This window comes from Nycticebus coucang, chromosome 12, assembly GCF_027406575.1.
Source record: "Nycticebus coucang isolate mNycCou1 chromosome 12, mNycCou1.pri, whole genome shotgun sequence".
NCBI lineage: Eukaryota > Metazoa > Chordata > Mammalia > Primates > Lorisidae > Nycticebus > Nycticebus coucang.
Genome location: NC_069791.1, coordinates 34392964 through 34465052, shown reverse-complemented (window position 1 = coordinate 34465052; position 72089 = coordinate 34392964). Strand labels below are relative to the sequence as shown.

Below are 72089 nucleotides of genomic sequence, written 5' to 3'. Positions count from 1 at the left end.
GACCAGGTGTGGACCAAGGCAGGGGCGCTCACAGGCTGGGAGGTGTGGGCCTGGGTAGGGCGCACTCACAGGCCCGGAGGTGTGGGCCAGGGCAGGGCGCCCTCACAGACCAGGTGTGGGCCAGGGCAGGGCGCGTTCACAGGCCGGGAGGTGGGCCAGGACCAGGCGCTGCTCGCTAGGCCGGGAGGTGTAGGCTAGGGCAGGGTGCGCTCACAGGCCGGGAGGTGTGGCCCAGGACAGGGCGTGCTCACAGGCCGGGAGGTGTGGGCCAGGGCAGGGCGCGCTCACAGACCAGGTGTGGGCCAGGGCAGGGGCGCTCACAGGCTGGGAGGTGTGGGTCAGGGCAGGGCGCACTCACAGACCAGGTGTGGACCAGGGCAGGGGCGCTCACAGGCTGGGAGGTGTGGGCCAGGGTAGGGCGCACTCACAGGCCGGGAGGTGTGGGCCAGGGCAGGGCGTGCTCACAGGCCGGGAGGTGTGGGCCAGGGCAGGGCGCGCTCACAGACCAGGTGTGGGCCAGGGCAGGGCGCTCACAGGCTGGGAGGTGTGGGCCAGGGCAGGGCGCGCTCACAGGCCAGGAGGTGGGCCAGGACCAGGCGCTGCTCCCTAGGCCGGGAGGTGCAGGCTAGGGCAGGGTGCGCTCACAGGCCGAGAGGTGTGGCCCAGGACAGGGCGTGCTCACAGGCCGGGAGGTGTGGGCCAGGGCAGGGCGCGCTCACAGACCAGGTGTGGGCCAGGGCAGGGGCGCTCACAGGCTGGGAGGTGTGGGTCAGGGCAGGGCGCGCTCACAGGCCGGGAGGTGGGCCAGGACCAGGCACTGCTCCCTAGGCCGGGAGGTGCAGGCTAGGGCAGGGTGCGCTCACAGGCCGAGAGGTGTGGCCCAGGACAGGGCGTGCTCACAGGCCGGGAGGTGTGGGCCAGGGCAGGGGCGCTCACAGACCAGGTGTGGGCCAGGGCAGGGGCGCTCACAGGCTGGGAGGTGTGGGCCAGGGCAGGGCGCGCTCACAGGCCGGGAGGTGTGGGTCAGGGCAGGGCGCGCTCACAGGCCGGGAGGTGGGCCAGGACCAGGCGCTGCTCCCTAGGCCGGGAGGTGCAGGCTAGGGCAGGGTGTGCTCACAGGCCCGGCAACCGCCTTGGGCTTCCTTCACCCCACTCACCAACTTCCCACTGCCCACCAGCTTGGAATGGAGAGAATAGTTGTGACAACAGCATGGAAAGCAGAAAAGCTTTTCAAGTGGCTGCCGCTTCAAAACTTCTCCAGAGATAGTTACTCAAAAGGCCCAAGTGAGGCTTATCACCTGTGGCTCAAGCTGCTAAGGCGCCAGCCACATACACCTGAGCTGGCGGGTTCGAATTCAGCCCGGTCCACCAAACAACAATGAAGGCTGCAACCAAAAAATAGCCGGGTGTTGTGGGTGGCCCCTGTAGTCCCAGCTACTTGGGAGGTAGAGGCAGGAGAATTGCTTGAGCCCAGGAGTTGGAGGTTGCTGTGAGCTGTGATGCCAAGGCACTCTACCCAGGGCGACAGGTTGAGGCTCTGTGTCAAAAAAAAAAAAAAAAAAAAAATGGCCCAAGTGAGAAGACCATGCTCGCCTATAGAACAGAGCCCTGCCCACCACTATGACTCTGGGTCTCTAAAATAAAATGCCCCACAAGACATCTTTTGCTAAAACCCCAGAACCTTGTCTTCTCAGCAAAGCAGAAAGGCACTAGAAGGGAGAGTATAATTGCCTTAAAATAAGAGATTATATTTACTTTCTGGAACTGGTGGTCCCCTAAATCAACATGAGAATGGCTTTCAACTGACATGTCTGACTTGAAAATGGGCTCAACTTTGTCACACCAGGGTGGCTTCAGTAATTTACTCTTTAACACAAATAAATTAATTTTAACAAATACCTAAGCCACATCCTCTAGTCTTCCTAATTTTAAAGACCTCCATTTTTCTTTCCTATCTCCATCATTAAAATAAAAAGTACAAAATAAAATAAGGTAAAATAAAAAATACAGCCCCACTTTATATATTTTAGTTTGTCAGTTCTAAGATAAAATTCCCTTGCTCATCCTTTTATTATGTTCCATTTGCCTCCGCTCCAACCATTTTATAAGTTTAGATCTAATTGTGGCAGCAGGAAGGGGGCCTTTGAACTCTCTTCCAGGAGGCACGTTGTTTCTACACCACGTCTGGTCTGGTCTGAGAGAGCATCACCCAGCCCTGGGAACCAGCGGCTCATCTCTGCTCTCAGAATGAGAGATCCTGGTTCCACAGCTTGTGGGGAGGCTGGATCTCATCCCTCTTGGGCCTCTTCCCTGTGAGCTTCCTGTTATTATCCATGGCCCCTATGTCGTCCAATTCCTGTCCTCATTTATTGAAGACAGGGTAAAAAGGTGTCAGCTGCAATTGGAACCTAATTCCTCCTACTCCCCCAACCCTCTCCCAATGTACCCCAAACCCACATACCTACCAACACCCAACTCATTCTACTGAGGACTACAACCCTATCCATTCAGAAGGAAATTCAGAAGACAGACCATCGTCCCCATACTCCTTTTAACAGGAGTTGGGACTGTTGAGGGCATAATGCAGCCACACATGAACCCTTCCTCCTTTCCTCCTAAGACAAAGACACAAAGGATCTGACTATCCCCACCCAGCTGAGTTTATGCCTAAAGACCCTAACTTTCCAGGCAAGCTGAGGCATTTGCCCACCCCCTGGGGGCCGATGCCATCTTTGCACTGCCCTGGTGGGTCACCCTCCCCTTTCAATAAACCCAGCTTGAACATCTCCTCTGCGGCCTTGTCTCTGGCCACCATCATTTACACCTTTCAATTTCAATATATTTAGAGGGTAAAAGCATAGTTTTGCTACATTGATACATTGTATAGTGGTATAGCCAGGACTTTTAGTGTACCCATAACCCAGATAGTATACATTATATCCAATATATATGTTTTTATCCCTTGACTCTCCTCCTACCCTCACACCTTTGGAATTGCCTTCCACTCTATATACACACCCATAGGTTAGTTCCCATCTATATGTGAAAACATGTGGTATTTGGTTCTTGGTTCCTGGCTTACTTCTTTTAGAATAATGACCTCTAGATCCATTCCAGTTGCTGCAAAAGACACTATTTCATTCTTTTTATGGCTCAGTAGTATCCCACATACTTTACCATAATAGACGACTCTATACATAGAGAAAATAGAAAATTATATGGCTCAGTACGTATCCCACAGCATGTATACATAAGACCGTATACATAGAGAAAATAGAAAACTATAGCTAAATATACCTTTCTTTACAAAAGTTCATTACAAAAGTTTACAAAGAGGTGGCCAACACATAGAGAATATTTTGTAATATTTTGTAATGAACCTTTTATAAGTAAAGGTACGTTTAGCTACAATTTTCCATTTTCCCTGTGTATAGGAACTTTAGGGGTGACTTTTGGGGCACCTTGACTAGTAGTTTGTTTACTCTTCTCCCATCAGAAGAAGGACATTGCTCATCTTGTTTATCTCTTTACCTTTTGTATCTAGAACAGGGATATTCATAAAATACTCAATAAATGTTTGCTGAATGAAATTATTCTTTCCTTTCTTCTTAGGCTTCTCATAACCTCCACCCCTCTTCAATGGAAGTGTTATAAAAATGAACACGAATTTAACACAACGATCACAAGCCTTCTCTATTTCTAGAACTTTGAGAGTTGCTCCTGGAGAACCACAAAGGTCCATGGTGGAAGAGCACAGAAGAGAAATGGGACGGAAAGATTCTCAGTTTACAGAGAGGCTCTTGGTTCTGTTGAAGGCAAATGGAAAGAGGGGATGGTAACAAAAGAGAATGGTGGGCATCTGTTTCAGCATCACTCAACATTTTATTTAAATTTAACTGTATCCATTCTTTTTCATTCAAAATTTCTTATTGATCACCTGTTATGTGCCAGAAAAGGAATATTCCACCGTTTCTCCGGAAAGGAATATCATTAAACCTCTTTTCTATGCACTTGTGCTAGGCATGGAAGAATACTGTTTGGATTTCATATTTTAAAGAAAGAAGAGACTAAAGGTTGTCTCAATGGCAGAATATATTTAAAGATACATAGATAATGGTACAGATATTGAAAGACATATTGAATGAGTGGACCCAATATTTTAAAAAGTTATTTTTGTATTATTCCCTAACTTACAGGGTACTTAATTTATATTTGTCAAATGAATAAATATTCAAGGAGAAGAAACAAAGACTTGATGGCTCAAAGACTCACGGAAGTAAATTTCTTTCGTTTATTACTAGGATTAAGGTTGTAAAGAACATGATGGTTCCATTTTAAATAGCAAAAGAGCTGATGATTTGAAAAATTATAGAACTTATTTAGGGCTCCCAACACATTAACAGTTGATCTTAGAATAATATAAATGATAAAAATCACAGGGTCTTCTGTATAAAGAAGTACAAATTCCTGAGGTTGGGAGAAGAGGATGTTATTGTTGTTGTTGACATGTTTAATTTTGTTTTCCTTCACAACTGGCTACATAACAGATGTCCAGAAAAATGATATATGGAAAAGGAGAATGGAACAATAGTTACACAGTACACAGTGATATAAAGGGGCAGAAAGGGGACGCCCCAGATTATAAATACAGCCAGCCCAGATGAATGGATTTCCTCCCTGGGACTTGCTCTAATCAAAATGCATAGATCTGCTGCTAATAGGGCCCCGTGGATGCCAGGGCAGGACTCTGATGTATGAGCTGGTGCATATTTGCATATTAAATATATAAATAACCAGCAGGGCAGGGAAGAGCTAGGAAAATAGGAACATGACATTGAAAGGGCATATTCGTCTGGTTAAAAATTAGTTGAAACACAGCAGACTCTAATGCATCCAAAGAAACATCTTGTTGTAGCAGAGCCCAATTCCAGAACAAGATCAGTACGCAGCCCTCCCCTGACCAATCCAGGACACATTGGGGAAGACAGCGTTCATCTAGCTCAGCTGTGTAACTCTCGCCTTCACTCTCCGAGAAGTAACCAGGCAGGTCAGACTGCCTCAGTGAACACTTATCAAGAATATGCTACAAACCGTGCTCGGGGGTGTAAGTGATAAAAGAGACATGCATTGTTACAGGGCTTTCCCACTTAGAGTGGAAAGGAGACTGACAACTAAAATCTATGTAATGTGATAAGTGAAGTGATACAGGTTTGTACAGAAGTCTGTGGGAGCCCAGAGAAGGGGTAGCAGAGATGCAGGCTATGGGGGAAAGAGGGTGCCTGGTACCCAGCTGTAAATAGTAGAAATAGAATCCAAGACAGCTTAATTTTCTGGTGGGGGAAGGTAAGAGGGAATTTTTAGTTTACTCTCTGTTTTCTTTTCCCTTTTGAGTTGGCAATCCGGTGCTGAATTATCTGTTGTATGATTAATGCAGAAACCCCCCATAGGAAGCTGACCCAAGAAATTCTCCACGACTCCATGCAATACCTGTTGTGGGGCAACAAGGCATTTTTTGCCCCTTTAGATTTCAAGGACGGCCCAGGCTGAATCTCTAGCCTCTGGTTAATCTTGTAACAAGAGACTGGACTCTGTCATTTCTATGAAATGGATAAGTGTTTTATTTTAAAGAAAATAAAACAGGGTGTGTTGTTATATAACACCCTTTATTCATTCAAAGTTTAACAAATATTAATTGAGCCAAGTCCTGCATGAGATTCTGGGGACAGACACAGCAGCACCCAGGACAGGTGAGTTCTCTCTTGTGGGAAGGACCGTGATGGAAAGTGGCTTTGCATGGGTAGAGGTTGATGCTGAAGCCAGATTGCCTGGGCTGGAGCCTTGGTACCCTCTCTCTATCCAGAGGCAAGTTAGTTCATCTCCCTAAATTTGGGTCCTTTATCTATTATGTGAGAATAATAATGGTACCTATAAGATGATTGTAAAGATTCAACAAATTAATCTATGGGGGACATTTAGAAGCGTGTTGGGATCATAGTCAGTCTAGTAACTATCATTATGGCATTTGAAAAAAAGTCTGCAACTAATTCAGTAAGATAATTTTAAAGAATGATGAGTACCGTGAAGAAATAAAAACAGGATTATGAAAGACAGAGTGCTTTAGGTTGCTTTAGGTCGGGGCTTCAGGGAAGGCCTCCCACAGAGGTAACTTTTAAGCTACTGAATCAAGCAGATGGAGGAACAGCATTCCTGGCAGAAGGAACCACAAAGGCAAGACCTAAGGCAGGATCGTGATGGGGTATTCTAGAAAGAGAAGAGAGGCACTGGGGCAGGACGAGGCAATGGCTGAAAGGTAGTGAAGTTGAAGAGGCGGGCAGAGGCCAGATCAGAAAAGTTTCATAAAGAAATAGGTTCTTGTTTCAGTGAGTGGACCTTACAAAGAGAGCAAAACCTCCTCTGTCATGGGGAGGTACTCCAAAAGCTGGATTAAATACCCTATTTTCCTCATCCTCAGTGGAGGATCAGCCAAAAAGGGGGGATTAAAGGGTAAAACTTCTCACCACTCCTGATTGGATACAAACAGAGGAAAGAGAATGGCCAGGACCACAGAGGTTCTCGGGAACACAGGATCGTTCCCTGTATGATAGCAGGAATAGGAGTCTGTTTAACAGTGGCAGGGTGGCCTGGAGACTAGGCTGTGTTGGAGAGATGTGTTCCAGAAGAAGGCAAAACTCGGGGCCAGGGCTGCCCAGATAAAAGGAACTCACCGATTATTTTTAAATACAGCTTGACTAGCTAATAAAAATAAACCTAAACTTCTGTGTTATAAGGGACTTGCTTCACGCTTTGTACTTAGAGCTTAAACACTTTAATTTAGGAGGTGCCCCCCCTTCCTATAAACATTTTTAAAAGTTTAATTGCAAATAGTGTTTATAGTATTTATTTAGGGTGGGGATGCTCCAAGTCACTTAAGTAGGGCAATCATATAATTTATCATGTCAGGACACTTGTGAGTATGCCATTAACGATGATCTTAGAATAGCAGTGTAAGCGAAGATTGTCTGCCACAAACCAGGACCTATTAAAGGGATTATCAACTCCTTATTATGAAAAGGACTTAAGATTGTATTTAACTGAGGTTGGAAGTCATTGGCAGGTTTAATCAGGAGAGTTGAATGATCTGATTTACATTTTTGAAAGAATGGAAATTGGTACAACAGTATGGAGTTTCCACGAAAAAATTGAACACAGAACTACCGTACAATACAGCACTTCCTCTTCTGGGTATATATACAAAGGACATGAAGTCAGTGTCTCAGAGAGTGGTGTGTGCTCTCATGTCCCTTAGGGTATAATTCACAGTGGCCTAGGTATGGAAACAACCTGTACGTCCTGTGATAAACAAATGGAGAAAGAAAATATGGGGCATATAACGTGGGGTATTATTCAGCCATTTGAGAGGGAAATCCCGCCTTTTGCCACCAGACAGGTGAACAGGGAGGACATTATGTTCATTGAAATAAGGCAAACAAAGAAAGATGAATACATATGATCTCAGCTGTATGTAAATCTAGAAACAGTGGAACTTACAGAAGTAGAGAGTAGAACAGTGGTTGCCAGAAGCTGAGGGATGAAGGAAACAGGGAAATAGTCAAAGGTTACCAACTTCGAGTCAGGAGTAACTTCTGAGGTTGTAACACAGTGACTATAGTTAGACATACCGTGTTGTTTACTTGAAAAAGACTAGATCTTAAGCATCCTTAACGCATAAACACACAAGAGCGTGCGGGCCCCCAATCGTATGTGAGCTGCTGAAAGTGCTGAGTTAATCTGATGTGGTAATCATTTCCCAATGTGTACCTACAGTAAATCATCCCATTGTAAGCCTCGAGTGTACATGTATGGCAAATCATCCATTGCATTGAAAGCCTTGAATATAGGCAATTTTTTGTCAGTTACACTTCAATAAAGATGGAGAAAGAAAAGATCCCGCCTGCAAAGATCAGCTTGTAGGGGACACAAGGAGAAGCAAGGAAAGTTTTAAAAGGTTTTTGCTGTTATCGAAGCAAGAGACAAAAAGGCTTGAACTGGAGAGGTACAGGGAAGATGGCAGGGAATAAATATCACAAATACATTGGAGTCAGGACTTAGTGACGGATTGCAGTCAGGGAGTGAGGGAGGCTAGAGTCAATAGCCTGAGCTATTGAGCAAATGAAGTTGCTGTTTACTGAGATGACAGTTTCCTTTATGTGTCAGCAAAAATGTGTGCGGTGCCTTTGGCTTGCTTAGGTGCAAGTAAATAATAGTAACAACAACAGTAAAAATGACCCACTTTTGATTGCTTGTGATATATCAGATACTATTCTAAGTACCTTCTATGGATTCATTCAACCCTCATAACAGCACTGGGAGGTAGGTCATATTATTGTTATCAACATTTTACACATAAGTGAGCTACAGTGCAAGGAGATGAAGCAGCCTCAGCCACAAGATTCCAGAGTCGTTTTCTTAACCCAGGCTCGTGGAACCAGGACAGAGGGTGGGTTGGTACCCACCCCTCAAAGGTGTTCAGCCCAAAGGTGTTCAGGAAGAAAGCCACTGAAATCAAAGCATCATACGTTCATCCTACGTGGGGTTGCAATTCCAAGGAGTAAGTGGATATTAATCCCGTGTCTATTGCATTTTGTGAACAAAGAAGAGGAATCTTCCTCTGCCTCTTTCCACTCATTTGAACTAATGGGGGAAGTACCATGAATTATTTATGTAGTAAGAAACCTTGTGCTTCAGTTAAAAAATGCCATTCTAGAGTCAGATTCTTAGGTTCAGATTCTACCTTAACACCTGTTGGTTGGGTGGCTTAAAATTTTACTTCTTTATGCCTCAGTTTCTCTATCAGTGATGTAGGAATAATGGCACTATGCCATAGATGGGCTAGTTTTTCATCAAACCCAATCCCCTTTCCTTCTGCCCACAAAGATAGACTGAATTCCTCAGCTTGTCTTGCAGTTTCATGCAGCTGATGGCTCTGGCTATTAGATGAAGGCAGAAGTGATGGATGCTGCCTTCAGATCTGGCCCATACAAATCTTCCGAGTGACACTCCACACTCTCTCTTCTCTGCTGGATGAATACTAAGGACCTAGCAAAGGACTTTAAGGCCCCCGCAGAAAGAAAATCCACAAACTAGAGGGAATCTGAATCTCTGAATAACTACGTAGAAGGCCTCCTTCTAAGTAGGATCTTCCACTTTGCACTGGGTAAATCAGAAGTAAATGTTCATTGTGTTAAATCTTTAAGAGTTGGGGTTTATTAGAGCAGCTCGAATTACTTATTCCAACTAGTATAAAATCCACCTCATAGTGACACATGGCATTAAAGTATCTATGAAATAACTGTGTAAAGGGCGGCGCCTGTGGCTCAAAGGGGTGGGGCACTGGCCCCATAAGCCAGAGGTGACAGGTTCAAACCCAGCCCTGGCCAAAAAAAAAAAAAACTGCAAAAAAAAAAGTAAAATATCTGTGTAAAGATGCTCTGGGAACATAACACAGAAAGTATCACTTTTCCAAATTCTTTGTTACAACCAGAAAATAAGGTAGACCTCCTCTGAAATCATGGCTGTCCATGTAAGAAGGCATCTTACTGTGATTGATAACACAGCCTACTGGTATACAAAAATGGGTGTAACTAGACAATATAAAATCAGCAGGACAACAAGGTGGTGAACAAATATGGTGTAGGAGAGTTCAAAAGGCTGTTTTCTTGGTCCATTTGTGCTGTTATAACAAAATAATTGGGTGATTTATTTTTCACAGTTCTGGAGGCTGGTAAGTCTAAGATGAAGGTTCAGTGTCTGGTGAGAGCCTGGTCTCTGTTTCTAAGATGGCACCTTGGACTTTGCCTCCTCAAGAAGAGAGGAATGCTATGTCCTCACTGGTAGGAGGAACAGTAAAGCAAAAGGGCCTAGCACCTTCCTCCCCAGCCTTTTTCTGAGGTTGCCAATCCCTTTCATGAGCAATCCAGCCCCATGACTTAATCTTCTCCTAAAAGCCCCATATCTTAGTGTTATCACATTGGCCACTAAGTTTCAACATAACAATCTGGGGAGCCACATTCAGCTGTGCATCAAAGGTTCTCTTACTGCAGAGTCTCCAAGACTTTAATCTGCCATCAATCCGGTCTATAAGATTTGAGTAGCTGGGTCTTCCCAATATGACTGTACAGCCTCATGGAAAATTCAAATCAATAGGTTTATTACAACCTATTGTCTTCCTTTTGCATCTATTCAGGCTCATTAATAGTGCTCCATACATCCCACAGCAAATAGGCAGGAGAGGAGACTTTAAAAGTTGGAAAATTGGTTATATTATATAAATCAGTGATGCATGTTTAGAAATAGAAGTCGTTCTTGAGAGAGGCTTAGATTTCCCTTTGAAAATCTCTGAATATTGCTGTAAAATGTGAGTCCCAGAGAAACTTCAGAAATTCAAGAGAACATTCAGCAAATGACAAAAGTTCTACCCAATAGAAATATTTTGAACAAAAAGAAATTAGAGCCACTTGGTAGCTTGCTTGTCTGTTTCTACGTACACTGCCAACTTTTCTCTAGACTTTACTTTGCCAAATAAATCTCTTGAAACTTGATTTCAATTTTTTTCCAGTTCACCTTCAGGCTTTTAAGATGCTGTTATCTGTCATCATCACTCACTAGCTTGCTTCTCTAACTATATCACAAATCTTATTTTACGATATAGCATGGTCAGCACACATACTGCTTAGGTGACACAGAGAAGAATACTTCGTGAGTATGGAAAATGGCCTTGCAGATAAATAAGTCTATCAGTTCAAAGGTATTCACGTACTCACAGAACCCTCTCATTACTGGAAATTTTCCGATGTATCAAAATGTGTCTGAGCAGTAAGTACTAGCAGAAAATGCCTATTATAAAAGCTTATTACTGTCACGCACATGCAATCACAAGGAAGCCCTGGCCACGTGGCTCAGTCCCGGAGAGCTGTTAACATTCAGAGACATACAATCCAGGCAGGAAGTCAAACATTTATGTGCATATTTCAACATCCTTAAAAAGGATGCAAGTGTTGGCGATACCTTTAGCTCAGTGGGTAGGGCACTGGCCACATACACCCAGGCTGGCAGGTTCGAACCTGGCCCTGGCCAGCTAAAACAACAATGACAACTGCAACAAGAAAATAGCCGGGCATTGTGGCAGGTGTCTGTAGACCCAGCTACTTGGGAGGCTGAGGCAAGAGAATGGCTTGAGCCCAAGAGTTAGAGGTTGCTGTGAGCTATGATGCCACAGGGGGACAGCTTGGAACTCTATCTCAAAAAAAAAAAAAAAAATAGGATGCAAGTATGTAGACGATCACATGTTAAAATCCTTTCTCCTTCCCTATTTATAGGGCCCCAAGTCCTTGGAAGCCTCTCACTTCCCTACCCTAGAAGAATTGCTCATGCTTTAATAACATTCATCACCCACATTTCTCCATGTAAAGTTCATTGCTTCTTCCCAGAGCCTTCCCGCAAAGGCTCTGCCTCATCTACAGATCTCTAGACACCATAGTGCTCTCTCTTCTGTGCTCTCTGCTTTTCTGTCAAAATCCCATCTGCTTTGCTTTCTTGTCCTCATCTACCAACTTTGCATCATAAAAGTCCAAAGAATTGCCTGGAAATGGTGGAGGCTTCCTCTGTGTGCAGAGAAGAAACAGTCAGGTCTGAGCTGGCCAAGCCAGAACCGTCCCGTATGTTAATTACTTTTGTCCCATCACACCTATTAAATACAATGCTAGTCAAACAATGCCCTAAAATGTATACATGATACCTATACAGGCTGATTTCCAAAAAGCATTCCAATTCAAAAGCAATGCTTTCTAGAGAATGGAGACAGCCATTTGCCTGTGGTAAATGATTCAAGGAAGTTCAACGTGATAGCAGGATCTCTCAAAGGCTCCACACAGCTGAGCTTTAGGTAACATAAAAAGTCCCCTTCTGTCGCCTAGAAGAATAGCTTGTTCTCCTACTGGGACTAAATTAAAAGATGCGACTGATCTGTCATGCAGCAGCACTCTCATAGTGCACCAAAGCTTCTGTGGCACTGATTAAACGCAGAAAATATCATCTGGCTGGTAGAAAAGATCTGTAACTAAAACAAAAGTATTCTCACCCTTGACTAAACATTGGCTGTCAACAATCTGTCTTCTGTATGCGCCTGGAAAACAACACTTCCAAACACAAACACACACACACACAAATGTTCTATTCACAATAAATCTGCTCTACGGAACAATTACTCAGGCATAATTTTTCTTTACCCTTTAAGCTAAATGCTTTACAAATGTACACCAGGATTAAACATGCCCCCTCCTGCAGAGGAGGTCCACAGGCCACTTGTGCCAATTTTCAAAAGACAAAAAAGGAAGGATTACTTTCTTAGCCCTTCCTATGATCATTATACCGCACAGTATAATGATCTGCAAATAGGTTTCATTAAACCAAAATTAACTGGCTAGCACCTGGACCCTAGGCTTCAGTTTAGTGAAGGGCTCACTCCTGCCTTGCCTTGCGCATGTGTGATATCACACTGTGGACAAAGAGCCTCTTGGAATCTTGATCTTCAAAACCTAGAATGAACCATTCCAATAAAGTCATCACTTACAACAACACAGCTTCTCATTCTTGGACTTTTAGTCTCATTTAAGTGAGATCTTTTTTTTTTTTTTCTTTTTTTTGTAGAGACAGAGTCTCACTTTCTGGCCCTTGGTAGAGTGCCATGGCCTCACACAGCTCACAGCAACCTCCAAATCCTGGGCTTAAGCGATACTCTTGCCTCAGCCTCCCGAGTAGCTGGGACTACAGGCACCTGCCACAATGCCCGGCTATTTTTTGGTTGCAGTTTGGTCAGGGCCGGGTTTGAACCCCACCCTCGGTATATGGGGCCAGCGCCTTACCGACTGAGCCACAGGCACTGCCCTTAAGTGAGATCTTAATATTGAGTTAGATTTCCTTCTCCTTTGTGATAATATAATATAACATTTCTTTGAACACTAGAGTAAAAGATTTTTTATTACTTCCTGTTAATACCACCAAAAGAAAGAAATTCCTATCTAAAATATGTTCCTGTTTTGGAAATTGTCATTATAACTTGTAACTATTTCAGTTTGAACCTTTCTTATATGTCAGTGAAAAGTTTTCCTTATGAAATAAATTAGGAAAGGAAGAGAAGACTATTATAAACCAATTTTATGAATATTGCCCTAATTTTCTTACTTTTTAATGACTTAAGATAGCATTCCAAACTTCATTTCTTCCTATTAATATAAACCGCCTGCGTATAAAGTGGGAAAGTTACTTGTTATAGGTAAAAGAGAAACATCATTACATTTTATACCTAATATCAATAATTTCTTTCTTTCTTTTTGAGACAGAGTCTCACTTTATTGTCCTGGGTAGAGTGCCGTAGTGTCATAGATCACAGCAACCTCAAGCTCCTGGGCTCAAGTGATCCTCTTGCCTCAGCTTCCCAAGTAGCTGGGACCCCAGACGCCCACCACAAGGCCAGCTATTTTTTAGAGATGGGGTCTTGCTCTTGCTCAGGCTGGTCCTGAACTCCTGAGCTCAAGCAATCCACTCTCTTTGGCCCTCTAGAGTGCTAGGATTACAGGCATAAGCCACTGCTCTGGGCTATCAATAAATTTTTGATTTGGAGGTTTGCTACTCTACTATCTTTTATTTCATATAACATTTATGATTTCTCCCATCCAAGTACTAACCAGGCCCGACCCTGTTTAGCTTCCAAAATCAGACAAGAGCAGGCGCGTTCAGGGTGGTATGACCATAGACTTAAAAAAAAAAAATTAGCACACTGTACCCCATAAGTGCATTAATGTACATAGTTATGATTTAATAAAAAATTAAAAAAAAATTTATGATTTCTCAATTTTTTTATAGATCTCTCAAATGGTACCATCTTATTTCTTTTGCTTCTTAGAAAGGAGGGCGTTTGTCCATTTAATTTGTTATATTTTGCCCCCGCATAATAAAATTATACTCACAGATGCTTAATAAAGTTATCTGAAGGTAAATCATAAACTCTCTCTATATTTTTCATATATATATATACATATTTATATATAGCTCATATTGTAATGAGATATATACAGGAATAAAATTGAAATATCCCTCCAAGCTCTATATTTGGAATTGAGGGTCTTGTTAGAATAATGGAGACAGTCTGAAGCCCAGCATTCAAAGAAGAGGGAGGTTTGGAAGCAATCCCAAAGAAAATGATAAACACGCCCCATGATTGAGAAATAGATCAGACGGGGAAATCAACTGTTCTTGTTTAGCTTAGAAAAGAAAGGATTTGTTCACACATGGTGCCCAAGAGTATGATGTGTAGATATAAAAAGGAAGATAATTAACAATTCTCTCTCTCTCCCCCACTCTGTATTGAGAAGGAAATAGTCATAGAAAACTCATTGTATATAAATTGTTTGAAAATGTTTCGACCAGAGGCTGAAACCAGTTAGATGTAGCATGAAGAAAGGTAGGAAGAAAACTGGCCCTATAGAAATTTGTCAATTAAAAGGTTTGTTTCTATTCTTTGGCTTTTTGTGCTTCTTTATCAAATAGGTAACCATTATTTTTTTATTCTCGTGAAGCACCAAAGATACTTGTTACTTTCTTCCCCTCCCCTAGCAAATGCATCTCATTAATAGATCTGATAAAGCCATCTGCATTATGGTATGCACCGTAGATTAACATTTTAAACAAAATAAATATTCGACCTAATTCGACATAATAAATATTTTAGGAGCTCCCACCAAATAATAGGTTTGGTTTTTTACCACTCTCAGGAATCATAAGGGATAAAAGAGCACAGTTTTTAGAAGGAAACATAATTAAATTTGAAAAAGAGGAAAACAACTCTGAATCAAAGCATTGCTTGATTATATGTTGACATACATATATATACACACACACACACACATATATATATAAAGGTCATAAAACTACTGAATATCGCTCATTTGCTTTCCCATGTCAAAAGGAGTATTCTTCACCTTACAGACGAAATGATAAAATGAAATGATCCATGCTACATGTTGATTTTGTTAGTGTTAGCATTATTTCTAACTTTATACCATCTTCTATATTCAAAAACATTTAGAAAGTATCTATAACTCTTCTCTGCCTAGAAAGTCAGAATTGGGGAAGGAAAAGGAAGCAATGCAAGCAGAGGTGACAATTCTTAACAGAAACAGTGGGAATACAAAAATAAATAAAATGATAACATTAATTGTAAATAGGAGCTGGGCACGGTGGCTTGCACCTGTAACCCTGGCACTCTGGGAGGCCAATGGGGAGAATCACTTGAGATCAAGAGTTTGAAACCAGCCTGAGCAAGACCAAGACTCAGTCTCTACAAAAAAATAGAAAAATTAGCCAGGTGTTGTGGTGGGTACCTGTGGTCCCAGCTACTTAGGAGGCGGAGGCAGGAGGATCACTTGAGCCCAGGTGTTGGAGGTTGCAGTGAGCCATGATGCTACTACTACATTCTATCTGGGGTGACAAAGCAAGACCAGGTGTCCTAAAACAAAAACAAGAACAAAAAAACCTGTAAGTATCATTTTTAGGCACTTGCAATAACTACCCTGTTTCCCTGAAAATAAGACAGTGTCTTATTCTAAGGTGTGCTCCCAAAGATGCGCTAGGTCTTATTTTCAGGGGACGCCTTATCTTTCCTGTAAGTAGGTCTTATTTTCGGAGGATGTCTTATTTTCGGGGAAACAGGGTAGATGTTTTGCTCATTGCTTAACACTATTATCTTTAATCTTCACAAAACTTTAGGAAAGGAACATTATCATCACTCCCTTTTTACAAATGAGTCAACTAAAGTTCAGAAAAACTAATTTATTCCCCAGGGTTACTTAGCTAGTCACTGAAGGGGGAGCTGAGACTGAACCCAAACCTTCTGCCTGACTAGTCTATACTTCAGCATCGTTTCCTTTTCCTGGTTCTATTGCTCAGTGAGCACATATCACTCTCTGATCTCTCTGTTCCTGCTGGTCTCTGATGTGATTTAATTCATTGGGTTAAAATGCATGTACTTTGTGAGCACTGGGCTTTGACTACCATGAAGAAATTTAATTAAAATAATTTATCTTGATTTTATTCACGTTGCCTCTTTGGGTATACATCCTTTTTTATTAATTACTTTCAAAACCATCTGAAACTTAGAGGAAAATTACAAAACCAATTCAAAAACTTTTCCTGAACCAGTTTGAGAATTCATTGCCAACATGATGTCTGATCACCCCCCAAATATTGTATATTTCCTTAAGTAAGGATATTCTCCTATATAAACCATCAAGATCAGTAAATTCACATTTAAACATTACTAACCAACTAAAACTCCTAAAACACCATTGGAATTTTGAAGATTATCCCAATAAGGTCTTTTGTAAAAGGATTCAGTCCACAAGTACGTGTTGAATTTAGTTGTTATGTCATCTAGAACCTTTCTCAGTCTTTTCTGGACTTTCATAATTTTGACACTTTTGAAGATCATAAGTGGTAAGGTATTTTATAGAATGCCCCTCAGTGTGGTTTTCTTTACTCTTTCCTCATGATTAGATTGAGGTTCTGTGGTGGGAACACCATAGACAGTCTTCTCATTTGTCCTAATACTGGTGGTATTGAATCACTTGATGAAGGTGTCGGCCAAGCTTCACCACTGTGAAGTAACTCTTTCCCCTTTGAAATTAATAAGTATCTTGTGACAAGATTATTTGACACTATGCATTAAATAAATATCCCATTCTTCATCAAACTATCAACTTAATGTATTTACTTATATCAGTATAGACTCATGGATCCGTATTTGATTCATCAATTTAATTGATTCACCAATTTAATCCATTACTCTAATTATTTATTTTGATGCTCAAATTGTCACAGATTTGGTCCATGGGAGCTCCTTCAATCTGGTCTCTAAGTCTTTTTGACACTCTTATCATTCTTTCAATACATCCTCATTTCTAGCACAAAAATGCGTTCCAGAATCATATTATACTTTTCCTACTTTAAACCAAGGATTGGGTATTTTTCCAAGGAGCCCTGATTTCTGCTCCCTCCCCTCTCCCCACTGGAGAAAATCAAAACAGAGATCTTTGTGCTAGATATGCTCCCTATAAATACATACATACATCTTTATTTCTGTATCTATCTGTATTAAAAACGATGAGTCCAAACAGACAATTTAATTTCTAATCCAAAACCATAAATTGCTTCTCTTTCTCCTCTGTCCCTCCCATCTTTGACAGTAAACAACATGGCTCCTGTTACCTTTTACATATTTACTTACTTGATCAGTTCTCCCTATGTAATCAATTTCTCACTGCATCTCCTTTCTGCTGGCTCAGAAGTTCTCCTCATTCCAAAATCTCAAACAAGGACCTGTCTCCTGCAGATTCCCTCCTCATCCTGTTTGTACACAACATCTACTGTCACTGCTTATGCACCCCAATCCCTGAAGCCTAACTCAGCCCGATTTAATAGAATCTGGACTGAATCATTCAGGAAGAAGAAAATGAATGCAGAATCCTTGAACACTTGCATCAAACCTTGCAATTCTTTTTTATTCGTGGGTTTGCTGACTGAAAAATAATAATTAGTTGTAAGATATTTCATCCTAAACTAGAATAATTAATGTTGGACCTGGAATAAGAGAAGCTGATTTTATTCTCTCTTTTCTAATTGCAGCCAGTAAAAATTTCCATGGTACTTTTTAACTTCTTTGATGAAGAGCGCCCATAAAAGCAGTCAGAAGACAAAACTATCTTTCATAATGTTAGTGCTTCTTGAAATTTGTTTTGAAGTCATAAACACATTTAGGATTCTAATGAAAAAATATGAATCCTTCCTTCCAGAAAAGTTCACATACATATTTGCATCCAAGAACCTTGACCTGACTGAGAGCTTATTATGAAGTTATTATATACTATGACTGCTCTGAAACTGCTAGACATTGAATCTATAACCTTTTGAAAATAATATAAGAGGATTCAAAAGCAACATTCTACGACCTTTTCTTCTTCACGAAAAGCCTATTGGAATACTCTACGACAATTCCATCTTATAAAGATCTCTTAACAGATTCAGGGTAAATAACTTGCACATTGATTTAGTCATGCTATTTATGTATGAAGGCAAGTCTTACAATATCCATAGTGAAATCACAGAGGGGCAACAAACATGAAATCATGGTCAACCTCTTGAGTAATCAGGGAAATGTATCTTAATATCAAAATGTGATACTCTTTTTTTTTATTTATTTAAGATATATTTATTTTAATGCCACTTTTCTTTTTTTGAGTATTGCTTTTTATTTTTCAAATTAATATGAAGATACAATTTTTAGGTTACATTGTTCTCACTTCCTGGGCAAAATGAGATGCTCTTACTCATTCAGCAAATTGGCAAAAATTACGAGTCTGACAATGCCAATCTTAGTAATCTTTTCCACATCAGTGGAAATTCTTTATGTGCTCTCTGTGAGAGTATAAATTTTTACTTTTGAAAACAATTTGATATTTCTGTAATGGTGAAGATCCATAAACTATAAGCCAGCAATTCCACTCCTAGGTATATACCCTAAAGAAAAATCACAAGATTATACAAGAATATGCATAGCAGCCTTGTTCACATTTCCAAAATAATGGAAATAAGCCAAAAGCACATCAGTGGAAGAATCTATAAATAAATGTTGATATAGTTGCATGATGAAATAACCTAAAGTAGTTAAAATGATCCATTTGTAGATAAACAACATGACTAAACCTCACAAATATAATATTGAGTCAGAAAAGTTAGGAAGGTATTCATGAAGTAAAAATCCACTGACCTAAAAGTTGTTAAAACTAAAGTATATTATTTGAGAATACTAGCATATGTTGTAAAAGAAAAAAAAAAAAGAAACCCTGAATGGAGGATGGTAGTTACCTTATGGGAAAGGATTAAAGTGGGATTGGGTACAGATATTTGTAATTTAATTTGTATTTCTTAAACTCATGATTGGTACATAGATGTCAATTTTATTGTAATATTTCAAACAAATGTGGAATTTTACTTTGTGGTTACTGAATATTTGATCTTTAAAAGTTAAAAAAAAAAGAACTTTCTCCTTGAGGTTTCTTATGCCATTATAACGTATTTTATTATTAGAACAAGTGAATTTTCTGAGGCAAAATACAGTATATGCCAAGAGTTTTCAGATGTCATTCCTCTTACTCTTTTTTTTTTTTGTTTCGAGACAGAATCTCATTATGTCGCCCTCGGTAGAGTGCTGTGGCATCACACCTCATAGCAACTCCAACTCTTGGGCTTAATCACTTAAGCCCAAGCCTCTTGCCTCAGCCTCCCTAGTAGCTGGGACTACAGGTACCTGCCACAACACCTGGCTATTTTTTTTGTTGTTGTTGTAGTTGTCACTGTCATTTAGCAGGCCCGGGCTGGGTTCGAGCCCACCAGCCCAAGTGTATGTGGCCGGTGTACACTCTATGACGTACACGACATAGAGTCTTTATACCCTGTATGATTTTGGTTCTATTTTAAACAGTGAGGTGTTGCCAAGGTTGTGACCACTATAACTTTTTTTTGATAATTTATTTTTTAGTATAAAATAATTTATGTAAAAAAAAGTAAATACCCTATCCTGGAAGTTTGAGGTTCAATAATGGGAATTATATTCTCTTCTCTCTGGGACACTGATCACTTCAAATTAGTAGAAGGTAAGAAAGTGACACTGGTCACTTTGAGTCAGAAATGATAAACCCTACCATATAGGAGATTTTAATTTGTGGTTTGCTTTTATTCTGACTTCATTTCTATAAATGTGTATTCATAGCTCTAGGGAGCAGAAAGTGCATCATATAGGGTGTGAGGTGTAGAGATGTACAAGATGGAAGATGTAAAAAACTCACGGGAATTTTTTACTTGGTTGGGGGGTGTCAGAATATTAACCTCTATTGCGGTTAATAGCTGGGTGTTGTGGCAGGCGCCAGCAGCATCTGTTTACCTGTTCAGTAACATATAGGCAGGTAAACAAATGCATAAATATTCAAATACAAGGAATAGCTACCTTCTCCAGATGTACTAACATATAGTGGTGGAAAATACAACACAAATTTCTTATCGTTAATATAACAATCTAATTCTAAGTGAAGGTGTTGCCACTGGAGTTAATCTTGAATCTGGTATCTACGTTATACTTTAAATGTCTAATATTAAGAAGCTTGCGCTGTTATTCTAATGTTAAACAGTGAAAGTTTCAAATGAAATGTACCAAATATTAAGTCCACTTTTCAGCATTGTCCTACCTTCATAACTTTCCAGGAGGTAAGTGCTGCTATTATCCTCAGCATTTATGCAGCAGGAGAATCTGATGCATGGTAAGATTCAGTTCCCAAGGTCATGCAGCTAGTGAGCGGTGGAACCAGATTCAAATGCTTGTCATTCTGGCCTCTCTGTCAAGCTCTTCCTCACTATGCAACACCGACCTTTGGTGTTAACAACCAATGTTCTGATTCTCTTCTGGCTGATTTATGATATTCCTGTTTCCAAGTGTAATAATTTATGCTCTGCATTTTCGCAGGAAGGAACAGTGGTGTTGGGGAGAAGTGACTCTGCCTCTGAGAAACTGCTTAGAAATTTTTCTTTTTTTTTTTTTGGATTTTGGCCGGGGCTAGGTTTGAACCCGCCACCTCTGGCATATGGGACCGACGCCCCACTCCTTGAGCCACAGGCGCCGCCCTGCTTAGAAATTTTTCAAACCATGTCATGGGGATAGCTTAACCCCAGATCCAAGCACTTAGGTGAGCCGGGATGGAGGATTCTGAGAGCAAAGAGGGTCAGGCAAATATCCTCTAGCTTAATGACAGTTGTTGTTTGTATGCTTTGGCTTTGGAGAACACGTGCAGAATGATAAGGTCAGCCAATCAGGTGTGGGGCAAAGCTCACTGTGTGCTAGCTTTCTCCAGACGCTAAAATGAACATCAAAACCAGCTTTGAAGTTCAAAAGAAGTCATAAAGTTAGCCTGAGGATCTGTGAACCTATAGAAATTTTGAAAGAAGAGAATAAACGGAGACGTTAGTAAGAAAACTAAGCATCTTACAGCTTATCTGATACTCATACCTGATTAACCTACAAGATGATAAACTCCAAGAAGACAGCCAGAATCTAAAACTTCTGATTTTATACTACCTAATCCATATTTCAGAGCAGGTACTATATAAATAATAATTCATTCATAGTTTCAAGTATATTTATTAATATTTATTGGTCAATTGATAGAGCACCTGCTATGTGATTCTTTTCTAACTGATGGAGATATGTCCTTACTCTTGTGGAATAAACACATCAGTATAAATACACATAAATTACATTAGGGCAGTAGTTCTCAACCTTCATAATGCCTCAATGTATTTCCATCATCAAAAAGGGGTTGCAACCCACAGGTTGAGAACCACTGCATTATGGGGTATAAGTGATCATAAGAAAAACAGAGCAGAGCAAGGAGTAAGAAGATGAAGAATGACAGGAGAAGGTAAAGATGGAGATAGGTAAAGAAAGACTACTCTACTAAGAGGGCATGTAAGCAGGCTTGAAAAAATTGAAGGACTGACAGTGTAGATGTGAAATAACAATCAATATAATCAATTAACAACTTTAATTTCCTAACCCAGTGCCTCCAACCCCCACTTGTTTGAATGCAGGAAATCCAGAATCTCCCTCCTAGGAGTATCCAAAAATTATCATGTGCATTGTCATGTTTATTCATGATTAGATTTGGCCACTGAATTAAAAGTCTGCTACATACATGTAACCACATTCCGTTGGATTTGATATGGGCTAGTAAAGACATTTCGTCTCTGCTTATTACTCATTTTCCTAAAAGGTGAATGGAGAGAGACTATTTCCCATTTCTTAATATCTAAGACAGTTTCTATATAATTGCAATTAATTGAAAAGAAGTTTGAAGTTTTGACTACAGCTTGTATTGTTTCAAGCTGTTCTGATACAGTACTAGAGAAGTTTGAAGTCATATGTTCAATCATGTGCATAATTCAAGTATTGGACAACACTCATTGGCTGCCACTGACCAGCCACTTAACATTTGTGCTGATTTTTGACACAGTTTTGCCCTAAGGGTCCGAAGTACAATGCCTTAAGGTAGCAGTTCTCAACCTGTGGGTGGGGACACCTTTTTAACAATGAAAGTACATTGTGGCATTAGGAAGGTTGAGAACCACTGCCCTAAGGCATGAGAGTAACAGATGTTCACTGGGGCCACGCCCTGGACCATCAGTAGGCAAGCGGTGAAGTTCTCTATAACTGTTCTGGAAAACAATGTATTCCTGGGGGCAGCACCTGTGGCTCAGAGAAGTAGGGCACTGGTCCCATATGCCAGAGGCTGCGGGTTCAAACCCAGCCCTGGCCAAAAACTGCAAAAAAAAAAAGAAAAAAGAAAAAAAACAACAACAATGTATTCCTGAATATGATCAAGCAGTACTTGGTCCAAATCTAGCAAACACTTATTTCATACTTTCTCTATGTAAAGACCTATGCTAGGTGCTTTCACATAAATTTTCCCATTTATCCTTTGCAGGAACATACAAATCTACTGAAATGTCTTAGAGACACAGATTCTTACTATTTTAATTCTTTTTTTTTTTTTTTTTGTGGTTTTTGGCCGGGGCTGGGTTTGAACCCGCCACCTACGGCATATGGGACCGGTGCCCTACTCCTTGAGCCACAGGCGCTGCCCTACTATTTTAATTCTAAAATGGAATTAACTCTCTATTTTAGAATTTTTGTACTCATTCTCTATTCCATTTCACATTTTTCCTTAAAGTGTCAGCATTTAAATGACTAAAACATTTATTTCTTCCTCAATGATTCTCATAATTTATGGTGCTTAATAATGACTACACAAAGTTATATTTACAAGGCCATTTATATTATACTTTGTGGGTGATTTAAGGAATCTCTCCAGGGTAATTTTTTTTTTTTTTGTAGAGACAGAGTCTCACTGTACCGCCCTCGGGTAGAGTGCCGTGGCATCACACGCGGCTCACAGCAACCTCCAGCTCCTGGGCTTAAGCGATTCTCTTGCCTCAGCCTCCCGAGCAGCTGGGACTACAGGCGCCCGCCACAACACCCAACTATTTTTTTTGTTGTTGTTGTTGCAGTTTGGCAGGGGCTGGGTTTGAACCCGCCACCCTCGGTATATGGGGCCGGTGCCCCACTCACTGAGCCACAGGCGCCGCCCTCTCCAGGGTAATTTTGATTACAATTAATTACTGCCTTGATGGCTGGCTTTAGATTTTATCCTCTTAGGTAAGATATGGCTCTGCTCTACACGCAGAGATGAAAACAGATCCAATTAAAGATCTTTGGTCAGAATAAGCAGAAACATTCCCTTTGGATCCCCTCACAGATGTTTGGAGGGTTTGTAATTTTAATGAATGAAACTTTGGATCCCATTGCACCTCTGGCTGCCGCTACTGTCCTTTCAAAGAGCTCACTCATGCCATGGATTTTACAGTGCAAATGTAATGCACAAGTATTCTTTCAATTGTGTAAACAATTGTATTTATAAAGCTGGAATGTTGTTGAGAGACAACTGGCCCTTAACAAAATAATTTCCAACTCTCTTCTTTAATGTTGTCTGTTTCACATTATGCTTGACCTAAATTCTATGTTCAACAGCTTTTTCCACAAGTGATGTGTTTTAAAGCACCAGATGTGGATGCATTCAGCTATAAGGAAGTATCTAAGAATCAGGGTATAAGTGACTAGCGCAAAGATATCTTTGTTCATTTATTCAGATATTCAAGAAAAGCTTTGTTGAATTTCTAGGAAGAATTTTCCTGAACTTATTTGACAGCCATCTGAGTTATTAACAACTCATCTCAATGTTTCTCACCTTCACATGATAAGGACATTTAAATTTAAGGAATGTCTCATTCCAAGAGACAGTGAGAGAAAATAATTGCCAGGCTTTCCCTCATTTGTAAAAGGTATATGAGAGGACAGAGGTGATACAGGTAGTGTTTCATAGCATGATGATAGGGAAGAATCAGTTTCTGGTGAGGAAAAGATACCATAAGGAAGACTAAGATTAAGTAGAGAGAATTCTGACATTCCATGGTTAGTCAGTGGCTCATCCTTACTCATGGATCATTCTAGAAGGTCAAATCCTGTGAAAATACAAGGCTACCAAGATAAGAGAGATTCAGTTATAAAATACATTCTTAGGCAATCATAAATCCAGAAGCATCAAATGCAGAGATTATTGTGGAAGAGTCATAATTCTGCTATTTTCTTCCCTTAAATTGTACTGAAAACATCTATCATGTCACTTTTTGAATCTGATAAAAAATGGGCACATTGGCTATGGGGCAAGAATTCTCTAGCATACCAAGATGAGAGTCTAAGCTGTAAGTTCTATATAAAAATGATATATGTAAGCTTTTGAATATATAGATAATGTTAGTTAACAGCCATCACTAGGAAATGGGTTTTGACTTATTTTTATTTGGTCAGGTTGAGATACATTGTGGTCTCTTACTCATCCTTTCTGTGGGACCAGTGTCAGCTATTGAGCTTAATTAGGGAAATCATGTATTTTATATCCTCCTCTGAGCTGGGCTCCTTTCATAAGCTCTAATAGAATTCTGTTTGGTAGTAGGTTGTTTAATAACTATTTTATTTTATTTTATTTTTTTTTTTGCAGTTTTTGTCTGGGACTGGGTTTGAACCCGCCACCTTCGGCATAAGGGGCCTGCACCCTACTCCTTTGAGCTACAGGCGCTGCCCTATTAAATACACTTTTAAGGAGGCGGATTCATCAGAAGAATTCCATATGCAATGTCTAGTATAAGAGATGTCTTTTTTTTGAGACAGAGTCTCACTATGTCACCCTAGGCAGAGTGCTGTGGCATCACAGCTCACAGCAACCTCAAACTCTTGGGTTTAAATGATTCTCTTGCCTCAGTCTCCCAAGTAGCTGGGACTACAGGCACCTGCCACAACACCTGGCTATTTTTCTGTTGCATTTGTCATTGTTGCTTAGCTGGCCCAGGCTGGGTTCAAACCCACCAGCCTTGGTGTACGTGGCTGGTGCTATAACCACTGTGCTATGGGCACCGAGCCTAGAGATGTCTTTAAAAAGAAAACAAACTGAACTTTGTTAACAAATTGAGATTTCACTCCCATCTCTACTATTTACTAGCTGTATTACTTTGTATAAACTATCCTAAGCTTTGTTTTAACTACAAAGTAAGTTCATGATATCAGTTTCACTTGGTAGTTAAGCTAATGGTAACTAAATATAGCACCTAAACCATAGAAACCCTCAGTAAATGTTTTCTTCTGCTCTCCTTTGAAGATCTACTTGTCATAACACGTCTAAATATCGTAATTTTGACTTGTGTATCCAACCTAGATAAAGTAAAAGGGTATGGATTTACTGTCCCACTTTAAAACAACTTCGAAAATTGACAAAATATATGGAACAACGTCAGGCAACAAAGAGCAAATGACTCTTAAGAGAAAAGAAATAAGTAAGGTAAGCCCTCTGGTTGTCAGAGCCTACTGCTTGGAGAACATGTGCTCAGCACAGCACAGGGAAGGGGAGCCCAGGCAGAGAGTGGCCATCTCCCTGAAGAAAGGAGGCAGAGCTGAGAGTTTGGGGAAGCCCAGGTGGGAGTTCTCAGAGAACAGTACAGGAAGGAGACAGCAGCACAGAAACAGAGCTCTGGAGAAGTATAGACGGTCTCCCTCACACATCACTTGAGGAAGAGAAGAAGAAAAGCCAAAAAGCACAGGAAACCTATTCAAGGGAATTATTGAGGAGAACTTTGATATCACCAGAGATTCAGATATCCAGATACAAGATGGTCGTGAACGCTAGGAGGATGCCCAAGACATAGTCATCAACAGGGCCAAAGTCAAAATGAAGGAGAAAACTCTACAAGCTGTAAGATGAAAGCAACAACTAACCTACAAAGGAAAATCCATCAGGCTAACCACAGACTTCTCAACAGAGACCAAGCCAGAAGGGATCGGGGCCCCATTTTTAGTCTTCTTAAACAGAACAACTGATAAGAACTTTGAATTCTATAAAACTATGTCTCATAAATGATGGAGAAATAAAGACTTTTCCAGAAAACAAACACCAAGGGAATTTGTCACTACTAGACCTGCCTTAGTAGCATTTCTGTATACCAGTAACAGGCAAGACAAGACTCAATAGCTACTTTACAATAACTACAAAGAAAACAAAATACCCAGGAATATACTTAACCAAGGAGATGAAAGATCTCTACAAGGAGAACTAGTATTATAAAACATTGATGAAAGAAATCATAGATGACCCAATAAAATGAAAAACATACCTTAGCTCAAGAATTGGCAGAATCAACATCATTAAAATGTCCATACTTCCCAAAGGGGTTTACAGATCCAACCTAATCCCCATCAAAATACCAATGTCATATTTTACTGATCTAGAAAAAATAATCCTAAATTACATCTGGAACCAAACATGAGCTTGAATAGCCAAAGAAGTCATAAGCAAAAAGAACAAATCTGGAAGCAATGCTTTATAAGACTTCAAACTATGCTACAAGGCTATAATAATCACAAAAGCATAGTACTTTGTCACCCTCAGTAGAGTGCTATGGAGTCATAGCTCACAGCAACCTCAAACTCTTAAGCTCAAGCAATTCTCTTGCCTCAGCCTCCCAAGTAGCTGGACTACTACAACACCTGGCTATTTTTTTTTTTTTTGGAGAGACAGAGTCTCACTTTATGGCCCTCAGTAGAGTGCCATGGCCTCACACAGCTCACAGCAACCTCCAACTCCTGGGCTTAAGCGATTCTCTTGCCTCAGCCTCCCGAGTAGCTGGGACTACAGGCGCCCGCCACAACGCCCGGCTATTTTTTGGTTGCAGTTTGGCCGGGGCCGGGTTTGAACCCGCCACCCTCGGTATATGGGGCCGGCACCTTACCGACTGAGCCACAGGCGCCGCCCAACACCTGGCTATTTTTAGAGATAGGGTCTTGCTGTTGCTCAGGCTGATCTCGAACCCATGGGCTCAGGCAATCTACCTGCCTCAACCTCTCAGGGAGCTAGGATTACAGGCATCAGCCACCATGCCTGGCCAAAAGTTTTTAAATTTTTAAAATGTTAATCACAGGTTAAAGCAAAAATATTAACAACTAGAAAGTTTACAACCTATATAGAAGTCAATATAAGACAATAGTAGCACAAAAACTAGGAGAGGAGAAACAGAAGTATAATTTGCAGCATTCTTATACTTGAAGTAACAGTGCTTGAAGTTAGATGATAATAAATTAAAAATGTATACTATAATCCCTAAAATAACAGCTAAACTAATGAAGAAACAATTTATAGCTAATACAGTAACAAAGGAGATGAAATAGAATCATAAAAATATCAAAATATTGTAGAGAAAAGAGAAAATGAAATAAAGAACACATGTGACAAATAGAAAATAAATAGCAGAATGGTAGATTAGTATAATCACATTGTAAAGAATCTGAACATAGCAATTAAAGGCAGATCTCAGATTAAATACAATAGATCCAACTACATACTTTATTAGAAAGATAAGTTAAAAGTAAAGGATACAGAAAGATACAGTGTGTTAATTTGAATAAAAGAAAGTTGGAGTGGCTGCATGAATATCAGAATAAATATTATTAGCAGGGATAAAGAGAGGCATTTTGTAATAATAACAGAGTCAATTCATCAAGAGGATATATCAATTAACATATTAAGATATCTAATAACAGACCTTCAAAACATGTGAAGTAGAAAGGAGAAACAGTTAAATCCACAATTACAATCTGATACTGTTGATTAACTCTGATAGTTTTTTTTTTTTTTTTTTTTTTTTGTAGAGACAGAGTCTCACTTACTGCCCTCGGGTAGAGTGCCGTGGCGTCACACGGCTCACAGCAACCTCCAGCTCCTGGGCTTACGCGATTCTCTTGCCTCAGCCTCCCGAGCAGCCGGGACTACAGGTGCCCGCCACAACGCCCGGCTATTTTTTGGTTGCAGTTTGGCCGGGACTGGGTTTGAACCCGCCACCCTTGGCATATGGGGCCGGCGCCCTACTCACTGAGCCACAGGCGCGGCCCTAACTCTGATAGTTTTTTAATGGTTACCAAGGTGGTTAATTGATTGTGACAAGTGTGCCAAGGCAAAGCAGTGGAGAAAAGAAAGCCTTCTTAATAAATAATGCTGGAACAATGGAACATTCATACACAAAAACAAAACAAAAACTCCAATCCAGTCCTTCAAAAATACACATAAAACCAACACTGCAACCATAAAAGAAAAGAAATGATGGAAGGATTTCTTCAAAATTAAGAACTTTTGCTCTTCGAAAGACACAGTTAAGAGAATGAACAGGTGAGTCACAGATTGGGTGACAATGTTTTCACGTCACATAGTTGGTAAAGAACTTGTCTCAAATAGTTAAGGAACTCTCTAATCTCAAAAAAAAAAAATAATAACTCAATGTCTTTAAAATGGGCAAAAGATCTGGATACACAGTCATGACCGAAAATATCCAAGGGGCAAATAAACACATGAACTGATTAGCCATTAAGAAATGGAGACTAAAAAACAATAAGATGTCATTATACAACTAGTAAGATGGCTAAAATTAACAAGCCCTAGCATACCAAGTATTGACAAAAATGTGGAAGAACCAGAACTCTTACGCTTTGCTTATGAAACTACACCATGGTACAGTGACTTTGTAAAACAGTCTGCAGTTTCTTCAAAAGTTCAACACACATCTACACATAATTCTACTCCTATGTATTTACTTAAGAGAAGAGAAAGCATTCTAGTATGTACAAAGACTTGCAGACGAATGAATGTAGCAGCTTCATTGTAATAGCCAAACACAAGAGATAATCTAAATGTTCATTAACAGGTTAATGAACAACCAAATAGTACAATAGCCGTAAAAATACTTGCCAATGAAAAATCACACATACAACTACATCGGTGAATCTCAAAATAATTGTGTTGGGTGAAAGAAGCCAGAACAAAAAGAGTATATGTTGCCTGTTAGCCAGTTGAGAATACGACAGTAAATTATCATAGACTGGGGGGCTTTAAACAACAAACATTTACTTCTTGCAGTCCTGGAGGCTATAAAGTCCCAGATCAAAATGTCACCAGATCCAGGGTCTTGTAAGGGCCCATTTATTGATGGCCGTCTTCATGTTGTAACTTCACGTATTGGAGAACAGAGCAGAGAAAGCAAGCTCCCGGGCCTCTTCTTATTAAAACACTGATCCCATGGGTGGTGCCTGTGGCTCAAGGAGTAGGGCGCTGGTCCCATATGCCGGAGGTGGCGGGTTCAAACCCAGCCCCGGCCAAAAACCACAAAAAAAAAAAAAACACTGATCCCATTACCTAAATCGTTCCCCTCCCTCTCAATCCTAACCCCTTGGGGGTTGGGATTTCAACATATTAATTTGGGGGGATACAAACGTTCAGTTTGTAACATAATATACCTGCATAATTCCATTTATATAAAATTCTGGAACATGTAAACACATCTGGTCTACATTTGGCAGAATCAACATCAAATCACATGTGTGATTTATTATCTATTAATTTTACTTCAATAAGCTGTAAATAAAATTGGGTCTGATTTATTTGAAATAAAGCATTTCATGATTGCATTATGCAATATTTCTCTAAGTATGTTCCTCAGAATTAAGGTCCCATGGATTTTAATGGGTTTTTTTGTTTTTGTTTTTTGGGGGGAGGGGTTTTGCAGTTTTTGACTGGGGCTGGGTTTGAGCCCGCCACCTCCGACATCTGGGGCTGGCACCCTACTTCTTTGAGCCACAGGCGCCGCCGATTTTAATGGGTTTTATTCAAAAAGAAGATTCCATGATTTTTTCCCCCCATGCTTTATTAATTGAAATAGTCTGGGCTGATCACAGTTGCTAGATTTCTTTTAGATAGGACTTCTAAGAGATTAATATGGCAACATGCATTGTGAATTTTCAGGAATATCAGTGCTGTGTTTCCCTAACTAATTTGACCACAGAAACTTTCTTCCAAGATGATTTTGTAGGATTAACATTTCTTGAGTTTTTAATTTGGAAAATGCTGGCATAAAATGACATTGTGATGACTTAACAGTAAGTACAGTTGCCCAAGTAAGAACTTTGGACTCTTCTGTCAAACTATTAAAACTGATGATTAAACAGTATGAGCTTCATATAAATTTGAGCATTCAAGCAGATTTTAGAAAGACTTAGAAAAATTGTTACCAAATTAAAAGCTGATTGCTAGCCAATGAATGTTATGCATGGGATCTTTTTTTTTTTTTAAATGAATAGAGGTTATTTTTGAGCAGTTTTAGGCTTAAAGAAAAATTGAGTGAAAAGTACAGAGTGTTCTTCTCATAGCCCCTCTTACCTCTTCCTCAGTTTTCTCTATTTATTAGCATCATGTACTATGGTGATTCGTTTGCTTAATCGATAAACCAACATAGATACCTTATTATTAACTAAAGTTCATAGATTAAATTAGGGTTCATTCTTTGTGTTGTACATTATATGGGTTTTGGAAAATTCAAATATATAATGACTTGTGCCCACCATTACAGTATCACTCAGAATAGTTTCACTGCCTTAAAAATTTCCTGTGTCCCACCTGTTCATGGCTCCTTCCCTCCCCACTCCCTGAAATGCTTCCCTCACTTAGCAATATGCACTTCAGGTTTCTCTGTGTCTTTTCATGAATTGCGAGCTTGTTTCTTTTTATTGCTGAATAACATTGCAACATATGGATGTACCCCAGTTTGCTTATCCATTCTTCTCGAGGAGGACATCTCGGTGGCTTTTAAGCTTTGGCAATTATGAATAGACTACTGTAAACATTAGCGTGCAGGTTTTTGTGTGAGCATAAGTTTTCAACTTGGTTAAATACCAAAGAGTGCAATTGCTAAATTGCAATATGATAAAAGTATGTTTAGTTTTTTAAGAAACTACCAAACTGTCTTCCAGAGTGGCAGGATTTTGTGGGAGCATAAGTTTTCAACTTGGTTAAATACCGAAGAGTGCAATTGCTAAATTGCAATATGATAAAAGTATGTTTAGTTTTTTAAGAAACTACCAAACTGTCTTCCAGAGCGGCTGTATCATTTTGCATTTCCACCAGCCATGAGTAAGAAGTGTTCCACATTCTCACTAGCATGTGAATGTTCTAGATTTAGTCTTTTTTTTTTTCCCTTTTGAGGCAGGGTCTTGCTCTGTTGACTGCACTAGAGTCCAACAGTGTGATCACAGCTCACTGCAACCTTAGACTTCCAGGTTCAAGCTATCCTTCTGTCTCAACCTGCTGAGGATTTTGGACTACAGGCATGTACTACCATGCCCGGTTAATTTTTTCTATTTTTTGTGGAGATGTGAACTTGCTATGCTGCTCAGGCTGAACTCCTGGCCTCAAGTGAGGCCTCTACCTCAGCTTCCCAAAGTGCTGGGATGACGTTTATGAGCCACTGTGCCCAGCCCTGGATTTTAGTCATTTTAATAGGCGTGTCCTGGTATCCCCTTGTTGTAGTTTACAATTCCCTAATGCCACAATGTTGAGTATCTGTTCATAGGCTTTTTGCCATTTGTATATCTTCCTTTAAGGCATCTGTTCATCTCTTTAAAATGGGTTTTTTTCTTATTTTTGAGTTTTAAAAGTTCTTTGTATATTTTGGAGAATAGTCCTTTATCAGACATGTTTTACAAATATCTTTTCCCAATCTTTGCTTGTCTTTTCTTTCTTTTAATGTTGTCACTTGCAGAGGAGAAGTTTTATCGTTATTTTTGTTGTTTTTTGGACAGGAGTTAGGACTTACACTGGTAGGTGCAAATGAGGGGGCAGCAAATGGAAGCTGTCATGAGTTCAGGGCCTGCCACTTATTCAGCAGGTCACAGTTGGGGATGCATTTGACCCCACAGCCATCTGGGATGAGCTGCTTCTCAGCCACCATGTCTTCAAATTCATGTGCCTTGAACTTGGTAAAGCCCCACTTCTTTGAGATGTGAATCTTCTGGCATCAGGGAACTTGAACCTGGCCTTGCATAGGGCCTCATTCACATGCTCCTTGTTCTACAGTTTGGTGCAGATGGACGTGATGACTTGGCCAATGTGAACCCTGGCCACAGTGCCCTGGGGCTTTCCAAAGGCACCTCTCTGGAGCCTAGATTGGGGACAACACAAGGTCTGACACATGAACATACATTGAGAAGGACAGTCTCCAAGTTCCTTCAAGCAACCCATACAAGTAACAGGCTGCATACACTACCAAGAAGGCTGCTGTTTGCAGCCATTGCACACCAGGACGCCTGGAGGAGAGCAGCACTGTCAGCTTAATTAGCTGCAGGCAGAGGAGAAGTTTTAATTTGAATTCAGTCCAACATCAATTTTTTTCTTTCATGGATCATGTTTTTGTGTAGTATCTAGAAAGTCATTGCCAAATCCAAGATCACCTGTCAGTGGTTCTCAGCCTTCCTAATGCCTCCTAATGTCGTGACCCTTTAATACAGTTCCTCCTTTTGTGGTGACCCCCAACCATAAAATTATTTTCATTGCTACTTCATAACTGTCATTTTGCTACTGTTATGAATCGTAATGTAAATATCTGATATGCAGGATGTATTCTCATTGTTACAAAGGGGTCGTGACCCACAGGTTGAGAACCGCTGACCTAGATTGTTCTCTTCAAGGAATTTTATATTTTGCATTTTACCTTTAGGTTTAATGATCCATTTTCAGTTAAATTTTTGGAAGGGTATAAGGTCTATAGCTAGATTCACTTTTTTCCCATTTAGATGTCCAATTATTCCAGGACCATTCCAGGAAAGACTATGATTTTTCCATTGAATCGTCTTTGCTTCTTTGGTTGAATATCAGTTGACTGTATTTGTCTATTTCTGGGGTCTCTATTCTATTCCACTGATTTCTTAGTCTGTCCTCTCACTAAACCACACTGTCTTGATGACTATAGCTTTATGTAAATCTTGAAGTTGTAGTGTCACTCCTCCAATCTTGTTGCTCTCCTTCAATATTCTGTTAGCTAGCTATTCTGGGTCTTTTGCTTTTCCATATAAATATTAGAATACGTTTGCCACATCCACAAAATAATTTTCTAGAGTTTGATTGGGATTGTATAAAGATCAATATGAGAAGACCTCACAACTTGACAATATTGTACCTGCAATATAGGATCTTTTAATAAATTAATAAAGGTAAGTATCATAACATCTTTCTTGTAGTTTCTACTATCTTAGTTTCATTCTATCTCTCTATTAAGACCTTTTCCAACAAGTTTTTTTTTCTCCCATCATTTGACATTTTTCACTTTAAAACATGACTTCTCCCCAGAATGTAGACAAGCTTCTAATTAAATCAAACAAAAAAGAAAGTCAAGGGTAAAGTGGGGAAAATAGAGGTAGGAAGGATATGAACGAATGTTATGGAATGAATAATACATAATTCATCCCTACACAAAGCCTTAGCATCTTGTACAATGCCTTGCCAATGCTCTCAGTCTTATTTGAATAAATGCATGAATGGCTTATAAACCTGGCATCTTAATATCAGTAGTAGAATTCATTGTGATATTAATAGAGCTTCTTTGAAGTAGTCATCTCTGGAATAGCTGTGCTTGGACTATTGACAATTCCTTACGTAGTTTTTATGTACAAAGTACACCATTGTGTGTTCTATTAAATAATACAAATATTCCTTTTAGACTAGTATACCCCAGTCCTTAAACTTAGCAATCAATAGCAATAATACCTTTCACAAAGAACTTTCTCCATGTTCTTTGGTTCATGAAACTATCAGTGACAAAATAGATGGTATTTTTTTTTTTATTAAATCATAGCTGTGTGCATTAATGCAGTCACGGGATACAATGTGCTGGTTTCATATACAATTTGAAATATTTTCATCAAACTGGTTAACATAGCCTTCCTGGCATTTTCTTAGTTATTGTGTTAAGACATTTATATTCTACATTTAATAAATTTCACATTTACCCTCGTAAGATGCACCAATTACCCTCCCTCCACCCATCCTCCCGGTCCCCTTCCCTCCCTTTCCTCTTTTGCCATATTCTTGGGCTATAATTGGGTTATAGCTTTCATATGAAAGCTATAAATTAGTTTTATAGTAGAGCTGAGTACATTGGATACTATTTCTTCCATTCTTGAGATACTTTACTAAGAAGAATATTTTCCAGCTCCATCCATGTAAACATGAAAGAGGTAAAGTCTCTGTCTTTCTTTAAGGCCGCATAATATTCCATGGTGTAAATATACCACAATTTATTGATCCATTCGTGGGTCAATGGGCACTTGGAATTCTTCCATGACTTAGCAATTATGAATTGGGCTGCAATAAACATTCTGGTACAAATATCTTTGTTAAAGTGTGATTTTTGGTCTTCTGGATATATACCTAGTAGAGGAATTGTAGGATCAAATGGCAGGTCTATTTTTAGTTCTCTAAGTGTTCTCCAAACATCTTTCCAAAAAAGTAGATGGTATTTTGATGATAGCATCACAATATACCTGTGGGTGGATCTGTGACTCAGGAATTCAATTTCTTCTCACTCAAGGAGTTTTTGATGAGATCTCTTAAAACTTTGCAGTGATTTCCCCATTTTGACTATTTTTTTCATAGTATACTAAGGATCCATTCTTTTCTCCTACTCAATATCAGTGTATTAAAGTTGGGCCAGCCAGGACAATGCTCTTGCAAAAAATCTTAAAGAAATTTAGAAGTAAAGGAGGAAGGTTCATCATAGAAAAAGGATTTTACAGCAATGTGAAAAGGCAACAACCTTTTGACAGGCACATGTATTGAGTTAATAACAAAACTAAAATCTTAAAATTGTGTCATGCTACATATTTTCCAAAGACTTTCCCAGATATAACCTCACTTAATAGTCACAAGAAACTTATGAAGAAATGACCAAGCAAATCTGTCTAAAATCCCATTATAAGTGGCCAGAACCACCACGAACCCAATTCTCATTGTTCTTTTCACTATTTCTGAGCCTTCAATTTATTTAGATATCACAAAATCAACTATAGAGTAGATAAGAACTATATATTAAGGCCGTAGATGAGACTTTTCATTTTGAACCATTCTCATATTTCATTTCCTATTCCAAAAAGAAAAGTTATGCCTTTCTTTCCTCCGTTTGGTTTGCAACCAAGTGTCTTAGAAGTCAAAGCAGTAAAAAAAGAATTGCCCATCCTATGCAATGAAATAGATCAGGACTTGCCTTTCTATGCTTAAGAAAAATCGGCTTATACAAATAAGAAAGTGGGTCGAGGGGCGCTCGGGCTTCTTCCATGACTTAGCAATTATGAAATGGGTTGCAATAAACATTCTGGTACAGATGTCTTTGTTACGTTGTGCTTTTTCATCTTCTGGGTATATACCTAGTAAAGGAATTATAGGATCGAACAGTAGGTCTATTTTTAGATCTCTAAGTATTATCCAAACATCCTTCCAAAAGGAACGTATTAGTGTGCATTCCCACCAACAGTGTAGAAGTGTGCTCTTTTCCCCACATCCACGCCAACATCTCTGGTTTTGGGATTTTGCTATGTGGGCTACTCTTACTAGGGTTAGGTAATATCTCAATGTAGTTTTGATTTGCATTTCTCTGATGATTAAGGATGATGAGCTTTTTTTCATGTGTTTGTAGATTGTTCATCTGTCTTCTTTAGGGAAGTTTCTCTTCAAGTCCTTTGCCCACCCTGACATGGGATCACTTGTTCTTTTCTTGCTAATACGTTTGAGTTCTCTGTGGATTCTAGTTATTAAACCTTTATCAGAGGTATAAGCTGCAAATATTTTCTCCCATTCTGAAGGCTGTCTGCTTGCTTTACTTACTATGTTCTTGGCTGTGCAGAAGCTTTTTAGTTTGATTAGGTCCCAGTAGTGTATTTTTGATACTGCTTCAGTTGCCTGGGGAGTCCTCCTCATAAAGTATTCACCCAGGCCGATTCCTTTAAGAGTTTTCTCTGCACTTTCTTCAAGTATTTTTATAGTTTCATATCTTAAGTTTAAATCTTTTATCCAGTGAGAGTCTATCTTAGTTAATGGTGAAAAGTGTGGGTCCAGTTTCAATCTTTTACAGGTTGCCAGCCAGTTCACCCAGCACCATTTGTTAAATAGGGAATCTTTTCCCCAGTGAATGTTTTTAATTGGTTTGTCAAAGATCAAATAACGGTAAGTAGCTGGATTCATCTCTTGGTTCTCTATTCTGTTCCAGATATCTACTTCTCTGTTTTTGTGCCAATACCATGCTATTTTGGTCACTATGGATTTATAGTACAGTCTCAGGTCTGGTAGTGTGATTCCTTCAGCTTTGTTTTTATTGCTGAGTAATGTTTTGGCTATTCGAGGTTTTTTTCTGATTCCATATAAAACGAAGTATTTTTTTTTCAAGATCATTAAAATATGACAATGGAGCTTTAATAGGAATTGCATTAAAATTATATACTGCTTTGAGTAGTATAGACATTTTAACAATGTTGATTCTTCTCAGCCATGAGCATGGTATGTTTTTCCATTTGTTAACATCTTCAGCTATTTCTTTTCTTAAAGTTTCATAGTTCTCTTTGTAGCCATCTTTCACGTCCTTTGTTAGGTATACTCCCAAATATTTCATCTTCTTTGGCACTACTGGGAAAGGAATAGAGTCCTTGACTGTTTTTTCGGCTTGGTTATTGTTGGTATATATAAAGGCTACAGATTTATGGGTGTTGATTTTGTAGCCTGAGATGTTGCTGTATTCCTTGATCACTTCTAAAAGTTTTGTAGTAGAATCCCTTGTGTTTTCCAGATATACGATCATATCATCTGCGAAGAGTGAAAGTTTGATCTCTGCTGACCCTATGTGATACCCTTGATTGCCTTTTCTTCTCTAATTGCAATGGCTAAAACTTCCATTACAATGTTAAAAAGCAATGCAGACAATGGGCAACCTTACCTGGTTCCTGATCTAAGTGGAAATGATTTCAATTTAACTCCATTCAATACGATATTGGCTGTGGATTTGCTGTAGATGGCCTCTGTTAGTTTAAGAAATGTCCCTTCTATACCAATTTTCTTAAGTGTTCTGATCATGAAGGGATGCTGGATATTATCAAAAGCATTTTCTTCATCAATTGAAAGAATCATATGGTCCTTATTTTTTAATTTGTTTATGTGCTGAATTACATTTATAGATTTACGGATATTGAACCAGCCTTGAGACTCTGGGATAAATCCCAGTTGGTCGTGGTGTATAATTTTTTTGATGTGATGTTGGATTATGTTTGTTAGGATCTTATTGAGTATTTTAGCATCAATATTCATTAGTGATATTGGTCTATAACTTTCTTTTCTTGTTGGGTCTTTCCCTGGTTTAGGGATCAAGGTGATGTTAGCTTCGTAGAATGTGTTGGGTAGTATTCCTTCTTTTTCTATATTTTGGAAGAGGTTTAGTAATATAGGTACTAGTTCTTCTTTAAAGGTTTGATAGAATTCTGACGTAAAGCCATCTGGTCCTGGGCTTTTCTTTTTAGGGAGATTTCGTATAGTTGATGCTATTTCAGAACTTGATATAGGCCTATTCAACATTTCCACTTCGTTCTGGCTAAGTCTTGGTAGGTGGTGTATTTCCAAGTATTGGTCGATTTCTTTCAGATTTTCATATTTCTGAGAGTAGAGTTTCTTGTAATATTCGTTAAGGATTTTTTTAATTTCTGAGGGGTCTGTTGTTATTTTCTCTTTGTCATTTCTGATTGATGAGATTAGAGATTTTACTCTTTATTTCCTGGTTAGGTTGGCCAAAGGTTTATCTATTTTATTGACCTTTTCAAAAAACCAACTTTTGGATTTATTGATCTGTTGTGTAATTCTTTTGTTTTCAATTTCACTTAATTCTGCTCTGATTTTAGTTATTTCTTTTCTTCTGCTGGGTTTGGGGTTGGAATGTTCTTTCATCTCCTGTTGCTTGAGATGTCCCATTAAGTTATTAATTTCCTTTCTTTCCGTTTTCTTTTTTTTTTTTTTTTTTGTAGAGACAGAGTCTCACTTTATGGCCCTCGGTAGAGTGCCGTGGCCTCACACGGCTCACAGCAACCTCCAACTCCTGGGCTTAAGCGATTCTCTTGCCTCAGCCTCCTGAGTAGCTGGGACTACAGGCGCCCGCCACAACGCCCGGCTATTTTTTGGTTGCAGTTTGGCCGGGGCCGGGTTTGAACCCGCCACCCTCGGTATATGGGGCCCGGCGCCTTACTGACTGAGCCACAGGCGCCGCCTCTTTCCGTTTTCTTGAGGAGGGCTTGCAGTGCTATAAATTTCCCTCTTAAGACTGCCTTTGCAGTATCCCAGAGGTTCTGATAATTTGTGTCTTCATTGTTGTTTGTTCCAAAAATTTGGTGATTTCCTTCTTGATCTCATCTATAACCCATCTATCCTTCAACATAAGGTTATTTAGCTTCCATGTTCTTATATGGGTATGCAGATTCCTGTTGTTATTGAGTTCAACTTTTATTCCATGATGGTCTGAGAAAATGCAAGGGATAATTTCTATTTTTTTAAATTTGCTGAGGTTAGATTTGTGGCCCAGGATGTAGTCGATTTTGGAGTATGTTCCATGGGCTGATGAGAAGAATGTGTATTCAGTTTTGTTGGGATGAAATGTTCTGTAGATGTCTGTTACATCCAGATGTTGAATGGTTAAGTTTAAATCTAAAATTTCTTTGCTTAGCTTCTTTTTGGAGGATCTATCCAGCACTGCTAGAGAGGTGTTAAAATCTCCAACTACTATGGAACTGGAGGAAATCAAGTTGCTCATGTCTGTTAGAGTTTCTCTTATAAATTGAGGTACATAAATATTAATAATTGAAATCTCATCATATTGAGTATTGCCTTTAACAAATATGAAGTGTCCATCCTTATCCTTCCTTATTTTGGTTGGTTTAAAGCCTATTGCATTTGCAAATAGGATTGCAACGCCTGCTTTTTTCTGCTTTCCATTTGCCTGGAGTATAAATGACCATCTCTTTACCTTGAGTCTATATTTGTCTTTTAATGTAAGATGCGACTCTTGTATGCAGCAGATATACTGCTTGAGTTTTTTTATCCAGTCAGCCAACCTGTGCCTCTTTAGAGGACAATTTAAACTATTCACATTAATTGAGAATATTGATAAGCCTTTTGAGAGTCCAGTAGACATTTTTAATCCTTTTGCAACTGTGGAAGTTGTAATTTGATCAAAATTTTCTGGGTGGGTTTACTTTTGTGGTGGAGGATTATGCTGGTCTTTATGGAGGATAGGTCTGAGAATATTCTGGAGAGCTGGTTTAGTTATGGCAAATTTCTTCAACATGTGAATGTTGTTAAAAGTATTTAATTTTGCCATCATAAATGAAACTAAGTTTAGCTGGACACAGGATCCTGGGTTGAAAGTTATTTTGTTTTAGGAGATTAAAAGTCAACAACCATCCTCTTCTAGCTTGAAAGGTTTCAGCAGAGAGATCTGCAGTTATTCTAATATTCTTCCCCTTGTAGGTGATGGTTTTCTTTCATCTGGCTGCTTTCAGACTGTTCTCCTTCATATTAACTTTAGTGAAATTGATTATGATGTGTCTGGGGGATGTCTTATTTGGGTTGAGTTGTGCTGGAGTTCTGAAACTGTCTGCTATCTGAATTTCAGAATCTCTTGGCATGTCTGGAAAGTTCCCTTTCATAATCTCATGGAGAAGAGACTCTGTGCCTTGTGAAGCCACTTGGTCGCTTTTGGGGATCCCTGTAAGATGAATATTGGTTTTCTTTGAATTATCCAGAGCTCTCTGAGAGAGTGATCTGTTTTTGCCCTCCATTTCTCTTCCTCTTTGAGAGTTTGGGAGCGTTTGAAAGCTTTGTCTTCAATGTCAGAAATCCTTTTTTCTGCTTGCTCCATTCTGTTATTGAGGGATTCTACTGTATTTCTCAGAACTTTGAGGGCTGCAACTTCTTGTCTCAATGTGTCAAAATCTTTGGTCATTTGGTCTTTGAATTCATTGTATTCTTGAGACATCTTTTGGGTTACTGCTTGAAATTCTAGTTCGATCTTATTTGCTATCCAGATTCTGTTTTTGTTTTTTTTTTGTAGAGACAGAGTTTCACTTTATTGCCCTCGGTAGAGTGCCATGGCGTCACATAGCTCACAGCAACCTCCAACTCCTGGGCTTAGGCAACTCTCCTGCCTCAGCCTCCCGAGTAGCTGGGACTACAGGCGCCCGCCACAACGCCCAGCTATTTTGTTGTTGTTGTTGTTGCAGTTTGGGCCGGGTTGGGTTTGAACCCGCCACCCTCAGTATATGGGGCTGGCGCCCCGCTCACTGAGCCACAGGCGCCGCCCGCTATCCAGATTCTGAATTCGATTTCTGACATCTCACCTATTTGTGCATGGGATCTTGTGCTGTGTAATTTATTTTTAAGTATTTTCTTGAAAGTCTGTGTTCATAAAAATCATGAAAAGTTGGAAAGACTGTTAAATCACTGAATCTTTACATATATGTTACATAATCTTGTTCATACAAAACTATGAATTAAATATAAACATAAAGCAATCATGATAATTTTATGCAAATCTGTTTTATGCGATCATCAGTAATATATAAAAGTTTTTCAGTTCTGTTATTTGTGAAAAGATTAATACAAGATTGAATTACTATCTATTGGCCAAGGGCCCTAAAAAGCTTACTTTTACATTAATCTTTTACATGGTTAAGAGTGTTTCCTAAGTTGAGATCAACTAAACACTGGAAAATAAAGCAAAAAACGAAAGGGCAGTATGTCCATCAACCAACAAATAATTTGGCTGTGATGTATCATAAAACACAAAGCAACCCCACAGAGATGTACAATAATCATCATGTCTCACATACTCACACACGGTGTATCCGTGTGTGCATGCACGCCTTGACCTGGGGAGCCCTCCCCCACAATGGATCAAAGAGCCTCCATAGGGACAAGGTTTTGGTGGGTTATTTTTGCTTTTGTTGTTGTTCGGTTTTTGTTTTCCTGAAAACACATTGTTTTACACTATTCCTTCCTGGGGCTTAGGCTGCAAGACTGTTTTCTCCTACCAAACAGAGATTTTAGTTCTGTCAACGACCAAGTAAAATTATATGGTTACACTATGTACTTTGAAAGGAAGATTTGCCTGATAGCTCCATGTGGATAATGAATAGGGCAGTAGCTTTAATAGTGAATTAATCCTTCAAGAATCTCACTTGAAATTCACCAGCCCTTTCTTCTATTATTTAGTGAATTTTCACAAAGTTAACTAAATCACTTCTAGGAGATATCCCTTAATGTTTTAGCATTATGAAATTTCTCAAACAAGTAATTGAACAGCATTAACCAAATCAGACTTTTTTGAAAGACAGAGCAATGAAGTTATAAGGTGAGGGGAAAAACAAAACACTTTGTCTGGGACCCAGATTCCAGCTATAACTGTATTCTTAATAATAGTTCTCTTGGCAGCAATTTTAATAGTGCCGTAACTTACAAAAAATGGTAAGTTGCTGCATGATGAGTATATTGGGTGAATGTACCCTTTAGACAGGTTCTACTTGTTTTATTTATATATTTATTTATTTTTGTCATATAATGCAGCTAGTATTTTCTTTTCTTTTTTTTTTTTTTTTTTTTGCAGCTAGTATTTTCTTAGAATTGTTTTTGCCAGAAGAAATACAGCCCTAAAATCATCTAAGTAATATCCCCTTTTTAGTGAAGAAAAAACAATCTTAGTTGAATTACAGTAACTCTTGGCATGAAATAAGTTGTGCTTATTTTTCTTCAGGGATATCTTCTACTTCTGCAGGCCGGGAAAAAAAAAAAATCAATAGATGGAGAGGAAAAGAGAAGTATATGCCTCAAGTCCCCATGTCACACTGGATCTGCATTTACAGCCCTGGACTCCCTTCCCATCTGGGAAAGGAGAGTGAGTCTGGCTGACACAGTGAGATGGGTCTGCCATGTGTCCTATCACTTAATGTCAGCCAGCTGGGAAGACTCCAGGGCTAAGCAGCTTATCAGCCATGGGGCTCTTGGGAAAGGTCAGTACTGAAGAATGGGCCCTGAGGGAACAGAACACTCCACCATCTGACTTCTCATTACTATTAGGACTTCTTTCAGCAGGAAAAATGATTTCCTAGTGGTTTGCATGTTCTAATTTATTGCTTTATTTGCTGGCTATTGATTTAAGTGGGAAAATCCACCATAAGAACTCCTTAGTAACACGGAAAGATCATTTGTCTCATCTAATTCTGCTTAGAGTGCACTTTCTATCTAGAATTTCTCTGATTATTATTTAATAATTCTAGCATTTGGTCTTAGCCTTTTCTACATGAAGCACCTGTTTTGGCAAAGTTCAAAAGGCCTTTGTACTCACTAAAAATGACACATGTGGGGGAGTTCGTTTCTAGTAATTCCAAAGTTTTAATTTCCTTTGTCAGCATACCCACCTTTAAGCAATTGTGAAACACCCACATACATTTTAAGTATCCAGATCCTAAAAGGTCATTTGGAAGAAACTCTTCAGCAGATATTTATAACTGCCATCGAAACAGAAGAATACCTTTTCAATAATATAATGCATACAATATATTCATACCAGTCCTTCCAAGGAAAAATGTTTGTTTTGATTACTACCCACGATTAAGGGTATCAATTTGAAATCTGGTTCTCAGCCAGGCACAGTGTTTCATGCCTGTAATCATAGCAATCTGGGAGGCCAAGGCAGGTGGATCGCCTAGCTGAGGAATTCGAGACCAGCCTGAGCAACAGTGAGGCCTCATCTCTATTAAAATAAAAAAATTAGCTGGGCATTGTGATGAGCACCTGTAGTCCCAGCCATTTGGGAGGCTAAGGCAGGAGGATCACTTGAGCCCAAGAGTTTGAGGTTGCTGTGAACTAGGTTGCTGCCATAACACTCTACCTAGGGTGACAGAGTGAGACTCTGTCTCAAAAAAAAAAAGAAAAAGTCTGATTCCAAACAATAGTCAAAGCTTTAGTTTCATAATATTAATAGATTATACGCATTTGTATGCAAGTCATAATGTTCATTTAATTCTTAGAACTGCCAAAATTTATATTATAGCCTTATTCTTCTAATTCTTCTTATATACCTGGTTTGACTTTTCAAGCTATTACCCATGTTTCTGGCTATTCACTCATGTTGACTCATTTTGAGATATTGTGATCGGCTCTGTGTGGTATACATGTACACCCTATGAGGGGTCACCATAGCACAAAGTTAACAGACTCTTGACTCTGCATGGAGCACCTGTTTTATGCTGGAGTATTTCTCTGCCCCCACCCCACCCCACACTGCATTAGCACTCCATGAAGATCCTTGACTAGATGTCAACAGTCTAATAAACTGCAGGTGCCAGTATGTGGCACAAATATTTGGCAACATCTCAGATGAAAGACAGCAAAGCTTGGTAGAGGATTGTTTTGAAGTTAGACTCAGGTTTAAATCCTGCCCTGACACTTCATCTGCGAAATAACCTTGGACAAGTTATTTTACAGTTCTCTAACTTCCTGAGATGAGATTAATCACATCGAGTTATAGGTGTGCTTAAAATGGTTGGCTGTACAGAGCAGTGGTTAAAGGCACAGTTTCCTAAGCTCTAGTCCAGATTTCCCATTTTCTGGTCACCCAACTTTGAGCAAATTAACTAAAATTGCTCTCAGTCTTAATTTCTTTGCAACATGGGGATAATAATTATAACTTCTCATAGTTATAGTGTTTTAGGAAGATTAAATTTTTAAATGAATGAGAACTATTTTTTACAATTCTTGGCCTATAGTAAGAGCTATTTATTTTTCATACAATAAGCATTCAATGTTAGCTATTTATTTGTGATAAAAATCTCCAGTTCCTAGCATTAGTAGGTGTACAGTACTCTAGAGCCCAAGCCCTGTGGGGTCCTTGTTCCCTATTTGTGTTCTGACTAATCCCATGAGGCAACAATTACGAGAACAAGAGCAACCACAGAGCTAGTGAAAGAATTTACATTTATAAAATACCCTGGAAAATAGATTCTATTGTTCACGTTCGTAGGTCTTAGTTTTGAGCCTTTGAAATTATTTCTATATTTGAAATATCTAATCCTTAGGCCATGTGCTCTGAGGAAAAGTCATACTTCAAGGACCTTCTCTGCCTAAACATCTATGTTTATTTTTTACTGTAATAGTTGTAGCTGATGTGAACACTTAGCAATCAAGGTACTTTAAAAATGTTTTCTATTTTCATTAGTGTTTATCCTAAAGAAAAATGCTTAATGCCTTCAGCATTACTTTTAGGATGATACATATTTATGACATAATAATATACCACTTTTGGAACTTTTTATATTCTAAAAAAAATGATATTTACATAATTTTCCTCAAGCGTTTGTGTAATTCTCTAAAGTACACTCTGATGATTTTTCATATACATGTTCCTTTCATCTTCTAATAGCAGATTTGTTTATCTCTTCATTCCATCAGAATATTTTAGATGAATATTGAACTCATTATTGGCTTTTAAAAAATCATGTAATCAACAGCAGGGGATGGCTGCAAATGATATCCATATTTCATCAGTTTTAAAATATACTCATTCTTTACAGCAGATTTCAAATAGATAGCTTTTTAAAATTGCTTTTGATATGTCGTTTATAAATAAAGGTGTTTTAACTCCGCTGCTACAGAGTTAACAGTTTCTAAACTTTGGGAATGTGGGAGATTTTTGTTTACTATTGGCACATAATTTTTGTATATATCATCGATGTGTATATGTGTATATATACTATATATAAATACCTAGTATTATACAGGATATGCTATTCAGATGTTGTTGGTACCATCTTTCTCTGATCCATCTTCTAATCCTCACCTCTTTTCTTTTTTATTTTTTTTTGGCCGGGGCTGGGTTTGAACCTGCCACCTCCTTTGGCATATTGGGCCAATGCCCTACTCCATTGAGCTACAGGCGCCCCCACCTCCGCATCTCTTTTCATCTTCTCCTTTCTGATGCCAGCACTACTGGTCGTGATTACTGTTATTGTCCTTAGCTCTTCAATAAATACAATAGCAAACACTAAGGAATTCTGTGTTTCTGGGCTCTGCATTCCTTCTCATGGTTTCTCTATCCTCCCCTAGCCTCCATCCTTGCCCCGACACACACACACACACACACTATACTTCCTTAAGTCCATGGTTACAGTAAGGCAGTGAGGGTTGCCTTAATCATATTTAAAAAATGTATATGTAATTTTCTATTGTGTTTGTACATAGATGAATTGTATATACATAATAAAATATATTAATTTGCTTACACATGTATCTCATGTGGAGGTTGTAGCAGGGGAGCACAGTTACTTCTCTATCCTTGACTGAGTAATGGTCTTCCTCTGTCAGGGCTCTTTGACCGACCACCCAGCTGTGGGAGGGACTCATGTGGAACGATGTTAGGTTTGAATGTTTTTATCCACTGCATTTAGATATGTCAAAAGGAATCAGAGTTAATGAACACAGGCTGTGAGAAAGTCAATCTCTTTTTAAACAAAGGATGAGAACATTTTATCCCTAGTTCAAGGCTCAGTAGGAAGGTGACACTCCCCTAACCAGCCAAATCAGTAGAATCAGCATGGCAATCAATGGGTTGACAGATGTACCAGCCAGATGGCCTTCACATCCACGTGTACCTTTATAAAATAATCATACAATATACACACAATTTTATTTCCTTCCCTTTGGCCAAAGATTCCAGATGTTTATATGGTACTGGAAGGAAGCTAAATGCTCTTCTCTCAATGACCCCAAGGCCGGAAAGCAAGATACTGTTATTCCCAGACACTCCTTTTTTATGTATAGTATTTTCCAGAATGTAACTTGGAGCAGAGGAGGAGATAGAAATAGAGGAAGGCCACACACTCTTGCAGGTATTTCTAAGTACAGCTACAGCATCTATCGATGTCAGGTTTGAATGTTTTTCCCCACTGCATTTAGATATGTCCAGAGGAGTTGGAGTGGATGGACAGGCTGTGAGAAAGTCAATCTTTTTAAACAAAGGATGAGACCATTTTATCCCTACTTCATGGCCAGTACCTAGCACCCCTAGGAGGCACTCATATGTGACTGAATAAATAAATATAGTATAATTTTGGTTCAGGTAAAAGTGAAAAGAGGAGAAGAAGCAATTTAGCAATTTCTCTTCACTTTCAGAATTTGTACATGCATTGCTATGTACTCTGAAGACAGAGAAGAGAATCTCTTAGCCTAAAACTTGACAATCATGAAAAAAAAAGCTTGACATATTTTTCTTTAGGGAATCAGAATCACAATTTGGTTGTTAGGACCCTAGACGTGGGTTGAGCTTGAACAAAGAAGTTCTGAAGAGGTCACTGATTCTAAACATACTTCTCTTCCTTTAATTAAGAAGTTTGGGAACCAGTAAAAACCTTGTGATCACCACATGGCCTCAGTTAGGTCTGCAGAAAGCTCCAGGTTCAACAGAAAATGTATGAAAAGCAGGCCTCATAATGACAGTCCAGGATGATCTATACTCCACTGATCACTGATCATAGTGAACCTCCCTTGTATTAATGATTGCTTAGCGTAGATGACATACTAAAGTCCAATAAAAAGACCTTCCATGCATACAGTGAATGCATCAGGAGTTACCGCCCTCTTTAAACAAAGTGTCATCCAGCAAACTCATGGTATTCATAGTCTTTCTGGAAGTGGGTAGCCACACAGGGCTATCCAAACACAGGGGTGCTTAGGATACAATCAACTGGGCTCCTGTTTAGAAAACAGAGCTCCTTGTCCTGATTTGAATAATTCACAGTATATGCCTGCATCAAAACATCACATGTTCCCTATAAAGGTACACAACTAATTAGGGCACTAGCCACATACACTACAGCTGGTGGGTTTGAACCTGGCCTGGGCCTGCCAAACAACAATGACAACTACAACCAAAAAATAGCTGGGCATTGGGTGGGCGCCTGTAGTCCCAGCTACTTGAAAGGCTGAGGCAAGAGAATCGTTTAAGCCCAAAAGTTTGAGGTTGTTCTGAGCTGTGATTCCATAGCACTCTAACCAGGGCGACGTAGACTCTGTCTCAAAAAAAAAAGATATACAACTATGACATGCCCATAATAAGTAAAAACAAAAAATATATGTAGTAAAGTTTAAAAGGAGAGAAAGCAGAGCTCCAGCTGACCGTCCTGATGTGCACTGACTCAGCATTTGGTGCCTCTGTATACGTTCCCTGCAGTCTGGGCTTTTTCTACCTTGGTGATAGAAACATGACAAGATGGATACACACTACGTTTCATGCATTTTAATGTCCTAATATTTGTTATCTTGGAAAGAAATGTAAAATATACCCAGTTTTAGCACCCTAGCAAGCTGAATGCCTTGGCCATCTGTTCGTTTCTTGCTTTTATACATCTTAGTCATTTCACTCCTGCTTCTAATTGTAACTGCCACTTTTATGCTGATGGCACAAATCCTGAGGCCTTTTCAATGTCACTGTTGGTCCTCCTCCTGACACTTGGCTCGTGTAAAATGATGGCTTAATCTCAACTGCATTTAAATTGATGTTTACATTCAAGGGGTTGATCTAAACAGATGTAGTTTCTTGGATAATAAAATTCCCTTTGCTTTATCGTATTTCTTGTTTTATTTTTCACATTGGCTTCCCAAGCCCATAGTCTGGTCTCTGGAACTGTACGCTTTCCCTCCCACGTTTTCCGCTTTATCCCTTCCATCATGGCTGAAGCTTTCCATCACAATATGCTATTGCATATTACAATTTTGCTTTCACATCGCTACCTACTCTGTTAAATTTGTTGACACACTCAGATTTCTGTTTACCCTAGACCAGGAATTCCAGCCAAGATAATTACACACAGAGCTTTAGGACCTGCCCGTGGCAAAAGGTCCAAGTAGAGAACATTTGTCTTTACCTTTCTCCTACGGAGCTGACCAATTAGGTTTCTCTCCTCTCTCTTCGTTCATCTGTGATCATCCAGCCATCTGTGATCATCCAGCCATTCCCAATGTCAAATGCTTTTCCCCATTATTCTCAATCATCAGTCTAAAGCTCCATCTGATTCAAAAATATATAGTGAAATTAACAAAATTCCAATCCTACTATTCCCATGAAAATATTAATAAATAAGAAACTGTCTGATCTTCAGCACTTCAGTTAGTTCAACTGTGCTGGAAAAATAAGCACTTCTTGAGGGCTAACCATGGTAGATCCTAGTGGGGTGAAAAGGAAAAAGTCTCTACTTCTTGAATTCCCAAAGTGTTGAGTCTGGTTGGGAAAAAAAAAAAACAGACACAGACAATTACAATATCAAATGCTGAAGTCCATGGCAACATATACAGACCTTGGAAGTACAGACAATGGGCAATTACTCTCAGCCACCGCCCCTCCCCTGTATGTATAGTTTATTTTCTTTCTGAAGTAAGTAATTTATCAAGATTTCAATGAGTAGCCTTTGCTAATAGTTATTGAGAAAATACCCGCCCCAGGGATCAATCTAAATATATTTCATGTATTAACTCATCTAATTCTCACAAGTGACCTCAGTAAGTTGATACTTATAACCGTATTTTATAGACGATAAAACCAACACACAGAAAGATTGAATTACTTGCTCAAAGTCAGTTTGTGTTGAAGATTTGAATCCACTCAGTTTGACTCGAGAGCAGTGCTGTTCACAAGGCAGCACTGTGATGCTGAAATGTTCTATGAGGGGCAAAATGTCCTCTATCCATCCTGCCCGTGCAGCAGCCCTACCACTGAGCATTTGAAATGTGACTATTTGCAACTAGAACCGAGGACTTTTTAAATGATTGAACTCTAGCTGATTCTAATAGCCACAGCTCCTGACCTGTAGGTCTTCCCCTGGCCACCAGGCTCTACTCCTTTCCAGGGCATGGCAATAAGAAGGTGAAAAAGAAGGACCAGTCTGAGCGAAGACATTTGGGGTGAATTCTCATCGGAGATGCTGAGGGTAGAATGGGCTGCTCTAGAAAATACTGCAAGACCTGAAGGAATCAGATCTGTCAAGGTGGAATAATGACTATGGACTTGACATTTAAAGAATGAAGGGTGACACCTCCTACCAGGGCCCTCTCATCAAGGCACTTCCATCTACTAAGAGATGCTACAAGTTCACTTCAGCCTTGTTCCTCCTGATGCTTTTAAGAGAAGGCAAGGTGAAGTCTACAATTAGGCCTTACGAGGGGAATTTCAATACTGTATTTTATTTTAAGCCCTGTGAATTCCCAGACAACCAGAGACAAATCCAAAATACAAGTTTAAGGAGGGGAGAGTGAGTGGAGAGAGCTCTTAATATGGGCATAATAATACTATTGATAACAATAGCTTCATTTACTGAAGATGTAGAAGTTTACCAAGCAACTTCAATATATAGAATATTACAATCATTTTGTCCACACAAACCTGTAAGGTGGGAAGTATTGATTTAATTTGACAGATAGAAACATAAAGGCGTAGGGAAGTGATGGAGCTTATCCAAGGTCATATGTCAGGTGAATGGTGGAACCACAATTTGAGCCTTATTCATCTGAATCCCTGTGCTCTTTTTTCTGCGTGCAAAGCAACTTTCTGCTAAAACTGCTTCACAAAACATCTGATCTCCTGGTGTCCAATTCCAATTGCTTGTCCCAGCTGTGGCTATTAGAATTAGCTAGAATTAAATCATTTAGAAATGTTTACTGGGTTACTTAGTAAAACTAGTCAGAGACATTGAGAAGATTACCTGGGGGGCACTCTGTAAATGCTGGTTTCCCTTGATTGTTCATTTTCTTCAATACCAACAAATCAATTTCCCTGTTTTTAGGGTCTCATCCTTGTCACTCAAAAATCCTAGAGTTCTGGTAGAATCAGGCATAAATGCCCCAACCTGTCACAGAAGTAATCTGATTCCAGCAATTCACAAAGGCCCATTCCACAGTGAATGTCAACGCTGAGACCTCCACTGCTGTCTGGCAGACACCCTTGCCACAGCAGGCCTGGGCAGCCAGGGCTCTCACTCTGCTTCATCCTGGACACCCTCCCTTCCCTCCACTTGCCCAAAGCCCATGTGTCTGACTGTCTGTACCCAGGTCAAACCCCTTCCTCCACAAAGCCTTCCTGACCACTCCAGCACGGCCCCCTCTCTCCTGGCTAGACCCCCAGCACCATTTAGGGTCCTCACCACACCTTTTGATACTTCCTAACCCTATTCGTATGTCATCCTATTATTGAGTTCTCGCTCAGGCACATAATACTTAACTCTCTAATGAGACCACAAAATGCTTAAGGGCAGGAACACACTTTTTTTTTTTTTCATTAAATCGCTTCCAAAGCTACAGAAAATATCTGGCATCCATTTGGTAATTAGAAAATATTGCAAAGAGCCCATGTAGTACCCAGGAGGGCAGACTGACCATGGCCACTGTTTGCATCTTCCCCATTCACCTGTGATAGCTCCAGGATGTGTTCATTCATTATTGACTCCAGCACTTTCCTAAGGGTCCTCAGTGCCTCTTCTAGTTTCTGCAAATAGTGAACACTTGGAAGAATCTATTAGATAACATTTATAGCAAATTGAGTGCCAGGCACTGTGTAAAGTGTTCATGGATCACCTTATGCAGTCCTCACAGGCGGTTGCAGCAGGCGCATAGCAGGCTGTTCCGCGCTCCTCCAACGGGCTGACATCTCATTCCCCAGCATCAAGCAGGGTCATTAGCTGCCTTACCAGTCAAGAATTGGCCTCAGCTGTTCTCCAAGGTCATGCTTCCTTCCTAATTGGCTGAAGCAAAGGTGTAAATGCCCTGCCCCTGGGTCTCAGGTGAGTCACTCTGAAGGACTCTCTTACTCTGGCTCCAGGTGGGATGGCTGAGGCCTTTGTGGAGACTGCATTATAATTCCATCTCCTCCTCCACCCAGCCAACTCTTCTGTGGATACCAGAGAACCCACAATAAACCCCTTGCATGCAAATACCCTTCTCAGGGTCCATTTCCCAGGAGACCAGCTTAAGCCAGCAGGTGTAGCTAGTATTATCATTGCCATGTTACAGACGAGGAGAGAGAGGCTTAGAGAAGTTAAGTAACTTGGTCAAGTGTAAACTAGTAGTTCAAGAGGGATGTAAGCCAGAGTGGCTGATCCACCCCTGCGCTCTTAATATTATGTGCTGCCTCAAGAGGGAATGCGTGAATAACACACTCAGCATCTCTGTTGCAGAGTGTCTCTCCTCCAAGGTTATCAGTGCCTTTGGCCCTTTCCACGGTGGGGAAGCAGGAGTGGACCAAATCTGTGGTATTTACTCAGGAGAACACAGCAGGGTTTAGGCCCTCTAGACATGCCCAGGATAATGCCCCAATGGGATCCTTGTCACCATCTGTATTTTTCTCTGGATCCCTGTGACTTTACACAGACTTTATCTCTGAAATGTCTTTTAAAAATCCCAGATCATTAACTATGGGAAAGAATATTGAGGTGAAAGTATTCAAAGGAAAGAAATCGCTTCGTAGTGAGAATGGTGATCAGTTGTTTTCTGTTTAACCTGACCTCTGTTTAAAGAGAGGAAATGGTTGTAAATGTGCTCGTGCCTTATCTGGGATAAGCATGAGCAGTAACTTCCTGACAATGGTGAGAGATTGTCAGTGAGGTTTCGTTTGGTTTTGAAGGGAAAAGGGTAGAGGTTTAAGAAGTATGCTTACGGTTCAGGAGAGTCCTGACAACTTTGACACATTAACTGATCTAGAAGGATCTCAAAATTAAAAAAAATATGGACCGTTTCACGAATGTGCATGTCATCCTTGGGCAGGGGCCACGCTAATCTTCTCCATACTGTTCCAATTTTAGTGTAAGTGCTGCCGAAGCGTGCACGATTGTCAGGGAGTTTTTAAGTATGGTTGTTAATGTGGAATATTTTTCTCTGAAGGAAAATAATAATAATCACAGAAGACAAAATAATATTTGGAGGGTAATGTAAAATATTGAGAATTTACACTATATTCTAGCAACTTCTTTAGAAGCTCCTCTAAATCCCTTACCGATGTAGAACTGTGCCCAGTGGACCTGGAAAAGTGTTTGGATTGGTGTCTTGGGTGGTCTCAGAAGGTAAAGAATTAACCTACAACCTCTCAAGAAACTTGTACCTTAATTGGCCTCCGTAATTAATTTGGATTGGGGAAAAAATGCAATACAACAGAAACCTCTCTTTCCTATGTCTTTATTTTATAATTTATCTTATTCAGCTAGTGTTTATGTGTAGGAGGGAAACATTTCATTTACCCTTAGAAATATTTATGTCTTGGCTCAGTGCCCATAGCACAGTGGTTACGTACAGCACAGGTTCGAACCCAGCCTAGGCCAGCTAAACAACAATGACAACTGCAATAACCACCAAAAATATAGCCAGGTGTTGTGGCGGAAGCCTGTAGTCCCAGCTACTTGGGAGGCAGAGGCAAGAGAATCGCTTAAGCCCAAGAGTTTGAGGTTACTGTGAGCTGTGATGCCCAAGCACTCTACTGAGGGTGACATAGTGAGACTCTGTCTCAAAAAAAAAAAAAAAAGAAAGAAATATTTATGTCCTATAATCTATCAATAAAAGAAGACAAAGAAGATGTGACCTTGAAAAACATGAATGATGAAAACCAGATTTTGAGGCCAACCTGGATGGATTGCTTGAGCTTACGATTTTGAGACCTACCTGAGCAAGAGCCAGACTCCATCTCTACTAAAAATAGGAAAAAAAAAAAAAAACTAGCCAGTCTTAATTGGCCACCTGTAGTCCCAGCTACTCAAGAGGCTAAGGAAAGAGGATCACTTGTGCCCGAGTTTGAGGTTGCTGTGAACTATGACTCCATGGCCTCTACCCAAGGTGACCAAGTGAGACTCTGTCTCAAAAAATAAAATAAATTAAATTAAATGTTGTAGGCCAACTATTTTTCTGAGCTTATACGTATGTGTGAGCACACAAGAGAAAGCATTTTCTCAAAACTTTTTTCCCAGCTTAATATTTTAATTGAAATATATTTTGGGGAAGGGGGTAGGGAAGGAAAATGTGTGTGTGTGTGTGTGTGTGTGTGTGTGTGTATTCTAGCACAATTCTGCATAATTTGGATAAAATAGATACCTGAAAAACATGGAAAATGGTAAAAAGGCCCTCATGGTTACATACCTTCTAAGAGGAAAGAGTTAGCTGACTCCAGAATCCAGATAGAATAATGCTTACACTGGCTTGGCGCCTGTGGCTCAAGTAGCTAAGGTGCCAGCCACATATACCTGAGCTGGCGAGTTTGAATCCAGCCAAACAACAATGACGGCTGCAACCAAAACATAGCTGGGCGTTGTGGTGGGCGCAATAGTCCCAGTTACTTGGGAAACAGAGGCAGGAGAATCGCTTCAGCCCAGGAGTTGGAGGTTACTGTGAGCTTTGATGTCACGGCACTCTACCCAGGGTGACAGCTTGAGGCTCTGTCTCAAAAAAAAATAATAATAATAATGCTTACACTATTTAATACTTAAGCCCATTTTAATTTATATACATTTTAAATACTGTGTCTTAATATATATATATATATTTTTTTTTTGAAACAGGATCTCATTCTGTTGCCTGGGCTAGAGTGCTGTGGCCTCAGCCTGGCTCACAGTAACTTCAAACCCTTGGGCTCAAGAACTCCTCCTGCCTCAGCTGCCCAAGTAGCTGGGACTACAGGCACCCGCACCACCACGCCCATCTCTATTTTTAGTAGAAATGGGGTTTCACTTTGCTTAGGCTGGTCTTGAACGGATGACCTCAAGCAAGCCTTTCACCTTGGCCTCTCAGAGTGCTAAGATTACAGGTGTGAGCCACTGCGCCTGGCCATATCTTCTTTTTCTTAAAACATTTCCTGACATTAACATAATTTTTTTTTTTTTTAGATTTCAGCCCACAAATTCATTCAACAAATATCTGTTATCTGCTACATGCCAAACACTATACTAAACGATGAGGAAATCTTCACTCTAGTTATGGAGTTAAAGTATCATCCTGAGGAGGCCATTTAACCTCTTCTGATATCTGTACTCAGATCTCCAAACTAGGACTGCATCGTGGGTCTCAAAAGCTCACAGGGCTGAGCAAATAACATAAATGGACTTGAAGCTAAGACACTTATTTGCATTATGAACTAAAAAGACACATTCTTCACTTCAACAAAGACACTTATTCTTTTCTTTTTATTTATTTTTTCTTTATTAAATTATAACTGAGTACATTAATGCATTTATGAGGAACTAAAAGTAGACCTACTGTTTGATCCTGTAATCCCTCTACTAGGTATTTACCCAGATGATCAAAAATCATTTTACAACAAAGACATTTGCACCAGAATGTTTATTCCTGCCCCAGTCATGGAAGCAGCCCAAGCGCTCTTCTACCTTTTTAAACAGGAAGCCCCAGGCTCGGCGCCTGTGGCTCAAGTGGCTAAGGCACCAGCCTCATACACCTGAGCTGGCGGGTTTGAATCAGCCTGGGCCCACCAAACAACAATGACGGCTGCAATCCAAAAATAGCCAGGCGATGTGGCGGGCACTTGTAGTCCCAGCTACTAGGGATGTGGAGGCAGGAGAATAGCTTGAGCCCAGGAGTTGGAGATTGCTGTGAGCTGTGATGCCATAGCAGTCTACCCAGAGTGACAGCTTGAGGCTCTGTCTCAAAAAAAAAAAAAAAAAAGGAAGCCCTCTCAGATTATATTTTGTTTTCCCATTGTTGATAGAGTCAGAAATATTTTTCTTCATTCCTAACTCTACTAAAAGAAAATAATAATACAAACGCAGCATCAATATCACCAGGCCATTGTCTACGATATTGCCAACCATAAGGGAAGGAGAGGATGCAGTCATGCTGGGAAGCTCAGCTCCATCCACTCTGGCTGGTTGTTCCTGTGCAGGAATTCAGGCCCAGGGCTGCCTAATATTCCAAATTTTCAAGATAAGCCCAACACAATAGACAGACATTTTATTCACACTACAACCTTTTAAAAAAATTGGCAGTCAATTCAGAAAACTGTAATAACTCATGTTGGGTGGTTACCATGGAGAACAAACAATTTACATTTGGGGCCAGCTTTGGGCTAGGAGCTGTCAGTTTAAGACTTTGGGACTCGTTCATGTCTAAGGTCTCTTTCTACTGAAACAGTTCCACGATTTTCATTAGGAGACCCTGAGGTTTGGATCACCGGGGCATGAATCCAATTAAAATCACAGCTGCAACTGCAAGAAGAGAAAGTCTTAATGTTACATGCATCTTAAAAAAATAATCGTCTTAAGAGAAGCCATTCATTATGCTTAATAAAGTAGCTGGCAATAAGAAGCTAGAAGGAAGATCGTTAAATCTAAATCAGGAAATGTATGCATTTAGGTGCTGGTTATAATTCCCTGGAGAGCTATGGAATAACAGACCATTGATATTTGATATCATTAATATGGTTGGAAGTTGGATATGTTTTCTGAAATGGAAAGATTACTTTAGTACCTTACGGATTGCATTTGTACATCATCAGCACTCCCGGAGTCCCATGCCAGGGAGAAAGCACAGAGCAGGCCCTCCAGAGCACCATGTTACATTGCTGGTTCCACTGGCTCAGTAGACACACGCCCCGACTGTGAATGATCACAGCCTCTCAAAGTGATCACAGGTACCTAGGGACAGAGTCGCCGTGGTGAATTCACAGCCTGGTATGCCATTTATTCGTTGCATGATCTCAGACAAGTTACTTAAACTCTCTAGATAAATTTTTTCACTTGCAAGGTAGGAATTGTGAGGAGTAATCAAAACATTACATATACAAGACTCCCAGAAGGTAAGTATACTCAGAAAATAGTTGATGAAATGAGAGAATGTAAGCGACTGATTGGTTTTGTTTAGAACATTACATAAAATCTAAGACAGTTTCTCACAAAATTAACCTAACACACCAGGCAGTATTTTTCAACCATTTTTTATCTCACAGCACATTGAAGCTATAGTTAAACTTCCGAGGCATACTTATATTATGTTGACCACAAAAAAATGAGTAAAAAAAAGAATATACCTACTGTGCTGTAAAGTTCTTTTGAAAATAATTAATGATCTGTATAAATTTTTTGTGGCACACCTGTGATCCTCTCACAACACACTGTTTGAAAAATCACTGCCCTCGGGGTTGCCCAGTGGGGAGAAAAGGCTGGAGTTAGAGGCGGTGCATAGGGAACTACATGGAACCCAAAGTTATCCCTACTCAGCCAGCCTCTCAAAATCTGAGCTAACCCGAGAGAGTGTTAGACATACGCGCGTCCGAACATAGAGCCTAATGATAAAGGAGACGGAGAAAGGCCAAAGATGCTTTGCACATTTTTGGAAACAAAATCCTTTATTATTTGTGAAACACGCTGTATCACACAACTAAAATATGGTCCGCTTTATTGTATCAAATCATCAGGGCAGAAATTACAGCAGAACTGATGCCACTAAGGGGTGAGTAGCAAGGCTAGCAGCTCATGCTGCCCAATTGTGCCAAGAATTCAATTTAGCTTCCGAAAATGTCAGAGACTGTCTCTGTCAGAGCCACTCTGACCTCATGAGACCTTCTCCATCAACAAGTCCATGAAATCACCCCAGAAGGCCAATTTCTAGGCCACCACATTACTTTAAATAATACCTAAAACAAGACATGAGAACGTTTAGCAAGAATAGAATCAAAAGTTGGGAGAACACTTGTGGATGGTAGATCCGGAGACTTTTTGGTGGGAGAAGGAAGGGAGCCTCTCAAACTAAAGAGTAATTTAGAACTTCTGATATCCTGAATTAGCATCAACATTTGGAACTTAATGTTTTTGACTTTGGGCAGATGTCTTTCCAATACTGTATTTGATTTCTGTGACTTAGATCCACCCCTCAGCCCAATTTGCAGTCTTCACAGTCTAAAACAGTGGTTCTCAACTTTCCTAATGTCGCAGCCCTTCCTAATGTCGCAGCCCATACAGCTCCTGTGGGTCCCGACCCACAGGTTGAGAACTGCTGGTCTAAAAGACAGTGTACAGATTGCCTGAGACAGAGACCGACAGCTGGATTTTTTCTGGCAATTCAGACACTTTGAATATAGGTCCTGGCAATTGAAATACTAGCCTGTGAAATCTGCAGTAAAGTTCTTTGAGAATTTATCAATTTGTGTCTAGGGGCTTTTTAAATGGAAAAATGAAGTTATTCATGTTTTCACAGGCAGTTCCAAATTCCAAATTGTGTCAAGGGTAAAATGTTTCTGTGTTTGAAAGGCCATGGCAGAATTACATAATCCAGAAGAGGACAATATAATGCTACCCAAGGAACAAATTTTAGGGCTTTTAAAAATTGGCTATTATAATTCTAGAAGTTTATGCAACAGGAAGTGGTTCTTTCTCACCCCTAGGGGAACTGAATTTGGTTTTCATAATAAACCTGGAAGGCCCAGAAAATTAGAAATTCAAATAGTTGCCATAAAGAAAGAATGTTTTGTTTTCTGTGTTTCCATGTTTGGGAAGCTCTGAGTTTTGCTGTGGCATGCCCCATGGGCTTTTCCATGTTGCCACAGATAATTGTGATTTGGGTGCTTTTTTTCTTTTCTCTTCTTTTCTTTTCTTGCAGTTGGGACTTCAGAGTCTGTGAAGGTCACATCAATTTGCAGAATTCATTACCCAGACATTTTTCCAGGCCATGTAGTTCTGACCAGTTGTTCTTTCATTCATGTTTTAAGCTATGGAATGGGATGGGGGCTGCATGATATTAAAACTAAAACAAGGGCGGTGCCTGTGGCTCAAAGGAGTAGGGAGCCGGCCCCATATACCAGAGGTGGTGGGTTCAAATCCGGCCCAGGCCAAAACTGCAAAAAAAAAAAAAAAGAATTAAAACAAAAACAGGTGCATTGTAATTGTTGAAAAAGTTGAAAAGCAGGTGTAAGGATTTCTGTTTGCAGTAAGAATTTTCAGATTTAAGTTTGTACATGAGTAAGAGTCTCTACAAACAGTAAGCTGATGAATCTAGCAATAGCAAAGAAGCCCACACCAACTTCTTGCTTGCTTTGGAACTGAGGATTTCAAGAGGTAAATTCTCAATGAGAAGTTGAGGAGAGATGGCAATATGGGTAAACAGGAAAGGGGCTGCGTTATACCCCCGAGAGAAGTAGCTTGGACTAGTGGCTTTTAACCCCAAAGCTCAGAGTTTTCCCACCACACTGTGCAGCATCCCGTCTGCAACTATTTTCATCTGGGAGCTAAGCAACTGATTTCAAACCATAGGTATGTAGCTTGGGATACTGGCAAACACGTTCATTTTTAAAAATCCACTAGACGTCTTTAAGAGAAATTAAGACAGCTATTTTTGTAGGTTGTGTGTGGCAAGTTTTTTTTTTTTTAAAGCTAATATTTCTTACAGAAACTTTGATACACACTCCAAACAACCATAGTAAAAAGATAGGATTTTGTAAGAATTTGAGAAGATAATAATAAAGCACTGGAATTCAAAGTCTCCCCAGAAGTTTCTTTCATCCATAACAGAACAAAATAGTCAAAACTATGTAACACAATATTTGTTTTAAGGGTGGGACAAACTTATTTTTTTAAGCATGTAAAAGCCAATTCAAACTTCATGCAAGCTGATATGACTTGTTGTGATTTTCTTGGCTTTTTGGTGAGAACAGGTGGACACAATGTTCTTTTCTAGACAGACCAAAGATGGAAGATAGTGTGTCTTTCCTATTTTCCTGTAGAAAAGGCCTTCCATGGTTCGGTCAAACTTTGCAAGTTTTTTTTTTTTTTTTTGTAGAGACAGAGTCTCACTTTATGGCCCTCAGTAGAGTGCTGTGGCCTCACACAGCTCACAGCAACCTCCAACTCCTGGGCCTAGGCGATTCTCTTGTCTCAGCCTCCCGAGTAGCTGGGACTACAGGCGCCCGCCACAACGCCTGGCTATTTTTTTGGTTGCAGTTTGGCCGGGGCTGGGTTTGAACCTGCCACCCTTGGTATATGGGGCCGGTGCCCTATCCACTGAGCCACAGGCGCCGCCCGGGAAGTAACATTTATTTTACAAATATTTGTTAAGCCTCTGATGAATGCCAGGCAATAATCGGGCATTTGAATATGATGACGGTATCTAGAATGAATTGCTATCTTTATCCAATCTATAGCGATCCAACATAGAAGGTCAACAATTAAACAAGAACCAACATAAAGGTGCCATAATGTAGCAACAGAGTGATTATAAGAGAGCACATGTCCAAAACATCTCGTTTAATTTAGGTGGGGATAGGGAGAAATTATAGGAGGCACCTTACACCAAACGGGATATTTCCCAGCACCCACACTGACCCTTTGTCTGTTTCCATGTTTACTGCCTGTCTGTTCCAGTAGCATGGAAGTGTGAGGACAGTGTCTGTTTGTTCACTGCTCAGTCTCCGGAGCCTAAAGCAAAGTCTGGCCCACAATAGGCACTCCGTAGGTACCTGCTGACTGGATGATTGACGAAGCTGTGGTGCTGGGGGGAGAGATAACAGCCTTCTGAGCCACAGGGAGGAGTTCAGACTTCATCCGTCAGCCAGTGGAAAGCGGGTTTTCAGTAGGAAAAAAATGGACTGGGCAGAGAAGGGTGAGGAGTCAGAGTCAGAACGGATGGTGGCCTGAAGATCAGGATGGTGACATAAGGGTAGAGGAGATTCAGGAGACGTTAAGAAAGTGGAATCATGGCTCGGCACCTGTGGCTCAAGCCGCTAAGGCGCAGCCACATACACCTGAGCTGGCAGGTTCAAATCCAGCCCTGGCCGCCAAACAACAATGATGTCTGCAACCAAAAAATAGCCAGGTGTTGTGGTAGGGGCCTGTAGTCCCAGCTACTTGGGGGGCAGAGGCAGGAGAATCACTTGAGCCCAGGAGTGGGAGGTTGCTGTGAGCTGTGATGTCACAACATTCCATCCAGGGCAACGGCTTCAGGCTCTGTCTCAAAAAAAGAAGAAAGAAAGTGGAATTACCTTAGTGATTGATGTGGGGGGAGGGGACAGGGGACTATTTAGGGAGAGTTCCAGGTTTGGGTCACCAGTTGGTTGGATGATGCTAGCATTCACGGAGGGAGGAAGTTCTGGAACAGGAAGGTTTTTCTCAAGGAAGATCAAGCACTTGGTCTTGAGTGCAAGTACTTTGTGCTGCCTGCATGATACACAAGTAAAAATATGTCCTATAGATAATCAGATAATCGAGTCCAAGCTAAGAACATTCGTCTGGAGTGCAGGTTTAAGTTTCTCTAGCTCAACATGGAAATTCAGTTGCATCCTCGACGTGTCAGGGAGTTACAGTAATCAGAACAGAACATTTTTGCCTTCCTGTTGTCCTGATACTTGCTAAGCATTAGCTGCTGCTGATGACAACTTCCTGGTGTCAGCCTTCAAGTTGAAATGCCGAACTGCGTTGACAGGGGCTTGGCCTAGTGCAGTTTCCAAATTGCCTGGCGGCCAGAAGAGGTGAAAAACTCATTACCAAGCCATCTGTCTGGAGATTTTGTCCTGATTTGTAGGCCAGAGGAATTTGAATAGTTTTGAGAAAATTTAAATAGCACACACAAATGAGTAAGTTCATTTGCTGTCTGCCCTGTATCCTAGTTTCTTGTGCATTAACAAAACCCTCAGCAAGTTGTGCAAGGTGGCAGCATTAGCAAGTGGATGTCCAAGCGGTAGCCTTAGTGTACTATTTTTGGAACATAACTAATTTTGTTACTAGTATTATTTTTCTTTTTCTATATTTTACTTTCAGTCCTGAAAGAAAATATTCCTAAACAACATAATTAGAAGATAATAGGAGCACTGAGGTTAATGTAATGGTCAATTTGAATTTCTTCCTTGTACAGGAACTTTGGGGGATTCAAACCTTTTCTCCCTACTTTCTTCCAGTTCCCTCCTCCTCTTTTTCTTTCCATTCTCTCTCTTTTTCTCTCCTCCCTTTTCCCATCTTTCTTTCTCTTTGTATCTGACCATTACTTTTTTCCTTGTGTAATAAAAGACCGTGGGATTTTGAGTCAGACAGAACTAGATTCAAGTCAGACCCCCTACCTTATTTTAACTGAATGCTCCAAATCTGTTTCCTGGGTGTAAAATAATAACAATATTGATGATTTAAAAGCTCACAGAGTTAGGAGGATCAGAGGAGAAAATACAAAAAGCACTGCAGAAAGACAGCTCAGAGAGGGTGTTCCTCAAATGTCACTATGTACTCTTTCATTTTATTTTTTTGATATAAAATGTCATGTATATTTCCATCTCCCTCCAATAAGAAGGCCCCTGGAGCTCAGCATCATGAAACTTGTTGAGAATGGTTACATCAGACTCAGAGCGTGGAGGAAGAGAAAACCAGATGGCAACGAGCTCAAGAGCGAATGAAAAATAATGACTTGTAGGCAGTGAGTGAGGCAGCTACTTTTCAAGAAGTAGACAAGGACGAAGAGATACTGGTGAACAGATTAACAGAAAGAGAATCAGAGTCAAGGGAAAATGATTTTGGTTGCTGGTGGCTGATTACTTTTACAGGATGGGGAGATTTGAGTGTGCTCATGACAAGAACAGAAGGCTACCGAGGGAGAGGAAGAATAAGTAATGAGAGAGACCAAAAATAGAGAAAAGTCCTGAAAAAATGGAACCTGATGAAAAGTGACCTTAGCTATAGTGAGGAATTACCAAATGAACACAAACTCCTTACGGGCAACACAAACAGGGCCTTTGGAGACCTGGGATCACGCTGCTCTGGGACTTCATCCAGACTTGGACCATTAACCAGCAGTAGCAAGGACTTCTGCGGAGGGCAGGGCGGAGGAGCACCCCGGGAGCACTGTCAGCAGCTGCCTCTCCCACCGCCCTAAAAGTCAAGTGGTTAAGAGCTGCGTGACTTGGTTAAGAGCCTGTCTGTGAGAAGCACATAACTTCACTTTGAACTTGAGCACCATTGTTTATTACTTTCATAATCATATAAGCTTTTTTAAAATTCCCCTGGGCCTTCGTTTCTTTAAGTCTAAAATAAGAATACTTTACAAACATCTGACTCACCTGTGGTGTGCACTTATGCATGGAGGCTGTTACAAATGTACCTATCCCAACTCACATACGAATTCAACGTAAGAACAAACCTACAGAACCTATCTCATTCATAACCCACGGACTGCCTGAATTGGAAAGAATTATGGAGTAATTAAAAGTGATTAGCATACAGGTACCTTTTTTTTTTTAATTCTGGGAGTATCTGAATACTATAATTTGCCTATTTGCTTGTTATTATATAGTTCTTTTCATAAAACTTTGAGCACATCTAATATAATATGCTTGCAGAGGTTTGAGCTATTAGCACTGACGGCTGTTCCAAGTTCTAAATGTAACTTGAGCTAATAGCACTGACATCCCCCCTCCAAAAAAATACAGTCCTTTTGTGCCACAGACACACATGATGAAATGATTACCGATGACACTTTACTTCAATGAGAAAAAAGAATGAACATTTTCTATTAAACTTTTCACATGCTGAAGGCAGTGGCTTAAATAATCTTCCCTAAGATGGTGGCATCACTTATCTTCAACAGATTTACATCGATGATTCTTTCCCAATGTGATAGTGATTATGATATCAATAGAAGCACAAACTATAGAAATTCAGGGTCTAATAATGTCTAATTCTACTATTTCCCTCAAAAACATTATTTTATTATTATAATTATTTAATAAGTATTATAATACGCTGTTGGTAGGACTGCAAACTAGTACAACCTCTATGGAAAGTTGTATGGAGATACCTCAAAAAACTAACAGTAGACCTACCATTTGATCCCGCAGTCCCACTACTTGGGGATAAATTCTAGGTATTTATCCAAAGGAAAAAAAGACATCATATATATATATATAAAAGACACTTGCACTCAAATGTTTATAGCAGCACAATTCACAAATGCAAAGGTGTGGAAACAACCCTAGTCCCCATCAATACATGAGTTGATCAATAAGAAGTGGTATACACTGGACTACTACTCGTAAAAAGATGGTGACCTAGTATCTTTTCTAATAACCTAGATGGAATTAGAGACTATTCTCCTAAGTGAAATATTGCAAGAATGGAAAAACAAATACCACACATACTCAATTCTAAATCAGAACTAGTTGATAAACACTTATGTACACACAGAGAAGCAAATCTCAATGGAATTCAAGTAGGTGGGAGGAGAGAGAAGGGATGGGTAAATTCACACCTGATGAGTACATCACACACTTTTTGGGTACAACTTTGACTTAAAATATAAAAAAAGCAAACTATGTAACCAAAGCATGTGTACCCCCATAATATTCTAAAATTTTAAAAAGTATTATGTTTAGCCAATAATTTTTTACTAGAACAATCCCCATTTGAATGCACGTTTAACATAAAGAAATGAGAATGTTTGAGGCTTCCTTTATGATTAGTCCCACTTCTGTGCTGTCTTCCCTCAATCCTGAGTTTATGTTTTAGTAGAAAAGCCTGAATCTAATATCTGAATTCTATCTATTATGTACTTAAAAAGAATGGTGAAGAATATTTGGAAAGGCATAATATTTGGAAAGTAGTGAGAAAAGACCAAATGGATTGCAGTTTTGATAAAGAAGCACTTTTCAGACTTTAATATGCATGTAAATCAGACGGAGGTCTTGTTAGAATTCTGACTCAGTAGGTCTATGGCGGAGGCTGGGCTTTCTCATTTCTAACAAGCCAGGACATGCCTGGCTCTCCTGCTTCCTTGTCCCCCAAGCACACATACTCAGAATATTGAGGGAGGACTTAGAATCCAGGGAGGAGTGAGGACGGACGATGCCACCAGCCGCTGGCCATTTGGAATCTGTCATCGTTTAACCCAATAGCTCTCTGACATTCGATGCTAATAACTGACAACTGACTTTACCCATCCACAAACCAGAGGCATAGCCCAGGAAACATTTCTTAACCCAGAAGCAGTAATAAGGTGATATCATCCGCTGAGATGACAGAACAAAAATAGGACCAGGAGCCTAATGACTTTTCTCAGAACTGGGCCCGTCCTGCACCTGCCACGACAGAGGTTCTCAAGGTAGGCTTTGGGGAAATCCTGACAAATCTTTACTGAGATTTTTTTTTTTTTCCTGGCATGTTTATCAACATGGAGTGGTTCTTCTGTAATTTCAGATAAAACAAATTCAGATTCACAAGTTAATACATATTAAGCATTTATCTCACAAGGAAACAAATAAAAACACGTGCATATATGAACATCTTAGAGATGCCCTAATTTCTTTTAGAATTATTTACTTCAAAGAACAAAATGCAATAATTACAGGGGAAATTGATATTCTCGTGTATCTCATTTTATGAGTGTCTATTTTTATTAGAATATTTCTTTTTTATAAATAGAAAATATCCATTTTAGGCTTGGCACCCGTAGCACAGCGGTTATGGCGCCAGCCACATACACCAAGGCTGGTGGGTTCCAGCCCGGCCTGGGCCAGCTAAACGACATGACAACTGCAACCAAAAATAGCCAGGCATTGTGGCAGGTGCCTGTGGTCCCAGCTACTCAGGAGGCTGAGGCAAGAGAATCGCTTAAGCCAGTGGTTCTCAACCTTCCTAATGCTGCGACCCTTTAATATAGTTCCTCATGGTATGGTGACCCCCTACCATAAAACTATTTTCATTGCTACTTCATAACTGTAATTTTGCTACTGTTATGAATCATAATGTAAATATCTGATATGCAGGATGTATTTTCATTGTTACAAAGGGGTCACAACCCACAGGTTGAGAACTGCTGCTCTATGGGGAGTTGGGGGACTTAAATTGTTTTGTGGCTATGTAAATTAAAAATAGTTGTCTGAATGAAAGAAAGAGTTTGAGGTTGCCGTGAGCTGTAACGCCACACTCACACTCTACCAATGGCGACATAGTGAGACTCTGTCTCAAAAAAAAAAAAAAAAAATCCATTTTAGGCAGTGGAGACAGGGTAGCTGTACCCAGTTAGCTTTTATTGAGGTCAGGGGTGGTGCACATCCTCTGATGACCTCAGAAAAGATGGCCAAATGTCCATGCATGGTGATGTTTACTCAGCAGTGAGCTATCACACGTATTCAAGGGTGCTTTTTTTTTTTTAATTTAACAGTTGAATAGAATATCAGAAGCCTCATTTCCTGGCTAGACAATAAGCATCCTGTCCTAAGTCTGGAGAAGCACTCAGCACATCTTTCAATTGCTGAGTGAGTGGTGGCTGTACTGTGACAGCTGACGCCTTCCCTAAACCATTATTCTTGGAAACAAGCAATCTATTAACACAGAGAAGCAGATTTTGCTAGCTGGGCGTTTATATCTGTATTTGTCACCTTGGGAGCATACTAACTTTATTTTAGAACAAGTCGTGTAAGTAGAGATATATCCTGTGACAACCGAGTAACAGATGTTTTGAGGTCTGGGTTTTCTTGGGTTTTTGGTTTTAGGTTTTATCCCAGTTATTCCAGTTCTGCTCTCTGTGACACCTGAAAGGGTCTTGCAGATTTATCTTCTCAAGCCCTATGCATCCTCTGGGCTACAGAGTGGTTGCAACGCTTCAGGAACGGAAACCCTGGTTTATGTCTTTCAAGGTATTTTCACAGGTGCTGTGGCACATGGGGCCTCTGTTCGCTTCTCTGCATTCCCTTGATAAGTAGAGAGCATCTTGGAGCCAAGGCAGACACAGGCCGTCACTGAGAAGCTGGAGTTCTTGTTCCCCGTGAGAGCCATTCATCCGTCGCTAACATCACCCCTTACTTAAACTACCCAGACAAAAATAGATCTTCACTTGAGCTGGAAAAGCAGTGAGATGAAGAAGAACAGAACTACAAGTCTCCACACTTCAGTCCTTTTTGTGAAGAGGACTCCCTGTTGGGGGGCACCTTTAGTCGGGTCAGTTCACTTAAAGCTGCAAAGAATTGATCCACCTTTCCAGCCAATCAAGTGAACAAACACTTTTTGAGTAATGAATATAGACAAAGAAAATGCAGCAAATTAACTGGAAGCTGATATGTTATCAGTTCCACCTCTGATGACATTTGGATTAGGAAATGAAATACTGCAAAAGAAAAACACATTTGCTTTTTTTTTTTTTTTTTTAGTTAAATGGCAAATCTTGAAAACATAACCAATTTTAATTAATGATTTTACTTTAAAAACCTTTCATAGAACGTGGCTATTAAAATAGGCTGGGCGTGGTGGCTCGTACCTGTAACCCTAGCACTCTGACAGGCTGAGGCCGGAGGATTGATTGCTTGAAGCCAGGAGTTTGAGACCAGCCTGAGCAAGAGTGAGACCCCGTGTCTACAAAAAAATAGAAAAAAAAAAAAATAGCTGGGCATTGTAGTGGGCACCTGTAGTCCCAGCTACTCAGGAGGCTAAGGCAAGAGGATCACTTGAGTCCAGGAGTTAGAAGTTGCAGTGAGCTACAAGGATGCCATTGCACTCTACCCAGGGCAACAGAATAAGGGTCAGTAAGGAGAAGGAAATAGTTATTAAAATAACACTCACGGTTTCACAATTACCTTTTCTTCATTGCTCTCCAATTGTTTTATAGGGATTGCTGTCTCCCTACCTAGATTTTAAATGCTTCAAGTGCAGCAACAATGTCTCTTTTTATTTGTCATTTAGTGCTAAATCACGAAATCTCTGTGCTATCCAAAAGCTCAACATGAGCAGAGAGGTGGGAAAATAATTCCAGTCTGGCCTCTAAAGCATTCCTCCTTATGTAATAAGAGAGTAAAGCATGCTCTGGTGCTGCCAAATTTCCAGTTATCCTCTTCCCTACAGTGGCACAGCAGGATGAAACCTGAATTATAATGGGGATTAGATGCGCAGATAGAGAAGATGAAGACATCTTGTGTCTACCTCGTAGGCATCTGCTCTGCTACTGTGGTCACAACGCATCAGGTCTGAGGTTGATGGGGGTGAGTTTTACCTTCTCATGAGTTAAAATTTCTACTCTTAATTGAAGTATGTATGTGCCGTGCTTTTTGGTAAAACCATTTGTTTTGTGATTATAGTATACCCAATAATTACTCTTTGCTGACCATATGTTAAATGCTGGGCACTCTACATAGACTATCTAATATTAAGTCTACTCAAAAATACTCTGAGGTAGCTATTATTAGCTCCAAGATAAAGATAAGGAAATGGAAGACTAGAGAGCTCATGTACCTAGAAAATGAAGCAAGAGGTGTTTGAAACTGGGTCTATCTACATGTGTGCCCTTAATGTGGGCGTCTTGAATGTCTGCAACTTATTCTTATCATAGAAATAGGTATCTACATGTTTACTAGGTTTTATGGTCACTGAATAAATGATAAACGGGGATAGGGAAATCGAGGGAGTAATCTGTTTGTTCCAGGCACAGCTAAAATACTACCATATACATCACTTAATGATGACTGGGATGTAGTTGAACTCTGGGATGTAGCTGCTACCTTCATTTAAGAGAAACACAAATTCAAGCTTCTCTAACAAGATGATAGACCCTGCATGATTCATAAGACAACAGGAGGAATAGATTCCTACAACTAAATCATCTGTTCCTTCCCTCATATTTTCATCCCAAACAGAAATTAAAGAATTTTCGATGCAAATGTCAAAAAAAGAGTGAAAAGAGAAGTCAGAAATTGGGAGAAAACACTTGCTATACACATCACTCACAAAACGAACCCCTGTAAACTCATCAGAAAAGGGCGGATTCAATAGAGACATGAACAAAGGCTTCACTAGGCACTTCACAGAAGAGAAGCACAAACAGCCCAACAAAAGGAAAATATTCACAGCCTCGTTAGAAATCAGAGAGACGAAAATCAAAACCCCCATGAGCTCCCATATGGCATAAGCCAGGTAGGCAAAACATGGTAGCCCTAGTGAGAATAGGGAGTAAGCCCAGCACTTGTACGAGGCTGGTGGGAAAGTAACCTGGTAAATTCATAAAGTAATTTAGCATTATCTAGAAACAACTTGGCATTATCTAGAAAAGTTGTTTTACACCTAGGAATATACCCTGGTGACAATTTTGTCCAATTTTACCAGGAGACTAATGGTTCATAGCAACACTATGACCAAAAAAAAAAAGGATAAAAAGAGAAGCAACCCATATACAACCCAATATCAATCAACAGATCAATAGTAACTGGATAGATTGTGGTAGATCCACGTGATGGAATATTACGTAGCAGTTAAAATGAATGAAGTGCAACTGCATATAACAATATGAATAGATTTAGAATGAAGGGTTGAATGAAGAAGCTGTTGCAGAAAAACACATAGATTCCATTTACAAAGTTCTTTGATGTGCAAGACCAAACTAAATAGCAAGGAAATGATAAAGCAAAATTCAAGTCAGGGCAGGGATGGGCAGTGAAGGATCAGGGCAGGATAGGATCTCAGAACTGCTTTCGCAAGATGCCAAAATTAAATCCTGTGTTTTTTCTTTAAACTTGGTGGTGAATGGCCAGATGATCTTTTTAGTGTTTTTCTTTATTGTGTATAATGTACAACACATGACATTTACCATCTTAACCATTGTTAAGTGTATTTCTCTGTGCCATTGAATACATTCATTCTTGTGCAATAGTAACATTTGATTTAAAGAATTTACAGCAATGTTTAGGGGTAACTACATGTTACCTGGTGAACTTTAGTCAGCTTACAATCATAAGAAAAAGTCTCCACGTTTGGTAAATTTTTGTAGTGAGAACTTGGATTTTTGTTGCTGAGGAAAGCACATTGAATATGTTTGGGGAAAATTAGTATAATATTTGGAGGCAGGTTTAAGTTGGCTGACCCCCTGAACAATCATTAAAAAGCAGCAACATGGCTCAGTGAGCAGGGCGCTGGCGCCATATGCTGAAGGTGGTGGGTTCAAACCCAGCCCCGGCCAAACTGCAACAAAAAAAATAGCCGGGTGTTGTGGCGGGCGCCTGTAGTCCCAGCTACTTGGGAGGCTGAGGCAGGAGAATCGCCTAAGCCCAGGAGTTGGAGGTTGCTGTGAGCTGTGTGATGCCATGGCACTCTACCGAGGGCCATAAAGTGAAACTCTGTCTCTACAAAAAAAAAAAAAAAAAAAAAGCAGCAACATATTTTCAATGCCACCGGAAGGTTCAATACCTTAGAATGTTAGGAGTTCTATTCACAACCTGTGGGGTCGATTGCAAAACTCATTTTAAGTCACATAGTTGTTTTATTACATTAATTAGATTTCCTCTCAGTTTCTAAGTATTTAAAAGCCTAAAGTTAAAAAAAAAAAAGTATGACACATTTGCATTTGGACACTTTCCAAATATTACATAATTAGAAATGGCAAGTAATTATTTTATAATGCTTTCCATGATACAAACTGTCTACGTTTTCTATGAAGAGCAAAGACAAAACTGCAGGTACAAACCCACAATGGAGTTATTTCAAATTCCCCATCAGCTCAGACTTTTGAGCATTATCGATCTCATCTTTTTCTCCAGTGCTGGGATCTCAGAAGCAGGCTTAGCAGTTTCTGGTGGCAGTTGTTCATTTGTTCCCCCAGCCTGCTACGGCATGACTTGTGCATTGTTTAAAAGCATTAGTAACTCCAGAAACAAGAAAGGCAGAAAAAAGGGGAGAGGGGGTTGTGGTCGGCAAGAATTCTGTTTTATAATAAAAGAAGCCATTGAATGCCCAAAGCTGATTATGTAACAAACTCCATCAAGGTCTGCAAATTCCACCAGAGAATGAAGCATGATGGGATGGTTCAAGTCAGTTCTAATTACTTTTCTGCCTTCAGGAGTTCTTTGGTAAAAGCAATGTCATTAACTCATTAACAACAACAACAAAAAAAGGTTTGGCAAGACTTCAGAACAGTGGTTTAATCTGCTAGCTACACTTTATGACATTTATAGCCAATTCATTCTTAACAAATTCATTCATTTAATAATTACAACAGATGATCTGATATAGTTCTTTTTCATAAACTGGATTTTTCCTCATGAAGCATTATTGGTTTCAATTTTTTAAATCTCAATATCTTTACAAGATAATTCCATAAATATTCACAGTGCATAATAATTTTGTGTTACGCATTTAATATAAAAGCCTTAGCCAACACTGCATTGTGAGTCATAATGGTAATGGCCTTTGCTGGTTGCTACTTTAGGATCTTAATTAAAACTAAGCATATGACACAAAGAAGGTGATTTGTGACTAACAGCATGAAAAGTCAATTAAAATTGTAAATATTTGTTTCATCATCCAAATACCTGAGTATTTTCTGAGTACTGAAAGGCAATAGGGACCACGGAATCCCTGAGAGTGAATGTAGATTTCAGTTTTCTCAGTCGTAGAGTGGAAATAACAGCACCATCAACTGACCATATTACAGAATAAAATGAAACTCTAAATGTACTACCTTACCCTAATTATTATTTGTTGGGGGTATTTACTTAAGCTTTTTCTGGAAATTCACATCTAGGGTAGTATATATAGACTAAGGCTACACACAATGCTGATTTATTAACTATCTGTAAGTCTCTGAAATGTCTTCCTTTAATAACTAATGTATGTGTATATCTACAAGGTTGTACAATTAAGTTCATCCTTGAGAAAATGCTACATACCTCATTGTTGAATATCATTATGGTGCCCTTCAGTCACCTTTGAGGTACTCCCTTTGGGAAGCTGTGCATCAACACCAGTGCCTCATACACCCTTCAGAGCAATTTTGGAACTCTTTTTCTGGCATGGCCATCAGAGCTGTCATCCTATGAGATCTGACAATTAAATTCACAAATTCATCCTAGAAAAAGTGCTATGTACCTCATGGCTGAATGTCACTACAGTCAGCTTTAAGTGCTCCCCTTGGCCATCTGGTAACCACAGTGACATGGATATGGCATACACATGTCACCCATTTGCCCCATCCCATGGTCTAGGTGGCACCTTATCTGACAATGAGGTCCAGCCAGCACACTCCACTGCACATGTCTTCCTGGCTAAGAAGTATTAATGCTCCATAGTAAAGACTTTTTCCAAAGAGTACCCTATAGGCAGTGTCTGTAGGTTCTGTAGGTTTGTTCTTAAGTTGAATGTAAATGTAATTTGGAACAGCTACATTTACCTATTACCTATAAGAGCCTCCAACCATAAATGCAAGTTGTACATAAGTTGGATGTCTGTAGCTTGGGGACCACCTGTATCTCATTTTCCTGAGTTGAGTGAGTTCTAAAACACATGTTATTGACTCTGCTCTGGCTGTTCTTTCTACTATTTATTTTGTGTTATGGGGAGCAGTTTTGACCCACAATATATGACAAAAAGTCAAAATACATACATGATACTTATACTCCAGAAAAGTGGGGAGGGCAGGAAACAAAACAAACAAACTAATGAACCAGAGCACAGAGATCATGAAGCACTTAGTGATTTCTGAAGGTCCTTCCTAAATATCATAAACATCATTGCAAGCTTGTGCTTGAGGACTGACCGGCATAGGGGGATTGTCAGTTTTGCTGGTCTGGAGAGCTTGTCCTTGGGGCTCTCCTCCAATGAAGAGAAATGAAATGATCCTGGGAGTTATGTGCCCTGAATCAAGCCAGGTGCACTGTATCCAAAAGTTTTCTAAAGACATGACCTCTTTGGAAAGTAATTTTTAAAATACAGTTTTTTAATGGGACAAGAGATATTTAAGAAATTGCCTAAACAAGTATGAAAGAAATGCTCATCATCTCTAATCATCAGAGAAATGCAAATCAAATCCACCTTGAGATATCAACTAACCCTAGTGAGAATAGCCCACATCACAAAGTCCCAAAGCTACAGATGCTGGCATGGGTGTGGAGAGAAGGGAACATTTTTACACTGT

General features: G+C 39.8%; 2 non-coding genes across 2 annotated transcripts; both read right to left on the bottom strand.

Moving 5' to 3' along the window:
* Positions 1-32344: 32344 nt before the first annotated feature.
* LOC128562969 (small nucleolar RNA SNORA70) lies at positions 32345-32478 on the bottom strand. Its single transcript, XR_008373652.1, has one exon. It is a non-coding gene; the product is annotated as a small nucleolar RNA SNORA70 (small nucleolar RNA).
* A 19487-nt stretch (positions 32479-51965) lies between these two features.
* Positions 51966-52072, bottom strand: LOC128562900 (U6 spliceosomal RNA). The gene has a single exon (XR_008373598.1). It is a non-coding gene; the product is annotated as a U6 spliceosomal RNA (small nuclear RNA).
* Positions 52073-72089: the final 20017 nt, after the last annotated feature.